At 33.7% G+C, this 71,178-nt stretch overlaps 7 protein-coding genes and 1 non-coding gene across 10 annotated transcripts in view; 5 read left to right on the top strand and 3 right to left on the bottom strand.

Annotated features, from left to right (window-relative positions):
• The first annotated feature begins 9,987 nt into the window (after nucleotides 1-9,987).
• On the top strand, nucleotides 9,988-15,530 carry LOC132057254 (uncharacterized). The gene is made up of 7 exons (XM_059449763.1): nucleotides 9,988-10,238; nucleotides 10,828-11,177; nucleotides 13,053-13,244; nucleotides 13,331-13,570; nucleotides 13,887-14,104; nucleotides 14,667-14,921; nucleotides 15,069-15,530. The coding sequence occupies exons 1-7, from the start codon at nucleotides 10,168-10,170 to the stop codon at nucleotides 15,315-15,317; spliced, it is 1,575 nt and encodes a 524-aa protein (XP_059305746.1). The 5' UTR covers nucleotides 9,988-10,167; the 3' UTR covers nucleotides 15,318-15,530.
• Nucleotides 15,531-15,984: 454 nt separating this feature from the next.
• LOC132057255 (mitochondrial import inner membrane translocase subunit TIM14-2) lies at nucleotides 15,985-18,840 on the bottom strand. Its single transcript, XM_059449764.1, has 2 exons — nucleotides 17,432-18,840; nucleotides 15,985-16,444 (listed from the first exon to the last, which is right to left on the bottom strand). The coding sequence occupies exons 1-2, from the start codon at nucleotides 17,503-17,505 to the stop codon at nucleotides 16,288-16,290; spliced, it is 231 nt and encodes a 76-aa protein (XP_059305747.1). The 5' UTR covers nucleotides 17,506-18,840; the 3' UTR covers nucleotides 15,985-16,287.
• A 4,286-nt stretch (nucleotides 18,841-23,126) lies between these two features.
• Nucleotides 23,127-29,234, bottom strand: LOC132057256 (lipid phosphate phosphatase gamma). The gene is made up of 2 exons (XM_059449765.1): nucleotides 28,546-29,234; nucleotides 23,127-23,204 (listed from the first exon to the last, which is right to left on the bottom strand). Exon 1 carries the CDS (start codon nucleotides 29,232-29,234, stop codon nucleotides 28,563-28,565), a length of 672 nt encoding a protein of 223 aa, XP_059305748.1. The 3' UTR covers nucleotides 23,127-23,204; nucleotides 28,546-28,562.
• Nucleotides 29,235-32,308: 3,074 nt separating this feature from the next.
• Nucleotides 32,309-38,126, top strand: LOC132057257 (DEAD-box ATP-dependent RNA helicase 57). Of its 2 annotated transcripts, none has more exons than XM_059449766.1 (13): nucleotides 32,309-32,533; nucleotides 32,813-32,860; nucleotides 33,492-33,621; nucleotides 33,741-33,865; nucleotides 33,978-34,069; nucleotides 34,853-34,949; nucleotides 35,048-35,128; nucleotides 35,212-35,444; nucleotides 35,867-36,061; nucleotides 36,213-36,303; nucleotides 37,214-37,336; nucleotides 37,442-37,592; nucleotides 37,753-38,126. In XM_059449766.1, exons 1-13 carry the CDS (start codon nucleotides 32,453-32,455, stop codon nucleotides 37,950-37,952), a joined length of 1,647 nt encoding a protein of 548 aa, XP_059305749.1. In that variant the 5' UTR covers nucleotides 32,309-32,452; the 3' UTR covers nucleotides 37,953-38,126. The 2 variants fall into 2 exon arrangements, with proteins under 2 accessions (XP_059305749.1, XP_059305750.1); XM_059449767.1 differs by having other exon boundaries at nucleotides 33,747-33,865.
• A 441-nt stretch (nucleotides 38,127-38,567) lies between these two features.
• On the bottom strand, nucleotides 38,568-38,639 carry TRNAQ-UUG (transfer RNA glutamine (anticodon UUG)). Its single transcript has one exon. It is a non-coding gene; the product is annotated as a tRNA-Gln (tRNA).
• Nucleotides 38,640-39,331: 692 nt separating this feature from the next.
• LOC132057258 (protein OSB2, chloroplastic) lies at nucleotides 39,332-40,930 on the top strand. Its single transcript, XM_059449768.1, has one exon. It carries the CDS (start codon nucleotides 39,490-39,492, stop codon nucleotides 40,648-40,650), a length of 1,161 nt encoding a protein of 386 aa, XP_059305751.1. The 5' UTR covers nucleotides 39,332-39,489; the 3' UTR covers nucleotides 40,651-40,930.
• Nucleotides 40,931-43,630: 2,700 nt separating this feature from the next.
• Nucleotides 43,631-48,861, top strand: LOC132057259 (beta-1,4-xylosyltransferase IRX9). Its single transcript, XM_059449769.1, has 3 exons — nucleotides 43,631-44,636; nucleotides 46,278-46,506; nucleotides 48,481-48,861. Exons 1-3 carry the CDS (start codon nucleotides 43,876-43,878, stop codon nucleotides 48,592-48,594), a joined length of 1,104 nt encoding a protein of 367 aa, XP_059305752.1. The 5' UTR covers nucleotides 43,631-43,875; the 3' UTR covers nucleotides 48,595-48,861.
• Nucleotides 48,862-66,549: 17,688 nt separating this feature from the next.
• The window catches only part of LOC132057260 (protein IQ-DOMAIN 3-like), a 5,204-nt gene continuing 575 nt past the window's right edge, over nucleotides 66,550-71,178 (top strand). Inside the window, exons 1-6 of one of the 2 annotated variants that reach the window (XM_059449772.1) lie at nucleotides 66,550-66,774; nucleotides 67,840-67,938; nucleotides 68,336-68,662; nucleotides 69,073-69,294; nucleotides 70,295-70,414; nucleotides 70,773-71,178. The exon at nucleotides 70,773-71,178 is cut by the window's right edge and continues 575 nt beyond it. In XM_059449772.1, coding sequence (XP_059305755.1) covers nucleotides 67,864-67,938; nucleotides 68,336-68,662; nucleotides 69,073-69,294; nucleotides 70,295-70,414; nucleotides 70,773-71,178 — 1,150 coding nt within the window. In that variant the 5' untranslated portion in view covers nucleotides 66,550-66,774; nucleotides 67,840-67,863. The remainder of the gene's footprint in view (nucleotides 66,775-67,839; nucleotides 67,939-68,335; nucleotides 68,663-69,072; nucleotides 69,295-70,294; nucleotides 70,415-70,772) is intronic. The other variant, XM_059449771.1, reaches the window with a different exon arrangement.

The following is a 71,178-nucleotide window of genomic DNA, read 5'->3' on the forward strand; positions in this document are numbered from 1 at the left end:
TAAATATTATAATATTATCGTCTACTTATGTTTTTTGTCCAAAAAAAAATTGTATTCATGTAGTAAATTTTCAAAAAAAAAAAAAAAAAAAAAAAAAAAATTAAATTCGGTTTAACCGAAAAACCGAAAAACCGGTGAACCGGAACCTCTCACCGATATATTCGAACACCGAAATTTTTATTAAAAAAATTTACAAAGCATAATTATCCGAAAAATTTAAAAACCGAAAAACCGAATTAATTCGGTTCGGTCCGGTTTTTCGGTTTTCGGTAAATATAAAAACTAGCCCACCCCTACCTCGCTTAGTGAATTTGCTTAAGAAAAATACAAGCTAATCAACTATATATAGTTTGACAAATTTTTGGGTTGTGTGCTTGTGAAGGAATGGCGGATCTTGCAGTTGCAAAGTCATGGAGAGATGAGCTAGCTAGCTTAGTAGAGGATAGCGGGATAAGGTTCGGAAGGAAAATATTCTATTCATAAACTAATAAGTAGCGTTTGGCCGTAGATTTTGGATCAGATTTGAAAATTTATCTTCAAATATCTGTTTTGGCCATGAAATTTGATCAGTTTTATCTTCAAAATATTTTCAAGTTTCGAAACTTCAATTTTCTTTTTAAGTAAAATGCATGTCGAAACACAACTTCAGAAACTCAATGTTTCAAGTTTCAACTCCAAAATCTATGGCCAAACGGGAGCTAAGTCATTGAATGTTCTCTACAATCTCCACGCTATCTAGTAGTATCTCTATTTATAACAGTTTGAAACCTATCTTGACTATAAATTGGAAAACCTATTCCTATATATTTCTTACTATAAATTCTAACTAGACATGAATTAGTAGGTGTTTGGCCATAGAAACTACATCTTTTTCATTTTTTATTTTTTTTTTTGAAATTTTTGAAATTTTAGTTGAAGATGGAGTTGTGTTTATAGTTTTTGCAAAAAAGTAATTGATTATTTGAATGTACTAAAAATGTAAATAGTGAAAAAAAAGGTTTAAGGTGTTTTTCAAATTGTAAATACAATTTCAAGTTCAAATAGTAAATTCTAACCATTTTTGGTTTTCTATAACTTTGAATTATTTTTTCCAACAGGTTCGCCGGAGATGCAGTAGAAATCTCTACGTCGGCGTTTTCTACACCGGCGTTCGAGGAGAAGAGATCGGTGTATGAGTCACCTGCGACCGAGGAGGTTGTGGCGGAGCCTGAGAGCTTTAAGGATCAAATCGAGGGTTTCGCAAAGGTTTGGGGAGAAATGTCGATGGAATTGTTGAGAGGTTGTAGAGATGTGGTGCAACAAAGTTTATTGACTGAGGAGTCATACATTGTGAAGAAAACTAAAGGTCCTTCAGCTGAAGTTTCAAGGAGGTTAAGTGTTTTGAATGAGTTTTTGCCGGAGGATCGTGATCCGATTCACTCCTCACTCTAAGAAAAAAATATGTAAATTGACTAAACTACCCCTAATTAAATAGGCAATGAGATTTGATCACATAACACTTAATAGAGGCAAATCTAGAAAAATAAGGTTAATTGTTTCTTGATTTAATAAGTGGACACTTTTTTTTATCCAAGAAAAAAAAGCTAAGTGGACACTTTTTTTTATCCGGAGGGAGTAATATATAGGGAAAAGAGTCAATCAAATATACACCTCTACTTTATTTTATTAGCTAACTTTACTCTCCTTATGAATAAAAATTCCCTGTTGTCTTCAAAACTTCACATGTATACCCTATTTGGATAAAACCCCAAATCCTCTTGATTACCTGATTTCAAAAAAATTACCCATTCTCCTTTGTTGACCCGCCCCGATCCGCCTATCATCATCAAGCTTTGAAGCTTCTTTCATGGAGGAAAGAAAAAAGAAGCAAAAACACACCCAAATAATGAAACCCAAAACCCACCTAATATTTCACCTTTAAATCCAACGCCGATTCTTGGTATTTGCTTTTAATTTTTCATCAAATTTCAAAAAAATAAAAAACGCATAATTCTGACATTGTTTGAACCTCCGAACTGAAATCTCATTTGAATTTGATTGTTAGAGCTAAAATTTGTGTATCGTCACTATTTTGAGAAGAATTTCGAGACCACTTTTTCGAGGATTCGAAGCTAAGAGCTTCAAATTCGATTTAAGTGATTGTTGCTAGAACTACTGGAAAAACACCATTGAAGAACCAAACTGCTGGGTCGCGCAATAATATTAGGAGAAACATAATAATTTTGACATAGTTATGAATTTATTTCATGTCAAAAAAAGGTCGCGCAACAAGATTATAGTGAAATACGTTATTAAGCATCATAACCATGAGATTACTTTGCTGCAGAGCAGATGAGAGTTCACTACAACTTATGACGCAAGCCTTTAGCCATTTCTCAGAAGTATCGGGACTTAAGGCCAATATGGAGAAAAGCTGCATTATGTGGCTGGAGTGACTAATGAATTCAGAGATCAGATACTACATCAGTTGAGCTTTACTGCTGGTTCATTGCCATTCAAGTATTTGGGTGTACCTCTATCCTCAAGGAAACTGAGTATTAATCAGTGTATGCCACTCATAGACAAGATAGTGGCCAAAATCAAATGCTGGACAACCAGATTTCTTTCATACTCCAGAAGGTTGCAACTTATCAAAAGTGTACTGTTTGAAGTCCAAACTTAATGGGCCCAGGTGTTCTTAATCCCCAATAAAGTCCATCAACAGATCACAACAATATGCAGAACCTTACTTTGGAAGGGAACAACTGAAAGTAGCAACAAAGCCCCTGTGGCTTGGGAAACACTCTGTAAGCCTAAATCATCAGGAGGTTTGGACATCATAGACTCTATCTTATGGAATAAAGCAGCTCTCCTTAAGCTCCTATGGGCACTGGCAAAAAAAAAAAAAAAAAAAAAAAAGATAGACTCTGGGTAGTTTGGGTGCACAGTGTTTATATCAAGAGACAAGACCTGCAGGAAATGGAGACTCCCAAACAAGCAAGTTGGATCATGAGGAAAATATTTGATGCCAGGAAGATGCTGATCACGGGACTTGAAGACTTAAACTCACATGAGGTACAAGAGAAATTCAAAATCAGCAAAGCTTACAGAGCCCTTCAGCCATCCTGGCCAAAGGTACATTGGAAGAAATTGGTACTGTTGAAGGGATTGGTACCAAAACACCAATTCATTCTATGGTTAGCCGTACAAAGAAAGCTGGCAACAGTTGATAGACTTCAAAAATGGGGCATACAAGTGGAAAAGAACTGTGTTTTATGTGAAACAGATGTGGAGGAAAACTTGGACCATTTATTCTTCTAATGCTCATACTCTCAATTCATATAGAAACTCTTATGACATGGATTGGGATCAACAGGCAGATTGGCAATTGGGAATCAGAGATTACTTGGCTAGCACAACGGACTACAGGTAGAAATTCAACATGCACGCATCCTTGGAATTGTAGTTGCAGCAGTAGTCTACCACATCTGGCAGGAAAGAAACAACAGAAGATTCCAACGCCAAAGAAAAGAGAAGACAGCAAGGGTCAGAGAAATAGTATTACTGCTACATATAATTGGCCAAAACTGTAAATGGAAAGAAGTCCTAGATACTGTAAATAGTTATCCATGTTAGTCATATGATGTACACACTGAGGGAAATTGTCCAGAACAATTCTTGAGCCGAGATAATGGACAATGGGTAGAGTAGATTAGAGATTATGTTTATGGAGAAACCTGACTCTATAGTCCAAAGAGCAGGCAGTGTAACTATTTCCAACTGGTTGAAATAAAAATTCCTTTTCGACCAAAAAAAACCATGAGATTTTTGTCATTTTACGTTGATTGGAAACACATTATACTATATTAGATTTTGACCATCACACGTCCACTTATTGTAGCTAACAAGTTCAAACTTTGGGCAAACAAAAACCTAAAATTTAAGTAAAAGGGACCATAAACATACCCAGTATATTCTCACAAAATAGGGTTTGGGAAATTTAAGTGAAATGGAATAAAGTAAAAATTTATTGCTTATCGAATTTCATTCTGTGCAGTGTAAATTTATCAATTACAAAAAGAATGTATAATTATTTTACAATATGTTGGAACAACTTATACTATTACTGTCAATTATTCTCAAATAGTAAATTATTACTTGTAGTAGTATTTTAATTAATTTAATTCTTGATTGAATAATGAATAATACCTTAGACCTGAAAGGATGCTGTTTTGCAACTCCAATTTTTTTTTTTTCATTTTCATGAAAAACAAATATTAGGACTAGTAAAGATTATTGAGCTCGTGGAAAAAGAAACAGATAAGACATGGATAAACAGATCCAAAGTCATTTCACAATTTCAAGAACAAAAAATGTGTCAGTTTCACACCGACAAAAATCCTGTAAAGCTGGAAGCTGAAACCCCAGTCAAATCGGTCCACAACAGCGTGATTTTTCCTTTTTCCAATTTAACTGCCTCGATTTTTTTAAATTTATTCATACACCAATTTAAGTAAATCATAATTTGAAATTATGAGATAAAATTAGCGTTTGGACATGTATTTCATCTCATAGTTTCAAATCATGATTTGAAAATCATAATTTAAAATAAAAATTGACTCATAAATTTATATTTTATAAAAAGATCATAAATACTTTTAAATTACTCTTACCAACCAATATGTTAACCAAATTTTTCCAAACAAACGGAAAAACCAAGGAAGTGAATATTTTCAAGATATCCAAGCATGATTTCAAATCATGAATTGAAACCATGGCTTCAAACCATATCCAAAAGGCTCCTAAGTTGATTGGAAAATCAAATCTTTCATCATATATGCGTTTGAACAAAAGTGATAAAAATTGCATTCGTCTCATAATATGTGATATCTTTTATCATTGCTAGCAATAGCGGAACCAACATTATCAATACTCCAGAAAATTACATTATCATTATCATTCTTTTCTTAATACAGTTAATCACTATGTATTTTCATTTTATTAAATTACTTGCAACAACAACATACCCAAAATATTTCCACAAGTGCGATACATACGCTCAAACTTATTTAGTAGAGAAATGTTGTTGTTGTTGTTGTTGTTGTTGTTGTTATTACCTCCCCTATTTTAATTTTGTTATAACAACTATTTTATTCTAGTTATATATGATGTGTTCAGGTTCTTTTGATTAGAATCAATATCTTCTTGTACCAGGAATATTAAAATGGAATACCATGGGTTACTCACCCGTTTCCAACGTTTTTACCTTTTTTCTCTTCATCAACCATGTTTTGACTTTTTGAAACTAAATTTTGTATATTAAAAATGTAAATAACGTATTGCCAGCAATTTATATCGTTCTCCATCCCTGTTCAATTCATCCGCTTTCATTTTTGCTCCAAAAAAAAAAAAACGAAAAATTTATTTTCATATTAAAAAATTCATTTAATATATACAAATAATCTATTTAAATTCAATAAATTTAAAGAATTGTGTTTAGAATCATAAGTTAAAAATTTCGGCTCCGACTCTATACCATGATGATCATTTTTATTAATTAGCTAATAGGTAGATGTCCCTCATTTTTACGGGTCACTTTTTTATTTTGGTCATTCTTTTCCAATTTTAGTTAATTGTAAACTAACCAAATTTTTCCAAACAAACGTGCTTTTTAGTTAGACAAATCTTTCATCAACTTGCGAGGTACTAATTAAGGCTAGAAGACTATATATGTGTGTTGGGTTAGAATGTACCAACAGGGGAGAGTCATAGTTTGATTCGGCTAATTTAAAAAGAAAGAACAACTTGATCAAATTTATATTTATATTAAAAAATTCATTTAATATATACAAATAATCTATTTAAATTTTTAAAGAATTGTGTTTAGAATCATAAGTTAAAAATTCCAGGAATTTTAAGTTACCATTTCATTTTTATTAATTAGCTAATGGGTCTTACTTTTGATGGTTTCTTTTCCAATTTTAGTTAATTGTAAACTACTCTAGTGCTTTTTAGTTAGACAAACTCCAACTTGCGAGGTACTAATTAAGGCTAAAAAACTACTTCTGATATAGATCATTTCATTAAGAAAGAAAAGAAGACTTTTGGAAGGAGAAATTTTAAGTTAAATTATTTCTAAATTTTATAAAATTATTTCTAACTATAAAATTTTTTTTAAATTCAATAAAAGAAAAATGTATCACATAAATTGAGACAATGAAAATACTACTCCCTTCGTTTCAATTTATGTGAAGTTTTCGAAGTATGAGGGTCAAACTTTATAACCTTGACCTTAAATTTTGGCATAGACTTTTCAAGTTTGTAAAAATAAAATTTATATATTTAAAAACTACATTACAAGTACTATAAGTCATAATAATTTATAATTCAAATAATTTAAGAAAAATGTGGTCAATGAACCATCTCGTAGACTCTCAAATAGTAAATGGTTCACATAAATTGAAACAGAGGAAGTGTATAATTTCAATTAGAATTTAGAAGTTCTAAAGGGTTTATCTACAAAAATTGTACCAACCCGTTAACTCAAATAAGACTCTTTTTGTGGATAAAAAAGTGAGCGCACCCAAAAATATAAGATGTGAATCTATTTTTTATGTCACAAAAAAAATCTTACATAACTAATATCAATTGTATGAGACAAATAGTAAAACTATTCACCCAAACGCAGGGGAGCCCCGCACTTTTCTAACCCAAAAAAAAAAAAAAAAATTGGAACCAAACTAACCCATTAAAAAAAAAAAACACTAGGCTTCACGCACAAAATCTGTGCGTGAAAGGGGTATTTTCTTTTCTTTTTTTTTCCTTTTTTTAAGCTATCAAAAATCACGTTTTTTTTTCATACTTTGGGCAAAAATTAGTTATGTTTCAAAACCCCAAAATATTAATATTTTATATAGAACTTAATATATTTTTTTGCGTAAATAACGTCGGCTATTATATCAAGTATACCTAAACGTTTGGATCGTCGTTTTAGGGGTTGTAAGAAATAAGATGTATTTTGTTAAACTTGTCATCTTTGGAAATCAAACTCAAAATTGAGCTTTTTTTCGATCTTTGTGCGAAGATTAATTAATATAAATATTTTATATATAGAACTTCATATTTTTTTTAGAAAATATTCACCCAAACATATATGTTTGGATGGTGACTTTAGTGGGTTGTAAATGCTTCAGAAGTTTGGAAACTTGTTATCTTTAAGTTTTTTTTTCATACTTTTGGTGAGGTTAATATTTTATATAGAACTTTTTTTTACGGAAGAAAGATACTGATTCCTTCTAAATAAAAAATAAGCAATGGTCTAGTTGTAAATTGTTGAAACTTTAAATGGTTATTGGGAGAGAGAGATTTTTTCGAGAAGACAAACGCCACAAGAGCGGTCTTTACGTTAAAAAACGCCCGCTATCCCATTCAATTTGAATTTTCCCCCAAATTTGTGCAAAAATTTCAAAAAAATCTAATGATAAAAAATCTATTTCGAGATGCTAATCCGAAGGGTAATGATGTTTTGAATGTCATTCGAGGTTCAAAATTCAATTTATGAAAACGAATTAGATAGCATTAGTAAACAATATAAAAAATAAAAAGTGTCTTTTGTATTGGGGCTTAATTTAGCCTCTTTTTTTACTCACTTCTTTTATACCAACAACATGGATCAAACCTTATTTTTATATTATCACTGTTGGATTGTCGTATCGGATGAATTATTTTTTAATATAATATTTTTATTTCAAAACACTTAAATCAAAATCGTATAAAATATGACAGTTTTTAAAAAACAAAACTTACTTTGGGGCACTCTACAACCCTAAAACGACGATCCAAACGTTTATTACTTGATGTAATGGTCCGTTATTGTTTATATAAAATATTGATATTTTGGGGTTTTGTTAACTCCCAAAGTATGGAAAAAAAACGTATTTTTACTTCTAAAATAACTTATTCCATTATTACTAACCAAACTTGGGCCAGTTCCCTAATTTGATTTTTTTTTTTTTTGGGTTAGTAAAATTTTTATTTTTAGTTAGAAAAGTGCGGGGCTCAAACGCAGGGTGGTGACTAGTGAGCGCGTCAGAAAGAGGGAGACGCTTTAACCTTTTGGTGAGGTTAATATTTTGAACTTTACGGAAGAAGATCTGATTCCTTCTGCAATGGTCGGCTGGGATTGATTAGGAGAGAGAGAGAGAGGAAGAGTATCTTTTACGTCAACATTTTAACATTTCTACGCCGCACGACATGAAAGCAAAGTTCACATGCCCCTCACTACTTGCGGGAATATACATTTACTTCAAATTTATATCTTTCCTAAATAATTCCGTCTTAAAAAAATTATCTTTGACACAAAATTTAAAAAATAATTTTTTTTTAAAAAATATATGGTCCAAAATAAGCCTTAGATATTTGTGTGATTGTAAATCATCTCATAAAATTAAATTATTTAAATATAAAAAGGGACAATAAATAAAATAATAATTATTTTTTCTCCTTCCACTTTTACTTGTTCATGTTTAATTTGACACATTTTAAAAATAATAAATAAAATAATAATTTTATTATGTCTACCCTAATAATTATAATCGTCTATATTGTTGCTTTCCAACTCTCCCCGATCCTACTTGAGGGATTACACTGTGTTATTATTATTGTAAATAATTAAAATTAATTAAAAAACTTTAAAAGTTACGCAGACACTATCAATTCTTTGAAGTTTTCAACCCAATAATTAATAATAAGGATAATATAAGTTTGGTAAATTATTTCTTAGTTTTTCGAACAGAACAAGTAAAGGTCAACACCATTTTGAATATACTGGATAACTAAAAATGGACAAAGGGAGTATATAACAAGGAATTTAATATGCTACTCCATCTCTTTCAATTTATATGAACTTAGTACTATTTGGAAGTCTATGAGGTAGTTCTTTGACCATATCTTTCTTACATTTTTTCTAAATTATCTTAGTTATAAATTATCAGTACTTTTTATATAGATTCTAAATATATAAATTTTATTTTTACAAACTTAAAAAATCTATATCAAAATTTACGGTCAAAGTTATACAATTAAATACACATAGCAATAATTAGTTCTTTCGTAGCATTAAAAAAAAAAAAACTTTGTAGTTACTAAAATATAGTCAAACTTACTATTCTGACGATACTCGATATCATGTCAACACTTCAAGTCGAATTTTTATTATGCTTCTTTCGTTCTAACATTCACATGTTTTCCCATTGTGAATAAAGATCCTCTCATGCTCGGTTACTTAGTGTTAAAGAAAAAAGAAAAGATATTTGTAAATTGAAGTAATTATTTTAAAAGCAAAAAAGAAAAGGCAGCAAAACCAAAAGAATAAAAAAAAAAAAACAAAATGCTCAAATACGCCATTTATCGAAAATATTATTTATGCCATTCGTCGATATCAGAAATGACTTATTTATGTCGTTATCATTTTTATCATTTTATCGTATCGAAAAAATTTATCCATGCCATTTTTCATTAACGTAGCTTTTACAATACTGATATGACACTTAGCCTCCAATTAGAGGTCCATATCATTTAATTAAACCAAAGACAAATTTGTGGGTCGAGTTTTAGTGTAATTTAGGATTTAATTTATCTTGATTTAATTAAACGACGCGGACCTTAATTGGTAACCAAATGTCATATATGGTATTACAAAATCGACTTTTTAAAAAATGGCGTGGATGAGTCATTTTGATAGCTCGATAATAAATAATACAAACTATCGATGAATTAAGTATAATAAATCATTTTTGATAGTTGATAAGATATTTGAACCTTTTTCGTAAAAAACTAGTAAAAAAAAAAAAAAAGAGAAAAGAGGGGGCTCCACAGAATTATTGTTCATTAATTAATTTCTGTCACATACTACTAAATTAGTACTACTCCTATGAGCACATCACTATCTCCTTTATATTCTCTCTTCACATTCCCCTTTCCAGTCACTACCACTACTTTCCTAATTAAGTTTATTAACACTAAATAAAATAGATCGTTATCATTTCTTTCTTCTATAAACTTCCAAGTTCAGCTGAAACTCGAAATTTTTATAGATATTCGTTTCATAATGTGTGTGTTTTTAAGTGTAAACAGCTAAGTTTTATACTATATATAGTTGACTAATTTTAGTAGTGTGTTTTCGAAGTAATGGCGGATGTTGCAGTTGCAAAGTCATGGAGGGACGAGCTAGCAAGCTTAGTAGAGGGCAGCGGGATAAGGTTCTCAACGAAAATATTTTATTCATTAACTAATAAGTTACCGTTTCGCCATAGATTTTGGATCAGATTTAAAAATTTATTTTCATTTGGCCGTGAAATTTGATCAGATTTTAAAAATTTATCTTCAAAATATTTTCAAATTTCGAAACTTCAGTTAAACTCAAATTTGCAAGTTTCAAGTTACCAAAGGGGAGCTGGTCAATCTCCAGGCTATCTCTCTGAGTATGAAAAAATAGATAGCAGTATCTCTATTTATAATAGTTTGAAATTTATTTTGACTATAAATTGGAAAATCTGTTCTTATATGTATTTTTTTACTATAAATTCTAACTAGACATGAATTAGCAAGCATTTGGCTATAGAAGATACATATTTTTCATTTTTTTTTTTTGAAATTTTAGTTGAAGATGGAGTTGTGTTTGGTTATAGTTTTTGTAAAAAAGTAATTGGTTATTTGAATGTACAAAAAATATAAATAGTGAAAAAAAGGTTTTAGGTGTTTTTTAAATTGCAAATATAACTTCAAGTTAAAATAGTAAATTCGAATCAATTTTGGTTTCCTACAACTTTGAATTATTTTTTCCAACAGGTTCGCCGGAGATGCAGTAGAAATCTCTACGCCGGTGTTCGAGGAGAAGAGATCGGTGTATGAATCTCCGGCGACCGAGGAGGTTGTGGGGGAGCCTGAGAGTTTTAGGGATCAATTCGAGGGTTTCGTGAAGGCTTGGGGAGAATTGTTGATGGAATTGTTGAGAGGTTGTAGAGATGTTGTGCAACAAAGTTTATTGACTGAGGAATCATACATTGTGCAGAAAACTAAAGGCCCTGTAGCTGAAGTTTCAAGGAGGTTGAGTGTTTTGAATGAGTTTTTGCCAGAGGATCGTGATCCGGTTCATGCTTGGCCCGTGATCTTCTTCGTCTTCATCCTCACCCTGTCCGGTAAATTTCGGCTTTCTGTTATTACTTTGAGAAGTTCTCCATTTGCATTTGCATTTTGCCAGTAGTATGTAGAATTCTTAGAAATCAATTTTTGAATTTCAAAGTGCTGGGGAGAGGTGATTAGGCAGGATATGGCGTAGTTTCAGCTTACCAAGGTTGTGGAGGATGCGGATTAGGGTAGAAGGTTAGCTGATAGCAGAGCGTTGTCTCGCTTATCCTTTCATACTAGTAGTCGTAGCATTACTCCTGTGGTGTTTGATATAGTTACTGTTTAGAATGCTTTGGTATGCTTTCTGTAGTATTTTTGCCATGACTTTCTCATTTCTGTTATTTCCTTTTTCGAACTGCTTTGAACTGTTTTTCCTCGAGCCGAGGGTCTATGGGAAACAACTTCTCTACGTCTAAGGTGGGGTAAGGTCTGGTACACTCTACCCTCCCCAAACCCCATTTTGTGGCATTACGCTAAGTTTGTTGTTGTTGTATTTGTAAAATTTCAAAGTGTCAGGTTTTCGCTAGGGGTGTTCATGGTACGGTTTGGGTCGGTTATTGGTTAAAACCATAGCCAAACCAATTTAGTCGGTTTTTAAATGTCTAAAACCATAACCAAACCAAGTAAAATAATAACCACCGGTTTGGTTATTGTCGGTTTGGTTCGGTTTGGTTCGGTTTTTCAATTTATGACTAGCGTGACAATTCAAATATTCTCTCTCTACATTCTTCAAATTTCTTATGAAGCTCTTTTTTCCTCACGACCACAAGGGCGAACTTTCTTGCGTATTGAGAAATACATGCGATGGCAATGTAAAATGAAAAGAGATAGTAGGATTTTTACTTTTTACCCTTATGCATACGACTTATTAGAGTTGGGCTTGGATTGTTGGACTTGGACATATTCTTTTAAGACATGGGCCTTAAAAATAAGTAGACCAAAATTAAATTAATAATTAAAAGGTATAAAATATCTTTAATTATTTATGAAAAGTTAATATTATACATATAAATAATTATAAATTTTATGTATATAATTATCGGTTTGGTTCGGTTATTTATTCGGTTATTTTTTACTATAACCATAACCAAACCAAATACTATCGGTTTTTCAAATTTAAAACCAAACCAAACCAAACCAAATGTCGATTTTTTTATTCGGTTTGGTTAAATTTTCGGTTTGGTTTTGGTTTTAACCAAAACTGTGAACAGCCCTAGTTTTCGCTACTGCGGTGGTCAAAATAATCGTCACCTTTGATTACCTTTTATGGGTATAATTAACTCTGTTTGATTGATTAACTTCTCATACAAGTTGTGATTGTAGTTGAAATTCTTTATCTAACATTCGGCTCCACTTTGAAACGAAAGAATTGGAAAACTACTCCTGTTTGGCACTAGTACTATTCTGGAGTCAAACTGACTTTTCTTTTTTATCTCTAGAAAATGCAGTACTTATTGTTTAGTTTCTGAATATGTGAATTTTATTTTGAAAATTTAAGAAATCCAAATTCGAAAAAGTAGATGAGTTGACCTTCCTGCTCTAACCATCCCATTCTTTTTAGGACCGATGGAGTATAAAACAAATTAAAGGCTTTAACTTCTAGAAATCTCTGGAAATTTTCAAATCTAGCATTTTCTTTGAAGATGAAGAAGTTTTCATCCTTTTTTGAAGTGTTTCTTTGTTTCTTTGTGGGATCCATTGTAATATTATTAGTCACAATGGTTAATAAGATTAACCTGATTTTATTATGTTTCTACACCAATGAACATCTCTTAGGCTCTTGTTAATAGATTTCTGGGATCTAATTGTGCTTCTTTCTCTAGCTTTCTCCTCTCGGTTCATGATTCTCTTTGGTTTCTGGTCCTGATAATTGGTGACATGTGCAGCATTAAGTGTAAATAGCAAACAAGATACCTCGGGCAAGCTAGTGAAAGAAGTGTACATACATCCTCCTAGCGCTACTCATATACTGCTTCCAGATGGTAGAAATATGGCATATACTGAGATAGGAGTTCCACCTGACAGAGCTAGATATTCTGTAATTGCTCCACATGGCTTCCTCTCTTCTCGACTTGGAGGTAGGGAATTGCTGCATAGCTAGTTAAATATTTAATTTGACATTGGTTCGTGTTAATTAGTTTGTTCTATATGGCTTTTGTGATAGGTATACCCGGAGTGAAAGTATCACTTCTTGAAGAGTTTGGGATTCGTTTGGTAACTTATGACCTTCCAGGTTTTGGAGAGAGTGATCCTCACCCTGAACGAAACCTTAACTCATCTGCTCTGGACATGCAATACCTGGCTGATGCCTTAGGAGTTAATAGTAAATTCTGGGTTTTGGGCTACTCAAGTGGAGCAATACATGCTTGGGCTGCGATGAAATTTATACCTGACCGAGTTGCAGGTATGTTCATTCTCCCATTTTTCTGTTAACTCTTCTCCACTAAATTTTAAGGATTTTTTTGCTCTTTTAGCATGAATTGATTGTCAAAGTTAAAGTAGATGGCATGATAATATGCCATTGGGACAATTCACCACAATCAATGATGATCTCTTAAAATAGAAGGAGAGATAAAAGGAACATCACTTGAATGACTCACACTGTAATGTGCTAGCTTCCTTGGTTGCTGGATGGTCTGATAAATATCATGCTTTCCCCTCTAATTGATCACATTAACCTTACTCATCAAATTTCTGATGATTTTATCATCCTGTTACAGGCGTAGCTATGTTTGCCCCATTTGTCAACCCATATGAATCAAGCATGACCAAAGAAGAGATGACAGGAACTTGGAACAAGTGGACAAGGAAAAGGAAATTGACATACTATTTAGCTCGGAGATTTCCAAAATTTCTTGATTACTTCTATAGCCGGACATTTCTATCTGGGAAGCATGGTCAAATTGATAAATACTTGTCTCTGTCGTTGGGACAAAAGGTAGATATTGTTATGCAAAATGATTGAAAACCCAGCATGAAATAATGTGAAATTTGAGTAAACGGGTGTCACCTTAAATTTTCAATGTTGGATACCCCCCCCACAACAATCCTCGAGAGTGGTCTTAACAGTTTTTATGGAATGCAAATATTCACTTGCAGCTCCATGAAACAAGAAAAAGAGAGTCCAGAATGTATTCATTCTTATGTTTTCAGTTTGGATTGCCTGTAGTAGGTGACCTGCAGTGATTAAAAACTTAAAAAGATTTCATTCCAAAATATATAATAAGAAAAGGGAAAAAACTGGACACACTTTGCATTACTATAATAGCACTTAGTTCTTCCTCTTCTCCTTTTTTGTTTGTTTTGTTGTTTATTGTGTATGTAATAGATGTGGCAGAAAATTGTATATCCAACCTCTACCTGGAGCACCCCAATTTCCCATTGTATTTGTGATAGATACAGAAAAAAAGACCTGATACTTCTCTCTCTGTCTTCTGCTTGCAATATCTTCTGTAGCATTTTAATTATCTTTGTCATGTATCATCTCGTGTTCTTCTCAGGATAAAGCGCTGATCAGTGAACCAGCCTTTGAAGAGTTCTGGCACAGGGATGTTGAGGAATCAATACGCCAGGGTAGCAAGAAGCCATTTGTAGAGGAAGCTGCACTTCAGGTGTCAAATTGGGGGTTTAGCCTTGTGGATCTTCAAGTGCAAGAAAAATGTTCCGGAAAAGGGATTCTATCATGGCTCAAGTTTGGTTATGGTCAAGTGAAGTGTGAATTGACTGGATTTCTTGGACCAGTTCATATATGGCAGGTTTGTAGACATCTAAATCTTGTTTCCTCTGTTTCATTTGATTTCTCGTCTCATTCTTTAGAATGTATATCTGTGCAAAGATAGGATTGTTTCCACTGTGTCTCAACTGTATAGGATATATTTCATGAGCATTGGAACTATGAACAGGGATTGGATGATCAGGTCGTACCACACCAAATGACCGACTATGTGGCTAGAATTCTGCCAAGAGTGGTGGTACACAAGCTTCCTGATGAGGGCCATTTCTCCTATTTCTTCTTCTGTGACGAATGTCATAGACAAATGTTCCTGACCATTTTCGGAAGCCCTCGGGGGCCTCTTGAAGAGAGCATTGAAGCTCCAATGGAAGACGATGAAGAACAGGCAGCTACAAATCTAGATTTGGCAGCAGAATGAGCGAAAAAAGTTTCATGATCACTAACTATTGATGTATATACTACAGGAATGCTCTCTCTCTCCAGGAGCACAATAGGTCAGACATACGGGTGGTCCTAACAGGCTTCAATATTTTTTTTTTTTTGGGTGGACAGTGCTTTGTGGTTTTCACTATGAATTTTAACAGCAGAAGTTGCAACAGTCAGTTACAGGAAGTTTTTCTTTTTAGAGGCAGATCTTTGTCTTTCAATAGATGTTCCGTATTTTGGACATAACTTGTTACAAGGAATGTTTTTGATGCCAAAGTTGACAAAGTTGACCGTAGCGTCTCCGCTTACTGTTATTTTCTAAATTTACTTCACGCTATAAAAAAAGGTTTCTACTGCAAAGTTAATACTATTACACAGGTGCAGATATATCTTCCAGTTATGCAGCGTCCATAAACAAATGTTACAGAAACCATTGTTCTAAAGTGCAAAAAACTACACCACATAATTTTTGAGCCTAATTTGATAAATTGTCGATCTTTGGTGGCTGCTGCAAATTTTCTTTGTTTTCCAAAACCACTTGATTCCTCTGCACACATCCCCTATACAAAAGAGGCTACATAAAAGTGTCTTCACTGGAGCTTGCCTAGAGGATTTGAAGGAGCACTCGTTACTTAAATGGAGCGACGATGCGACATGGATAGTAAGAATTCATATTATCAATCTCTGAAACTTGCTTAGATTATGATATAGTTGCTGCTCATAGCATTAATCAAGACACTGTTTGTTGTCTGTCATCAAGAATAGCTAAATTGAAAGACTTTAACCAGCTAGAAGAATCAATAAAGAGATCTACCCCCTAATGCTAAGTTATCCGACTAAATGTACATCTGTTGGTTTAGAAGAATGATACTCTATTCTCAATATTCTAGTGCTAATGGCCACAAATATCCATAGAGTGTAGGATTTGGAAATTCTAAGCACCAGCGAAAAATCTCGTTAGCCTAGAATGCGGATCCACTGTTCTTCGTCTGTCCAAGCAAAGTGTCTTTCGCTTCGTTTATTTTAGAAGCAAGGTAGTGACTACCTCCTGCATCTGGATGGTTAGCTACCATCACCTTCCTATGTGCTTCCCTCACTTTATCTGCTTGAACACTTTCCCTGTTGAAGATTGGTATCAATAAAATGAATCCAGAAAGGAAAAAATAGAAAAGGGCAAGACGAGTGATGCTGATGTTCTTATATATTGAATATCATTATACCAAGTCTTTTTCTTATTTGGGATGGGGTTGAAAAAGAGAGAGGGATAGACAGTACTACAAAGCACAAATAAACAACAGCAGACACGCACAGACGAGATCGTTAGACCAAAGTCAAGAAATGAGATAGGCATGGAAATGAAAGAAAAATGTCACTTATATGTTCAATTTCTATATCAACTTAAAAAGTGGAGACAAATCCAAGCCTACAATCTCGTTCCTCAAATCACATAGCAGGTTCACCACAATACATAGGGAGAGGATCAAAGCGTCAACTGCTTTTCTTATACCAGACAAGCAATATTAGCTTTGTGCCTTGTTCTAAAAAGTATAGCTAAGAGAAAGCAAAGCTCTACAACAACAACAAATTAACTTTAAACTATTGCAGAACAATTGAGCAACGATTCAATGAAAACGAAACATACGGGGAAACTCAGATATAGAAAATATATATATATATATAAATATATACATGGGGGGGGGGGGGGGGGGGGGGGGGGGGGGCTATCAGGTTCCAAAAGACGCAAAAGTGATGCCTCAAAAGAACCTCACAGATCAACACTGAATCAGTCCTCCATGTCTTGCATGCTCAATTTAATAGTTTCAATGATGCACCACTTATAGGTGCACCCAAGGTTATGGCCTAGTGATCAATTAAGTGGATGGAGAATCACAGAGTCTCAGGTTCAGATTCTAGGAGGCAAAAAACACTAGGTGATTCTTCCATCTGTCCCAGCCTTGGAGGACAGAGTTATCCAGTACTCTGTGCTAGTGGGAGGTAGCAGGTCTCCTTTACGCAAGCTGGCCTCCAACAAGTTTTTTTTTTTTTTTTTAAAGAAAAATCTCATATGAATTGCAGCAAGGTGTTAACATGAATGAGAGAACAGACCTGACTCCAAGTATGAGAGCTGCTTCCCTCCTGTTCATCTTAGGCTGAAAACCTCCTTCATAAAACTTGCGCATTCTTACAGAGGGAGGTCTCGCCTTGAATGCTTGCCATGCCTGGACTCCATACCTTGAACCATATGCAACAGCAGCTATAGCCAGTCCTGCTATCAATGGTGCGACCTGAAGCACAATTTAGAGTTACGTAAATTACAAGTATAATCAAGACAAATAGCCTGTTTCGCCAAGCATCTAAAATCAGTTTATTTTGAAAAGTGCTTTTCCAAAAAACTACTTTTGGTGAGAAGCAACTAGCATTTGGCTAATCAATTTGAAAAACACTTTTGAACAACAATTAGTGTTTGGCCAAACTTTTAAAAAGTGCTTCTAAGAGTATTTTCAGAAAAGTACTTTTGGGAGAAGCTATATTTTGTAGTTTCTCAAAATTAGATTCTGCTTCTACTCAAAAGCACTTTTTCTCTCCTAAAAGCTTGGCCAAACATCTCAACTTTGAGAAGAAAAAAAACACTTTTGGCCTTAGAGAAGACTGGCCAAACAAGCTAAAAGTAACCATCATACTGAAACCACATGGTGAGCATTAAACAGCATGATGACATAATTACTTATGCATCATAAATGGCACTGAGAAATAGCATTGTAGTTTAAAGTGACCCAATATATGGCCAATTTTTTTTTTTTTTTTCCTGATAACCGAGAAATTCCAAGTTCAAGTGGTGCATGGTTCAGAACTTGGTGGATAATGTGACAACTACACCCTTCTCTGCACTAATAGGCTTTTATCTAAGGCGAGGCTTGGTGCCCCAATGTATGAGCTATCTCAAAACCTTTTTTCCCAATAATATTCCCATTTGAAGAATTGACTCGAGAATGTACAAAGACGACATATACTTTTTTAAATGATGGTGGTTTCAAGAAGCTGGTCTATTCCAAATGGTTTAGACTCTATTAGCCCATTAAAAGGGTTGGGCTAAAATGGGCTAAGCTAATAAATGGGCGGGTCACAAACTTAAACGGGTTGGGTGGGTCACGTTTCCATCAGCTAATTTTGACACCCCTAGCTTAGAGAAACCCCTTCATTGCCACTTACAGAGAGGCTTTTTCAAAGCAAAAGTCAAACTGTGATCCCAAACGGCCTAATAACATTAGTTTGGTTCATAGGCAAGTGATACAAGGATTCTAATATGGTGAACTATAAGAACTAAATTGTCGTTTTTCTATGATGAAAGCTGATAATTTAGATTGAATATAGCAAAAGGGAATCATCATTGAGAACAAAGACATGAAGAAAGATGCTTGAGCAACATCATCATGCAAAGCAATGATCCAAATTCATAAGATAACCTAAAAATCTCAAAAGCTGAAAGCATCAACAAGCTCGAAGCTTTATTACCATAACTAAAAATAAGGATTCCCCTAAGTATGAAGTGCATAGACAACAAACACAGAAGATTAAAGACGCATAATAATCAATATTCTCCATGATATTAGGATGTCCCAAATTAAGAAATTCGTAGTCAAAGAAAGCAAAGGCTTCTACAAAGGGACCTCTTTTACAAAAATGATCTTGGACTGAAAATGGCAACAAAGAAAAAGACAGGACATGAAATAAAGATGCTTAAGCAACACCATCGCACAAAGCAATTTCGTAATTGAAGTTTTTTAGCATAACTATTTACTAATTAAAAATCTCCTATTAGAAGAAACAAAAGTTAAAAGCTTTATTACCATAACTACAAAACATAAAGATTCCCATAAGTATAAAGTGCATAGACAACAAACAGAGAACATTAAAGATGCATAAAACCCAATATTCACCATGATATTAGGATGCCCCAAATTAAGATACACGCAGCAGAAGAAAGCAAAGGCTTCTACAAAAGAGACTCATAACAAAAGTGATATCTTGGACTACTAAAGATAGCAACAACAAAAAAAAAAGACATGAAATAAAGATGCTGAAGCAACATCATTGCACAAAGCAATTTCTCAATTCAAGTTCATAACATAACTATGTAAGTTAAAATCTCAAATCAAAGAATCAAAAGTTGGAAGCTTTATTACCATAACTAAAAAAAATAAAGATCCCCATAAGTATGAATTTCATAAACAACAAACACATAAGATGGCAAAAATGATATCTTGGTTTGAAAATAGCCAAAAAAAAATAAAAAAAATAAAGATGCTTAAGCAAAATCATCACACAAAGCAATTGCTCAATTCAAGTTCAAAGCATAACTATTTAAGTAAAAATCTCAAATCAAAGAACCAAAAAGTTCGAAACTTTGTGCCCTCGGGGCTTAGCTCACTTGGCAGAGGTTGACGGATTTGAGGCTTAGGTCACAAGTTCGAGCCCTACAACTATGCTTAGCATTTACTCCTTCTGTTCACTTTTACTTGTCGTGTTTCGCTTCCCAAGAGTCAATTTGATTAATTTTCAGAGCTAAATTTACTTACTCCTTAATTCAATATTTCAAAACTATGCGAGAAATACTATAAGTTGCAATTATTCTCATATTAATATGGTGAAAAAATACTATCTTAAACTGTTAGTCAAAGTTCATGTAGTTTGACTCTCGAGAAGTGAAATTTTCTCAGTATCAAAATAAAGTGTGAAGCTTTATGATTAGAAACAGCAAGGACAATAACAACACAGAAGTATAAAGATGAATAAAGCCCACTATATACTATATTATGAGCATGCTAAAAAAATCAAGAACCAACCACTAGCAGGAAAATAAAGCAGACAAATGCTAAGCTTTTTTCACAATTTAGAGTTTAAAGAAGTAAACATTATGAATTTTCTTTATGGAAAAACAAAATGGCCACAAATATTTGAATAACAAGAAATTAGATTAAATGATAAACACAATTTTTTTAAATAGAAGAAAGAGTATTCACCATTTGGCTTCAAGAAGACGATGAAGTGATTAAACCATTCGTGGGTTTCTTCCAAATTTATAAGTTCTTTGCTGGGTCCCACTTTTACTTGTTAGGGTTTTGTGTAAAGATAACCAAAATAATATTTAAGTTACCTACATAGTTTAGTTTTTATTTTTTAATAAAAAAAATTTATCAAGTCATTCAAAAACATTTAAAGATAAACTTTGTTGAATTATTTATACTTGTTGTAGAATTTCGCGATGGTTACAATAAAAATGTCTTGATTCATTATCTTGATATTAAGTGTGACTATATAATGAGTCATTATTTCATATTCGTAACTGACTCTTCAATTCTATTTTGAAAGGCTGATTTATTATTGATTTGAATAGCTTGATTAATGGCTCATTAACTTCTCTTTAATGGCTGAGTTAATTGCTAATTATATCATCTTTGACCCTTCAGATTTCCAATCTATATAAATTAGCTTTTTTGGTGGGTTATTTGCACACGAATTTTTTTTTTCTCCTCTTCTTTTTTTGTGTTATTTTCTGGGCAATTGGTTTGAACAAACTCCAAACTTCCAGCCATTAGTGCAAGTGTTTGGGAGTGCTGTGGAATCTTGGGGAGTGACCGGCCTTAACAATTTACATCGGAGCCGGGCCGAAATTGCTTTCAAGGGCAGTGTTAATATGATAAGTTGATTCTATCATTTTGTTTGTTTTACTGATTAATAGTGTTAATATTTCCTACAAACTTCACTAGAACGTGAAATGTGTAATTTTAAAGATAATACAAGTTACATGTTACTAACACCCCATGCGCATGCAGGTTTCCTTGTCCTAAAAAAATGATGATGTAAGAACAACTTAAACGTGCATAAAATTTAAACTCATTTGATCAAATTTTTTCCCAAAAAGATCGCATATACTGTAATTGCATGTTTATAATAAAACTCACACATTACCACTTTTTAATTTCTATAATAGAAAATAATCATTATCCTGAAATTTTCATAATAATAGGAGTAACTATTTTTTAAAGATAAGACCAAAAAGAGATCAGCATAGGGCTCGTTTGATATGAAAGATGGGATCAACAAGCATAGAGCATGTATTGGGAAATCTCATGGGACTAGCGGTGGATAGTTAATCCCACATTGTTATCCCTTATCCCACCAACCACGCATAAAATACAATAATTTTGCACTTTATTCCAAAATTGTTATCTCTTATCCTGCATGTCTGCGCATACATTTGGGCATATTAAATTTTTAAAATATATTTTTAACTAAGTGTTTTTGGTCTCTTATTAACACCAGTGGTTAAAATCATCGGACAAGGAAAAAAATGTACAAATTCCTATAGCATTGTGATATCAATCAAAAACCATGATAACATAAATCAACTTATGTAACGGACAATCAATTGAGAAAACTCAAATGCATTTCCATATTCTTTGTTTATATTTGACAAACCTCACATTTACTTTCATGTCTATTCTTTCTATCAGAAAAAACCTTCATTCTCATATTGCAAATGCTGCAACTATTTCTTCTCATTATATTTAATTTGCTACAATTGGAGCTCTGTTCCAAATTCATTAACATAGATAGTTTGTATCCATTCGAGTTCTTTGACAAGTACGACGCTTTTCGATGGCGAAATTTAAGTGCAATGGTCAATTTTTGAATAGACAATTAAAATTTAGCTATCATATCAAATGTAAATTGAAAAGTACACGTTCTAGGACGAAAATATTCGTTTAAACTTATAAAAATTCAAACTCAAAAGTTTTTCCCAGAGCTTAGAAATAGGCACCATGAGTGAAATAATGATTAAATAGGTATAATAAATTCATAAGTGAAACATAATGTAAAAATGATTGTTTCACTATCATTTCTTTTAAACTCAAGAACAATGTTTGGAGCTACAATAAACATTGTTATAAATATATTTTTGATAAATGAAACTCCAAGATTGCGTCTTGAAAATCCTGGATTTTATATAAAAGGATCCAAACTCAATAAAAGCTCCTAGTGTTCGAACTGATAAAAGTTAAAATTCATGATCCTAAAATTTGAACCGTGTCAACTGTCAATTCTAACTCCAGAAACATTTTCTGGAGTCCTTAAATTTCAAGTTGCACCACTTCAATGATTTTCATGTTTTAGTCTAACCATATACCATCTAAATGATATTTCCGCAATAAGAAATTATTAAATTTTAATTAAACTTTCAAATGCCGGCTAAAGCTTCATTAGCAGTTCAAAAGATGTCCATTTGCCCACTTGTCACCTTTTTAATGGTCATTGCCTCATTGGGATTTTTGCTTTACGTTCAAATAGGAATTGTGCAAGTTTGGAAAACTAAGTAGTCACTATAAGATAGACATGCAAGTAAATTAAAAGAAAAACGTGACAAAGCAAGCAATTCCCTGCAAAATGAGAAATACAGCTCCCAAGTCAAATTTTAAACACAGTTGCATCACCGTATATGATATCAAAACATATGTAAGGGTGATATATCAGCATGTAATTCAGCATGAAGAAAATTTAGTTTATACAAATATTGGTCCAAATGAGAATCCATAAGCACAACTACTAAGGTAAATGATCAGTAACAAAAGGCAGCTCATCCAAACTTTTGAAATGTTATAAAAAAAAAGACTTGCAAAGAGTAAAGTACTCTACAACTTTTAACTACCTGTTATTCTTTCCCTCTAGATCCATTTACAAGCATTGAAACATAAATGGCAATTCCAAACCAGTGAAGGAAGTAATGATAAACAAAGACTAAGAAGTGCATAAACCTCCAAACGATCAAGTTCGAGTTGGTCAAGCTGTTTCAACCTCAAGTTTCACTCTGTTGGAATATCTACAACAGTCAAAGGAGAAAGAAATGAAAAAAAAACTCGTCTGGAGTAATGAAATAGAAATATTAGCATGAACAAGTATTAATATCTATTTCTACGCCTAGTACAAGAAGGAAGGGTAATGTTTTAACAAGTTCCATCACAATTTTCCACTCCTTCCTCCTCAAACTTAACAATCATTCATTCTGGAACATATTTAAGAATAGACTTCACTTGTAACCAGCAAAATGAATTTAAAGCGATGATTTAAAAAAAAAAAAAAACTCTCGGTCTAATCTCATGTTGCGCTATACAGTTATCACATCCTGTTATTTGATTTGATTTGTTACGATAAGAAATATTGCATCAAAGCTATCTTATGAGTAGAGGATTTTCCAAGAATATATAAGGAAGCATCTATTCCCTCAACCACCGTGGGACACTTAACATCCAATCCCCGGTGAGCAAGGATTGATTTGTATATCTTTTTATTTTTTATTTTTATTTTTATAGTTTCAAAAAAAGAAAGTGAATAATGGCCCCAAATAAACTCTAAAAGCTAACTCATGAGGCAGGGTGTTGCCTAAAAACATATAAAGAGACAATGGTCCATTTCCTCAACTTATGAGGAACACTTAATATGATTATTTTATGCCTTTCTACACTTTTAAAATCAAGCGTAACACTTTGTTTTATTCCTATATTCACCTATGTTTTCCCTTCATCGTGTCATGGAAGCACGAGATGTAGGATGCTCCACCAATCTTAAGAATAAGTGCAATAAAGATGCACCCATGCATCTTTTAAATTAAGGAGTAGTCACCCATCTCTTATTTTCTTTTTGCACCCATGCAGTTCCTGTTAGTTTAGAGGATTGGGTGTCTTTTGGAGAGAACCATATTTTATAGGCTCTCCGGTTTTGGTATACTTTTTGTACATGGCCAAGTTGGCCTTGTTATTATCAATGAAACCTTTTACTTGATTAAAAATAAAAAGTGCAATAAAGATGCATTGACATCCTGCTCTAACTTTTCCATATCTCAATATTCTTCTACCACCTTCAATAATGTCACTCCTGACAATGTTCCATCAACAATGTTGAGACCAGCGATTGTGTCGTCTTCACAACTTGTAACTTCCGCTCATACTTCTTCGCTATAAAACTCCTCACCACGGTCTCATCCACTCTCTTTATCTTCCACAATATTATTTAATGAATGCCCTTTTACCTATGCCTCCACCCACGTTCGTATATAATGCTATATAGAGTCCCTGAATTGCACCTCTCACCTTCCCCTCATACTCTCCCCAACCTCTAGAAGAAAGGCTATATGTCGCAACCTCACAAAATCTTAATAATTTTATTAAAGTAATGAGAAAGATCCTCTCATACAATGTGCATAAAGAGGTATAGAACCTTACACATGGTCCTTCACAAAGAACATCCAATCATCAATTCTAATTGGGTCTCGTATATGCTCCAAAAATATACCAAAAACAAGTAGAATCAACTAATTTGTACAACGTTACTTTCTACTCCATCAAATGCTCTTCAATTTCTCTCCTTGCATATTATCCACATGAGTGTTGAATGAACTACATCACTTTGGACAAAATTAAAAACAAATTTGTGCAATTAGAACAAGGCCGGCACTGCATCGCTAACTATTATGTTGTGCGCAACTTCAGTAAATCATTTATCACTCTGTAGGAATACCCAAATTGCTAACTATTTTAAAAAAAAAAAAAAAAAAAATTGTTAACATTGGTATTGATAGCACTAGGGCAGTGCTGAAGCCATATCTACAGAGGAGAAGTCCCCACAGCCAACAAAAATCCTAAAAAACAGTTACAATTGCCCTATAAAATCTATTAAGGAAACCTCCTCCTCTAAGTACCATTCTTTACACCAAAAGTGAAACAAAAGTAGACACTTCATCTTAATATCTTGCACATGATTACCCCTATCATCAAAAACCCTAGAGTTTCTCTCTTTCCAATTATCCACCAAATACAAGCAGGAACCAATCTCCACCATTTCTTCTGTCTAACTGAAACTACTCCCAAACTGTTCCAGCTCTTAAGCAGATCAAGAGTGTTTGCAGGCACGCACAAATTGCTAACTATTTGATTTTACTATAAACTATACTTCAAGGCTAGAACTTGTCCAAATTCCTCTATTTGATTTTACTATAAACTATACTTCAAGGCTAGAACTTGTCCAAATTCCTCTGAAGGCCAGCTTTAAAAGGAAATCTCCAAAAACAAATGTTTTGGATAAATCCAAAAAAGAAAGTTACCTCGCTATAGACATTCTCTTAGCAGAAAGTTTCCGAAATGTTCTCCACCAAACACACTCTTTTCTTTCGTAAGATGCTTTGGAAACGGAATTCTTGCACAAAAGTTTGTCAGAGAGACTTTAAAGAGAAAACTTAGTCTCAGACAAACCCAAGAGTCTTTGGTAGTTTCAGGGACTATTAGAAACCTCCGCCATCACGAAGCATTTAAAAGAGACCAAATTAAATGCCTTTCCAGGAGAACTTTTTGGTAAGGCAAGGTAAAAAGTTCATTTCAGGTATATAAATTAGATGTGCATGTAAGCTTCCTATAGAAATCTTTAGGGGAGCATTTCCCTTCAACACCACACAACTTACCTATAGGCCCATCTCACTGCCCCTATGTTGCGGTTAAAGCCAAGGTCCGTTGAAAGCTTTGACTGTTGAAGCATAGGTTTGGCTTGACCATGTACCGCATGCAGTTCTCCTATAGGCCTCTAAATCAGTTATTTTCCTACTGTAGCTATGTAACATGGAGAAGTTCCTAAAAAGATTTTCCAGGATACCCATATATTTTTATTTCTAATTACCTGGTAAGGTAAACCTTGTCAACTAAGTTTATATATCTTCATAGTTTATATATCTTCATCTCTTGGTAAAGTAAACCTTCTCAATTAAGTATATTGAAAGATAGTGCAGTAAACATCAACATGCATTTTAAAAGATCAAACGGTTGTCACTTGCATGTAAGGTTAACAACCAAAATGTGCAGAAATATAGATAGAATGTAAGACTTCAAATCTTAAAAAATGATGAACCCACTGGTTAGTTTAGTAGCAAAAACGTAAGTTGTGCAGCTACTGGATTTTAAAATTAGACTAGAAATGGTTATGCTCGTCCAATATCTCCCATTAGTTTAAACTTTCTCATTCACTCAACCATAGAAGGCATCTTTTTTGCTCGCCAGAATTCTAGTAAATATAAGCAAGTATATCCATGTAACACCCTATGTAGACCTCAATATGCACTGATAAGTAGGTGCGACAATCTGGTGATTAAAGGCGATAAATGGGATTGAGATATACCAAGAGAAAAACTGTCTCCAAAAACCTACACATACTGGAGTCAGTGTGACTTAGTTAAGGACAGAACAGAAAGGGAAGTAAAGGGTCCATACCGATAATACCAAAGAAGATGCTCCTAATTGAATAAGACCTTGAGGAAAGAGCACACTGAAACTTGATTTTTCGACGTGTCAGTTCAAAATATTTATGCTTCATGGTATGCTTGCAGCTCTATCAGTGATAATTAATTGTGCTCTCTTAATATTCCCTTTCACAATTGATGAATAAAGGAGGCAGCAGAAAGAGGCTGTGGTGATTTACTGGGTTCAATTTTATTGATTTATAATCCTAATAGGTATATGCTAATCGACACATGACTAGTCTGCTAGAGATACGTTTAGAAGTACCCAATAGGCCTTCTGATTCAGCTTCCAGTTCTTCACACATAATAAATAACTTTTCTTGTTCATCCAAAGGTGTGGTCCAGTGGTCAATGAAGTCGGAGGAGAACCATGAAGTCCCAGGTTCAAATCCACAAAAAAACTAGATGATTTCTTTGCATCTGCTTAAGTCTTGGACGGCAAAGTTACTTGCACCTATGTTGGTGGGAGGCACTAGGTACCCAATAAAACAATCGAGTACGTGTAAGTTGGCCTGGATACCACTGCCATCAAATTTAAAATTAATAAATCATCATGGTCTTTCTGTCTGCCTTGACTCACCTCTTCACTTATAAGTGTTGGCTTCATCAATTTTCCCTCTATTTGGCACTTCATATAGCTTTTAAGTCTTTTTCTCAACCAAAGATCATCTTGGAAGTCTTAGAACTTAATAGATTTGCACTCAAACTTAACACTACCAACAACACATCAGAAGGCAAGTTTCCCTTCATTCAACCATACCCGCCATAATATTTTCTTACAATTCGAGGGAGTAACAAAATGATTCCAAGATAGATCAATATCAACTTCTCACAGATTTGGTTAATAAGGTAGCTCGATTATATTTTGAGTTAACCATGAATTTTCATTATTATGCACTATCCATCCGTAAACCAACACTTGGAGACAAAAATAGCAAAGAATTATCATGATGAATAAATGCCAGCATGATAGTGTGTTACTGACCCTTTACACTCCAAACATTTTGGCTTTTGTGTGGCAGTTTGCTGAATTGACTGACGTTAGTATCAACTTGTTCTTGCTTTGAGTAACCAATTAATGGTGGACACAAAGTAATAGTGGGTATGACAGACTGCTTTCTTCATAAATGCAAATCTTTCAAATAATAAATGTGCATAATGACAATAGATTCTGGAAAATATAGCAAACCCTGTGGTCTTAAAAAAAGAATAAAACTTTGTGCTATCGCATTGAATGATGGACTTAACAAACAATCATGCTAAGAATAAAGTATATAGTCATATCACCAAACAGATTAATCAAAAAGCAGTAAATCCTTTCATCAAATATATCAAGGACAGCAATTAAACTAATACAATGTACCTGTAGTTTATTCACAAAACAAACCTAGTCATACTTCCACCATATTTATATTTTAACTATAACAACAACTAGCGTCAAGCCCGAACTTATTGGGTCTGCTATAATATGAATCCTCAACATACATTCCGCTTGGACTCATTTCATTATGATACTCAAATGATAATACGTACTTTTAGACAAACTACGGGGCCGTTTGGTTGTTGGTTAGAGTTATGCAGGGTTTAGTTATGCATGGTTTAGGTATTCATGGAATAGATATTCCATCTTCTACCCTGCATAATTAGTACATAGATTCTCTCATAACTTAGTACACATATTAGTTATGCAAGATTATAAACTGCTACCAAACATGATATTAGTTCTGCTGATTTTAATATATGAATAATTCACTTCCTAGCCAGCAACCAAACGACCCCTGAGGGTTCTCTAACACAAACAGACTATAGGAATCCACACTTCATCATTTAAGCTCATTCAACATCATCAACATAATAAGAAAACGAATATAAACTCTCTTACCAATGAACGACGAGGAATCAATCAGCACGCTTGTAGGACGGGTGTTTCCTTGCAGACCTTGCATTCTCATACTCAAATCTCAAAACATTAGGTATATGAGAAGTATCCTTAACATAAAAAAACCTCCCAAGAGCACTCTCTTCAATAGCAGGGAAACAACCACTCAACACATTGTTAACAATCCAAAACCAACCCCCACCAAGCACAATTCCCAAAGCAGAACCAGCAAACACCTGTGCAACAGTATGATATCCCAAATACACCCTCGAATACATTGTCAAAATCGCCATAGGCCAAACCAAAAGAATGGCAATCAACATTTGATTTCTACAAATCAACCCCAATTTTCTATAACTCAATAGAGTAAAATACATAGCAAAAAAGAACATGTATTGTGAATGACTTGAAGGCCAACCATGTGAATCACACATTTCAAGAAGTGCACAAGTTTCAGGTCTATCTTGTTGTACTGACTTCTTGATTATTTCATTAATGAACTGAGAAACAATAAGTCCAATTGCAAAGAACATACCTTGAAGTTCTCTACGAAAAATAAAATGAGATACGAAACCACCAAGACTTATAAATACAGGAACTAATGAAACCCATGCTAAAAAATGGCCTAATTGATCACCTTTTTGGTATCTAACATGGGTGAGTGTTACTGCTTTCAATGGATGCTGAGACATGGCTTATGGGTCAGATCTGTGATGTGGGAAAAAGTAAAGAAGACACTGAGAAACTGTTGTTTTTTTTTCTTTTGCTTTCTTGCAGGGGATTTTTGGGACAGAATTTTTGAGAGATTGTTGAGAAGTGGAAGTGAAATCAAGAATGGAAAAGGGGGCAGGTAGAGAGGAGAAAATGGATGAGTTGTAGAGGGGGCCGGAAATATGGGAAAGACTTGGAAGGAAGTCGGAGCTTGTCAGCTAGCCAAGTATTAACAACACGTGTGGAAGATCTGTGGACAATGTGGCAAATCAGTTGAAATAACACATAGTAAACTACTCCCTCTCCCAATTTATGTGTCACCATTTCTTTTGATCAAATCGATAGGCGCATGCAAGTGTTCTAAAGATTAAATACGAATCACTCGATAGAAAAAAATATTATTTTTATAAGGTTAAAATTATTTTTTATGTATATATAGTAGATGTTAAGCCTAACTTGAAAAACCGTATGTTTACTTTTTTATATTTTAAACCCCGCTCAAAGATAATGATTCCACCATGTACTGGTCCGTCCCAAAAAAAAATGTTATATTTTTATATTTAGAAATAATTTAATTTTATGGATGATTTACAGGCACAAATTTATATAAGGCTTATTTTGGACCACAATTTCAAAAGTCTTTCTTTTTTTCTTAAACTTAGTGCCAAGTCAAATGGTGCCACATAAATTGAGATGGAGAGAGTAACTCCGATGAGAGTATTAAATATGATTGAACATAAGAAGACCTTAGGGGTCGTGTGGTAGCTGATTTAGAGGTAAGTTATCGCAACAAATCGTGGATAGTTAATATCACGTTTGGTAGCTGGTTAGGAGGTAAGTGATTTATGTATAAAAATAATACATTGTTTGGTTTGTAATTTAGAATTTACATAACCAATACAAGTATAAGGTGTGGGAATCTATTTATTATTTTATGGAAGCTAAAAAGTGGAATAACTAAACCTGCAAAACTAATTCTTGCATAAAATAACACATAGATTTCCTCATAACTAATATTTGTATTACTAATCCCTACATAACTCTAATAAGCTACCTAACAACCCCTTAAAGTTGCTAACAAATTTCATTTAGACACTCAAATTACGATTTGTTTCAATTGAACACCTGAATACTGATAAAATGTTCCTATTAGACGTTCAGTTCAAATTTTTGAAAAACTTTTGCGCACATTATCGAGCATCTATTATGTAATTAATTTAACCATATAAAATGTGTCATCTCCTTTAATTATACACATCACCTTCAATTAGAAAATATCTTAGGTTTTACAGCTTATTGATGATAATACGTATAATCAACGGAGGTGACATTTTTTTAAGTGATTAACGTATTTATGTATAGGGCACAAAAAAAAAATGAACAAAAAGTATCTAACAGAAATTTTTTAGTGTGTATGCTGGTGCTCAGGGGCGATTTTATGTAGTAATTTTGGATCACGTGAACACACGGTCTCTCTGTAAAATTAGGTATTTTATGTATTTATTTTTTAAAATTGGTATAATATGAACTGCTTGAACACATGCTACAAGAAGGTTAAATGGTGCACTCGGTTGAAGATTGAGTTATTTACCTAGAGGACTAGGGATCAAATCCCACTTAATACATTTTTTCCTTCTTTTTTTTTAGTGGTGAACCCATGTTCTAGAAATCCTAGATGTGAACCCATGTTCTAGAAATCCTAGATTCACCTCTGCTAGTGCTCAATTGGAACATATCGTAATTTGAGTGTCTAAATAAAATTTACTAACAACTTTAAAAGACTTTAAATATATTTAGCCAAATATTATATTAAACACTTTTTGATTAAATAGCGCCCTTTGAGGGAAAAGGAGAAGAAACTATGGATAGACTAAGGGAAGTACTGATAGGGTTTCTTTAACATTCTTCTTTTTCCTGCTTATCGCCTTATTTCTGGGACGACTTTATTGTGACAGGAATTGCGGATGAGCAAGTAAGGGGCGATAACTAAAGAGGTAGCGAGATTTATCACAATTTCAGGAATAGGTTGACTTGTTATGAAAAGTAAAACTGGTTTCGTTTAATACGAGATAGTTTCACGCCTCGCGGTGCTTACACATGGCCCCTGTTAATTCAAAACTTGAACTCAATCTACATCCCTTGCTTGAATCTTCTACACCGAATTCAATAAAGTTTCTCCGTCCAATAGAAACTATATATAATGGGCGATTTACCTAGTAGAGCAATCAAGAAACAACTTCTTTATTTTACTTGCTACCAATTAGGCAAACACACTGTGGCATTCACTATCTTTACACAAGTTTATTTTATGATTGATTAAAAAGATCAACCCCAACTCTAGTGGTTGATTGAAAAGAGTGGTAGTTTTGTCCATGATGATTGGGTGACTCTTTGCCCAAATCAATGTTGTTATCTAGTTGAAGACAACTAAATGTTATTGTTATTTATTTCACTTGGGATGGGCCTTCTTACTACATTCCTGCCTATTACTAATCTTTTTCGTGCTTTATGAACAAAGCTGGCTAGCCTTTCTTTACTACAAGTCACAACTCAAGTAATATTAACTATTTGCATAGAGCAACGACTCGTCAATGCATTAACTTTTTTAATTGCTTAATTTTTCATTTTCTCTACATCAGTGATGCAAGATATTCATTCCTTTCCCCGGACGTAGCACTAGTCTCCCTCTCGTATAAACAAACGTCTATTATGTACATAAGTTAACAATTTTAAATTGTTACCTCATTTTATTCTTCACATTAAATTAAAAAATTGGGTTAAACGTGTAATGAGTTAGGGGTTTATCGGTTAATAAAATAAATCAGCTAATTTAGCTGAGAATCGTGGAATCCGTTATGTTTGGAGTAATTTTTAATTTTTTGTTAACAATAGGATAATTTTGACCAATATTAGCTTATTGGAGGATGAATGTGATCAATATTTTAAAAAGTTTGAGGGTAATTTTAGCCCTTTTACCTTATTTCAAATTATTCCCTCACTCATTTTTTTCCTTTGTTTTTCTACAGTTCTTGCAGGGGTTTTGCATCTAAAACTTCATCTTCTAAAACCCTGCAGTCCTCAAGTTCTCAGCTGCCAAAACAACTTGTAGGGTTTGCCCCCAATATTCTTTCCATATATTCATCTACGCCCCTCTAATTTTTCTCCTCGTTAACTTCAGTTCCAATTGCGGTTTATAGTTATGGAAAAAGATGCATCTTTCTTGTTTGGTGGCATCTCTTTCAACCGTAAAAAGTTTTCCAGAGATTTTGACAGATTTAAGGTAGTTTTTTTCTTCGACCCTTTTTTTGTTTCATCTTATAACATAGTAAAAAAGTAAAATTTCAGCAATATATGGTATTTAAAATTGTGGGGTTTGAGTTTTTGTTTGATTTTATATTGCAAAAGTTATTCTTTTCTTTGACCCTTTTTTTAGTTTCGTCATATAACAGAGTAAAAATGCAAAATTTCAGTGAAATATGGTATTGAAAATTGTGGGGTTTGAGTTTTGTTTGATTTTACATTGTAAAAATTATTGATTTTTGTGTAATTTGATGTGTAGGGGAAAAACACAGGTGATGCAGCTGAGAAACTGCAATTGATTGAGGAGGTATTTTTGATTTTACATAAATTATACCACAAGAAACATTTTTTTTTTTTTGTAATTAAAAATATTTAGGAAATGTTTGAAATTGTAGTCAAAAGAAAGGGTTGATTCTCCAAATAGTAATAGTATTATATAAAACAGCTCACTGTATGGTTTGATGGTCCTGAACCTCACTTTATACGTTTGAGGTTCCTAGTTCGAAACTCGCTACCTATGCCTTTGCATTACAGGGCGTGGCCTAGTGGTCAATGAAATGAGTTGAGAACCGTGAGTTCTCAGGTTCAAATCCCAACGGAGACAATCTGTCCAAGCCTTAGTGGACAGAGTTACCTGGCACTTGTTTGCTTGCTGGTGGGAGGTGGCAGGTATCCCGTGGAATTAGTCGAGGTGCGCGCAAGCTGGCCCGGACACCACGGTTATAGGAAGAGAAAAGAAGGGATAGAGGGAATACAAAATAATCGGAGGAAAACTGAGTTCCTCCGAATTGCGTCTATATAACATTTGCATATTTGTTGTTTCAATCTTCAGTTATATCTTATTGACGAAAAGCTCAATGATTTATTGTGTGTATGTCATTGCATTGTCCATCTGTTATGTTTTTGCAAATGAAGATTCGACTTTATATTTCACTTAGGAGCATGAAACTATTGATAATTCATTAGAGAAACCGGAGTTCATCGAGAATGGAAAATCTGAAATGGAGGACGAGACAAATAAAAGTGTGGGTAAGAAGAGGAAGAGGAAGGAGAAAGGAACAGTTTCTGGTAAATTTCTTTTGTCTGTCTAGTTTGAGCTTCTCATTTATTTCTTTGTACCAAGTATAAAGTGGGTACTAAAGCTTGCTGCTTCGGCCCTTTGTCATTATTCATGGCATTGGTTTTATACTCAGTGGAGGGATTTGCCGTCTTCAAGAGTTCAAAATTGAAAAAGGAAGCTGCCACTGAAGAGAATGACCAATCTATAAATGAACTGGTTGAGGGAAAGAAAGAATATTATCGACAATTGGAGGTTTGTCTCATTTGCTAGCAGTTGACAGTAAGTTGTTTTGCTGTGTTCATGAATTGTTGATGAACTTTTACTGAGTAGATATTTCTTTGTCCCTATGATTTTGTGGATTTAGAGGGATGCAATTTTTCGGAAGATGCACAACATTCATGTTTCAGGGAGTAATGTCCCTTCGCCATTACACAGTTTTGAGGAATTAAGATCAAGGTACTCTATCATGCTTTTTGTTGAATTCAGTCTATGGTTTCATGCTTCACCATGGACAAGTATTTACGATGTTTACTTATTTACAGTAGGATATCTATTTATAGAACACTTCGATCATGTCAAGGACGAAACATTTAGTGAAACACCCAACAAAGCCTTAGTCCATTCACTTTGTTTGCCACCTTCTCTGTCTCCTTGAATCAACTTTATGTGAGTTACACATTTTGTTGTAATGTTTAAAGCAAGAGTAGGTTGTGATAGAGTGTTGATGAATGCTTTAAGCTCTTTTGAATTGATCCAGCACAGAAGATAAGTAGGCTAATGAAAGATTTTGCTATTTCTCCTGCAGTTTTGGTATCCTTTTTCCTTATTCATTCCAATTTCTTATTTCTTATAATCACTGGGGGAGAGGGATCACTTATGAGGGTCAGCTTAAGAAGCATATAGGCTAGGATTCTGTACGATTTAATTCTCAACTGCTACTCTTATTTCGTCATGTCATCTTTACCTTTGTACTGTGCCTTTTTTGGGGATAGGCCATTGATGGTAAATGAGGTAGAGTTCTGCAATTGTGCATTGAAACTACTTTTCCCCCAACTCTCCTTTCCATGTATCCTCCTTTACGTCATATTCCCTTTCATGGAACATAACTGGAAATGTACAAAGTTGTTGTGAAAAGCAAATCGCTTTCTCTGTATTTATCAGTTTATTTATTGTTGTCTGCACTTGACTTTTCCTCTGTCCTCGCGTTCACCAACAGTCTGTTTGTATATGGTCTCACAGATATAAATGTCGATCATATCTATTACGAAATCTGGCAGAACTGGGATTTAAAGAACCAACGCCAATCCAAAGGCAGGCTATTCCAGTCCTCTTATCTGTATGATCTTCCTTGAATTCCGCCACTGTTTTATATACAGACATTTATCTTTCTTGTTTTTCCTTTAACAGCCTCTAATCATGTTTGACTATCATTAGGGACGGGAATGCTTTGCTTCTGCACCTACTGGTTCTGGGAAAACATTTGCTTTTGTCTTTCCTATACTTATGAAACTCAAGGTATATTGGATTGTTATGTTTGATAGTTTTCATTTTTATGAGAAGTTGTTAGACGACATCTGACAGCCATCATTCTTGATCAGCATACTTCAAAGGATGGTGTCCGAGCTGTAATTCTTTCCCCTACAAGAGAGTTAGCTTCTCAGACAACAAGAGAATGCAGAAAGTTAGCCAAAGGGAAGAAGTTCTACATCAGGTTGATGACTAAACAGCTCGCGAAAAGTGGGGACTTTTCTAAACTGCGATGTGATGTACTCATCTCGACACCATTGCGCCTAAAGTTTGCTACCCGCAAAGGAAAGCTTGATTTAAGTAGGTATGTTCCTCATTTTCTAGGGTTCAAACTCTCAGGTGCTAGTGTGGGCATTTCAACTTTCAACCTTGTTGATATTAAATCAGTGTGGTCTTGTTAAATTAGAGTTTATGAGGCGATGATACAGTAGATCCCAGGACGATTGCATAATTCGTACAGTAAGTCTGATAAAAACATCTGGTGAATTTAAGGGTCTAGTGTAGAGATGCAAGGATTTAAAAAAATCTCTTTGTAATACTTCTTTTATTTTCAGAATCACATTGAGATTTAATTATGTTGCAGGCTGAGTTCGATATAGAGGAGTGTATGCCTTGGCTTTTATTCTGTGTAAACCTAGAAAATGTTACTATTTGGAATTTGGTGCAAAATGTTTCCATTTTGAATCAGCATTAGCATGCTTTTTCACTAACTCCTTTTGGGTGCAGGGTTGAATTTCTTGTCTTAGATGAATCTGATAAGCTTTTCGAGCCTGGCATGCTAGAGCAGGTTGATTTTGTGGTAAAGGCATGCACAAATCCTTCAATTCTTCGGTCATTGTTCAGTGCTACTTTACCTGACATAGTTGAAGAACGAGCACGCACAATTATGCATGATGCTGTTCGAGTTATTATTGGTAGGAAGTAAGTGCTAATAGGCCTTTGGCTGTTACACTCTTTTTTCCCGTTGTTTCTTGGTGAAGGAGAAGAAAGTTTGTCTGCATCTTCCTTTCTCACCTATTTATGTCTCTCCATCTTGGTGAATGCTTACTTAGCTGCTGTCGCATTTCTGCAGAAATTCAGCTTCTGAAACAATAAAGCAAAAATTGGTATATGTAGGGAGTGAAGAAGGGAAACTTCTGGCTCTTCGTCAAAGCTTTGCAGAGGTATGGTTCCCTCATGTTTCTTAGTCATCAGTCGTTTTTTGGAGTGATTGGACTCTGCTTGCAAACAGCTTTACTCATCCTCAAAAAACCCTTGAACAACAATGTTTACATGAGAGATTTCATATGGATTCTAGTTATTGCACATTTGCTGTGAAACTTTTACTTTTAAAGCACTCTTGCATATTGAGACGGTGCTTTTGTGCTATTTCCTGCATTTTTTCCACCCCCTCAGATGTCGTATGTGCCTGTCAATTGTTCGCGATTTTATTTTTCTGCTTATTTGTTTTTTATATTCCAAAAAATTGGACACTAGTTGATACCCCTTGATTTGATGATTTGGACCATTGTTTTGCTGAGAGGGATTTCAACGTTTGAGTCGTGCATCTATATTTTTTTTTCCATTCTATATGAAACTCCTGTCCTCTAGAATTGCCATTTTGTCACTACGTACTGTTACTTTAATGAATCATCCTTTTTCTTTTGATAGGCAAAGGGGTATTACTACCTTTTAAAGGAATTAAGTGACCGTATAAAACATGTGTTGCTTGCTACAAAGTTCATCCAGTTGTCTATATGACATTTTATGCTAAATGTTGTCCAAAAACCTAAAAAAGAAGAGAAGTTTGTTAGACTTGTGTACAAACTGTCAACATCAGCCCTCAACGGACAATTCCAATGCAATATTTCTATTTTTGCTTCCTTCCAATCACATTATTTTTAATGCCACTCGCTGGCTTTTTCACGGCTACGTTTATCATAGTGATCATTTTGGAAAATCCTATCACCTGTCCTAATTTAGGTATTTATCTTTTAGCTATTTTGTTAAGCTGATCTATATTAATATCTACAATGATTTGTTAAACTGATAACGTATACCAAACTCAGCCTCTCTGATTTATAATATTTGTAGAGTTTGAACCCGCCAGTGCTATTATTCGTTCAAAACAAGGAGCGCGCAAAGGAGCTATATGACGAGCTAAAATTGGAAGATATTCGACCTGATGTTATCCATTCAGACCTATCTCAGATACAGGTAATTTTGGCATGGCTCCTGTATTTTCGTATTGGCTGATTAAATTGTATCCTGCTGTATAGAACACTTCTTTCCATTCCTACTTACACTTTAATTTTAATGCAGAGAGAAAACGCCGTTGATAACTTTAGAGCTGGAAAAACATGGGTTTTAATTGCCACTGATGTTGTTGCCCGGGGAATGGATTTCAAAGGCGTCAACTGTGTGATAAACTATGATTTCCCAGACTCTGCTGCAGCATACATTCACAGAATTGGTAAATATCTAACCACAAATTTAACATTTACAACCTTATCCAGTGATTCATAAGTTCGCGACTTCCCAAAACATTTTTAGCATGGTTTAAGTCATAGTCGTACAGTGATTATAAGAGGTTCTACTGTTCACTGAAACCTGCACGGTGATTTTGTAAATAGGACGATCTGGCAGAGCAGGAAGGAGTGGGGAGGCGATAACACTTTATACGGAAGCAGATATTCCGTTTTTGAGGAACATAGCAAATGTTATTACTTCTTCTGGTGGGGAGGTTCCAGAGTGGATCATGTCTCTGACCAAGAAAAAGTGGAGGAAACACAGGCCGCGAAGAGAAACTATTTCAACTCAGCCAGACGTATGAAACACAGGCTTCCAGTTTTGAGCATTATATCAAGTTTTTAACCATTTTACAATTTTGATGTATGATTCTTTTTGTAATTTATGTTATGTATGAACTTGGAATGGTCTTTCTTGTGACATCTTCACTTAAATGCTAGAGAAATGAATGCCGTCTTTTTAGACTTAAAAGTTAAAAGTTATGGAGTTCCTTCAAGTTAATTTGTGGAGTTTTTCAACTTCACTTGCAAATAATTTTTTGGAGTTTTGGTGTTCATGTTTGTTTAAGCTTTTTCAAGCAAAACTTACAAAAGAATTCTTTTTTGAGTTGTGATTTGAAGGTGCATTTCAAGTGAAACTTTTTAAATCTTTACCATTAACAAATTTCTTTTTTTCCCGAGTGTAAAACTTCCACCGGACGTTTTGTGTGGGATTACACTGGGTACGTTGTCGTAAAACTTACACAATTTTTTTTCTCAAACCTAAAGGACAATTAATTAATTTCTTCTCCACTTGAACTACAAAAGTTGTATTGTGTCTTTCATCTTAAACAAAAAGATGAAGTAGCATGACTGAGAGCAAACATATATATGGAGACTATAACTTTAACATTGCTTCAAAAATCCCTTTCAATTTCAAAAGGTCCTACCGGGAGTCGAACCCAGGTCGCTGGATTCAAAGTCCAGAGTGCTAACCACTACACCATAGAACCTCACTGTGGTATGTTGATCTCTTGTTTACATACAATTATTGGAATAACCAAGAAAAAGGGAAGAGAAGACTACAACAACATACCCTGTAAAATACCACAGAGTGGGATTTGGGAAGGATAGAGTGTATGCTCACCTTACTCCTAAATTGGGAGGTAGAGAAGTTGTTTTCGGTAGACCCTCAACATAAGAACTAGCAATTCAAAGCAGTACAAAAAAACAAATAACAACAAAAACAGCATATCCAGTGGAATCCCATAATATGAGATCTGGGAAGGATATGTATGCAGACCTTAGAGCCTGTTTGGAGGGGCTTAAAATAAAATTTAAGTGGAAACGAGCTTATAAGCCAAAAAAAAAAAGTTGGGTAGCTAACTTATTTTTTTTGGCTTATATAATTTCGTTTTAGATAGTTCAGTCGAACGGATCCAATTATTTTTTAGGCTTATTTTATGCACAAATGACTTTAAAATTTGTTGTACCCAAATTTAAAAAAAAAAACAACATAAGAATCTATAAGTCAATCCAAACGGGCTCTTACTCTTACCTTGAAAGATTGGTTCCAAAAAAGATCAGTTCCGAAAGAATCTCAGTTCAAGAGAACTAAAAAAGAAATACAGAAAAAGAAAAAAGAGAAGAGTATTGTAATTATACACAAGTTGAGGGAGGCCTCCTAAAATCAGCAAACCATCTAAGTAACTGGAACTAAAACATTAAACCCCAGTGCCACCACAAAACCCTTCTGCTTCTTCCTCCAAATCATTTCCATCTCCAAAAAAAAAAAAAAAAAACTAACAATTCACTTTGCTTATACGAAAGATTCAAAATTTCTCTAAAACCCAAGTTTCATCCATGAATTTCTTAACAAAATCAATAGCAAACAAGTCCTTATTCCCAAAAAAATGCCAACTTTTATTCCAAACCCTCACTACCCTCCAACAATCTTCAAGATTTGCCTCTACAACAATCTCCAAATCAAGAAAACCCAAAATCCCAAAACCCCAAGAACCCTCTTCATCTTATGTGCTAACCCCTCCAAGAATTGAGATTGATGAAGCAGCAAATGTATCTTCTTGGCCAAAGCCAAGTGAGATACCTTACCAAGCAAAAGTTGCAAATTTAGTTAATCTTGTTGGTTTTGTGCAAACCCCAGTTAAGTTTGAAGCTTCAAATGATGGGAAATATTCTGCTGGTACTGTTGTTGCACATGAAAGTAGTGATGATAACTCTGTTTTAATGATTCCTGTTGTGTTTACTGGTGATTTAGCTCATGTTGTCGCTTGTCATGTGAAGGAAAATGATTGTGTTTATGTTTCTGGGAAGTTCTCTATGGATCCATTATTGTCTTGTGAATTCATGGATGAATATCAGTCTTGTTTTCATATTGTTGCTGAGAATGTTAACTTTGTTCAGGGTCTTAAAAGAAAAAACCTAAAGGAGAGTGTGAAATCTGTTTATCTGAAAAGTAATAATCAGCATTCTGATTATTTGGTCAAACAGAAGGATAGCTTGTCTGGTTTAGAATATGATGATTCGGTTAACTTGGGTGGGGGGAAACTGAAGGAGGGGAGCGTTACTGGAGGTGACGATTGGAGGGAACTTATAAAGAATCCGAAAGAATGGTGGGATTGTCGGAAGGCGAAGTTAGATGGAATTGTGAAAGCAAGGCATCCTGATTTCAAGAAGAAGGATAGTAGTACTTCTCTGTGGGTTGAGAATGCTCCAAGGTGGATTCTTGAGGGACTCGAAGGACTTGAATTCGACGTTTATGCTCCTAAACCGAAAGGCGTTGGGAAGGAAGTTGATTCTTGGAAAGATTTGGTGGAGAATCCTGATAATTGGTGGGACAATAGAGCTAATAAGTTGAATCCGAAAGCACCTGATTTTAAGCACAAGAATACTGGTATAGGGCTTTGGGTCGATAGCTCACCAGATTGGGTTTTGTCACGGTTGCCACCATTGCGAGAACAACGAGCTGCTTTTTCAGACAAGCAGCACATTCAACTCCATTAGGAAGAGTTTCCATATAAGTTTGATGCTATGACAGTGAATTTTGTTCAGTGTAGTCAAATACTGGCCACCTAAAGTTTGAGAAGTATTACGGTGGAGGGAAGCACATTATCGTTATGCTTGTGAAGCACTTATTTTCCCCTATAATGGTACATCTTATAGCACTTTCTGATGATAGTTTTGTTTTCCGATGCATCTTTTCGTTGTGATTTTGGTGAATATGAAGATCTTGATAGTAGCATTTTGAATATAGCAGTGCTGTTTGTTGATTCTCCATACATAAGCTCCGAGGCCAAGCCAAATTTCTGGATGCATTATTTCTCAAATTCTCTGGGTAGATGTTAGTAAGACAATATGGCATGTTGAAAATTAGCGAAAAGTGAAATGGAGGTGAAACAATTGACTTTCACTTGAATATCAATCTAAGCACATTAGTCCGGAACTTTTACCAGTTGTCTAGAGAAAACTATTAGTAATAATTATATGCATATCTGTCTTAGATCACTAGTCTGTCCTATCCGCTACCTGGCATCTTCGTACCCTTACAGCTTTCGTTACTTGAAACTATGAACAGAACAAGTGACAGATGCTTTGGGAAAATTCGGACTGTTAGAAGTCTGCATGTAAGTGATGACTGGTTTATTTGCTAGTAAAACTTAAAATGATCATAAATTTTGATTTGGATAGAGTTATAGGGTGACGAAGACATGCACACTTTCATTTTTGTGTGCAGTCAGTTAGAATGTTCAAAGTTAAAATGCATCGCCCAAAGAAATTTGCACCATGTATAGATTGTTGTCTCTCCCCTACTTCATCCCGACATAGGGGAGACGTGCACTAGCGTCCACAGAGTGCCTCAAAAGGTGGCATATCTATGCTCTTGCCCGATAACTCTAGTTACAGGTGAACTCCACCAAGGGTAGATGTCTGTCCTAACAACCTCGAAAATCAAGGGATTATTTCCGCATAGTCTCCAATGTCTGGATGGTCCTTTTAGACTGGCCATCAGTCTGAGGGTTGAAGGTTGTTCTAAGACTCACTCTGCTACCCAAAGCCTTCTGTAGGCTCTGCCACAAGACTGAAGTGAATCATGGATCTCTGTCTGATACTATGGATGATGGTGTCCCGTGTAAGCACCCTCTCTCATCAATATATATATCTCTCTCACACACACACACACATATCTGGGCTAGCTGCCTGTAGAGTAAATCATACTGATCGGCTCAGTTTCAGCAATAAGTTCTGAAGTGAATTAACTTGTTGGGACATTTTAAATTTCTCAACAACAGCTTGAGCTTATAGTCAAGTAATGATCTGGTTGGCTAACCTTTGGGGACATTATGCTATAGCAAGCATACACTGAAGTCTGCACCTTGTCCAAAAGGTGCAGCAAGTTTTGGAAGTTATGACTGTCACAATAATTGACGGAGTTGGTATCAATTTCCCTCTAGTGTTATGAAGGAACATCACTAGCTGATTTTTCAAGTTGATAAGAGAATTCTTGACTTAAAGAACTAAAACTCAACAAAAGATGATAATTAAAGGATTTTTTTCCTTTCATTTCATCATTTCCAAGGAATAAATTTGAGTTCTGGAAAACATAGACATAGAGAACTATTGCTCAACAGAAAAGAAGAGCTTTAGTTTTGGCTCATTGGGATAGGGATAGGGATAGGAAAAAGAGAGATTTCGTCGTTTGTGGATCACTCGAATAAACGTATTAATTCGCGAAAGGAGAGTACCCTATAGTTATAGTAGATTAATACACGATCTGTACAAAAGACAGTTGCTTCTTAACTGCTAGGGTGTATGTACAACTCATTTAGATCATGAGCTGGCACAAAAGCAAGAAAATGACTTTTACAATATCAACGATCAATATCGGTGAATGACATAGGATGGAAAAAGAGTCTTGGTTCCGATTTTTCCAGATGTATCAGAAACCCTTTACCTTACTACCCTCCCTTTTACGTATAATATACAAAGTGGTGGATAAACAAAACAAAGGACATAGAAGGATGATTTCAGCTGATTTTGATAAAGAAGCAAATTGTGCTGAGTGGTTGGTGTGGAGTATAAACTTTAGACTCGTCTGAATATATTTTGAAATTGTTTCTGATTTAAGATAGGATTAGATGGTAGACATTTTCAGAATGGTTCCAGTCAGCTACATTTACGTTTAAGTCTAGTCGACTGGGCATTTATGCTGAGCTGACCGGTTCTACCTCATGTGTAGGTCTTACTCTGTAAGACTTCAATGAATGTGTGGTTGAGTAATTTTCAATTATGTTGTTCATAGTCTTCAAAAATGTTTCCGTACCTGTGTAAGATCTTTAAAAAATGCATAACGTAGACTGTCAATGCCAAGATTATTGAGAATTTCCATTTCAATCAACAATTAACTAAAATAAGCTACAGTATGGATTTTGAACATAAGTTAAATATACACAACACATAAGATTTTATTTTTGAAAAGAATTAAGACTTGCCACCTTATTTGCTGATATTCTACACAAGTCATATAAAGGAAGTAGTTCAAAGTTCTCAATCCTTAACTAGTATATTCATCTTTTCCCCTTTCTTTTCAGGTTTCATACTTAAAGGTTGGATTTAATTCTACTCTATTACCATTAAGGCTCTGATTGAACATCATTATGAGTCATTAACTAAAATTACCTACTTCTTTAAGTGAGTAATAATTGATAATTTCCTTTTAAAAAATATCATATAGTATAGGTGACTGGTGATTGTCATAAATCTAAATATGGTCACCAACTTGCTCAAACAAGTCAATTTTAAAAAAAAAAAAAAAAAAATTCAGGTGCATGGCATTTCAAATATGAAGTCATTTTAGGTGTATGAGCTTTCCATCTCAACTACTATTTGGTAAAGAAAGCAACTTATTTCCTTCTGAATATGATTAATTTTCTTTGCTTTATTTTTTTCCTTTTACTTCAAGCAAAACCTCTCACCCAATGACATAAAATTGAGAAACAACTAGCACTCTGTTTTATTCAACCAACTCCTTCAATCATATGTTTGTTAGCTCTTGCCCTATTTTTTTAATCTTTTAAAAAAAAGAAAAATAGTTAGGAAGAAAAATGGTTTTTTCTTCTTCTATTCTCAAGTAGTTATATATAATTTCCATGCTACCTTTCCTTGTCCATTACATCATCAATTCCTTCTATTTTTCATCTTAGTGAAGAAAAATCAGGATCATTTTACATCATGGGGTCTTTAGAAAGATCAAAGAAAAAAGTTCAACTATGGAAGAAAGCAATTTTTCATTTCCTTCTTTGTTTTGTTATGGGATTCTTCACTGGCTTTGCTCCTACAGGCAAAGGTACTTCAATGATCTCCAGTAGGAATATTGCAATTCCCAAAACTCCCCATGAGTCAAATCAAACACAACCTTCATTGAACATGTTGCACCATGCCAGATTAGAAAGTGAGACTTTCAATAAACCTTTTTCTGACGAAACATCAGCAACAACAACAACAACAACAGTAACATCACAATGGTCTAAATTAAACGACACGAGGCACTCAAAAAAGGTCTTAACGGAAGAAGAAGGAGAAGAAGAGCGAGAAGATCAAGAACAAGAGCCAGAAGGAGGTAACGACGAGTTCTTGAACCCTAGAAGGCTACTAATAATCGTCACTCCAACGAACGCTAAAGATAAAAAAAGAGGAATGCTACTGAAGAGGCTATCAAACACATTGAGATTGATTCCACAGCCAGTTTTGTGGGTAGTTGTGGAACAACAAATTGAGGATTCAGAAGTATCAGAAATACTTCGAAAAACAGGCATTATGTATAGACACTTGGTTTTCAAGGAGAATTTCACTAACATTCATGAAGAAGTGGATCATCAAAGAAATGTGGCTCTAAATCACATTGAACATCACAGGTTAAGTGGGATTGTTCATTTTGGTAGCCTCTCTAATGTCTATGATCTCACCTTCTTTGATGAGCTTCGAGCAATTGAGTAAGTATTCTTAATTTTTTAAAATAATTTCCATCATATATATTCTAAGGAATTTTCTTTGATGACCATATTTAAATTTTCAAGAAAACGCAGCGTATTAGATTCTTGATAAATTATATATACATATTAAGTGAATTTTTAACCACAAATATATGGTTTGAACAAAGCTACTAGGTTCTGCCGAATCCGGAGGCGGCAAAGCTGTAGTCCGCCCCTTTATAGATGTTCAATTGTTCATTTAACTTAGATTTTTCGAAAACCATCAAGTCTGTTTTCTGGATAGAGTTTAACTTATATAAATTAATACTGTTTAGCCCGTTAAGCAGATGCCACGCCTTATTTTTTTAAGTTACTGATGCCACCTTTTTAAAACGATGGTTACCTGTAGTTATTCAAGTGGCCGATTATTCATTTTTACCCAGATTTCTCAAAACTATCAAGGTTGTAGTGTTTAACCTGTTGCAGGAGGTAACATGCTTTATTTTTCGTGTTATTGATGCCGCTTTTTAAGTGATGATTACCCATAATTATTAGGTGACATGATAGTATAAAAGTTACTATTTTACGTTATTGGTGTATAGAAGTTGCCGCTTTTTAAGTGATGATTACCCATAATTATTAGGTGACATGATAGTATAAAAGTTATTATTTTACGTTATTGGTGTATAGAAGTTAAACTCGGATAAATTTGGATAATCTCTGAGGCATTGAATAAGTGTTAGTTGGGAAACTTCTGTCCCCCAGATATAAATAACATGAAATTTTTAGAAGTAGCAGTTTTTGACCAAATCCTACAAATGGGCTTGTTCGTTTCGTTATTAAAATCAAGCCTAACTAATAGTCTACTAGAATAAATTTATCAATCCAAATTCTTTTTTCATATTAATTTGTTTAGTTATACTTAACGCTAAGAGTTAACAGACAGATTTTTTAAGTCGATTAAGTATCTTACATTATGTCTTTATAGAGAAGAATCCAAGAAAATCTTTGACAACTTATACAGACACATGGTTTAGGTGAGTTTATTAGAAAATTGGTTCGAGAACTTAATAAATGGCAACCCGGTGCACTAAGTTCCTGAAAACTGCGACCTCCAGGTTCGAAGGCAAATTCAAAATTTGAATTTTATGCGGTCCATACCACATGTCATTTGACTTATTGGGTTCAAATTTTATTAGTTGTACTTATTCAATAAAAAAATTTTTTAACACATACATGATTTGAACCAAATGAATTTAGATGAACCCATAATATGTAACCCTAACTTGTATTTGCGAGAGACTGTGACCTTCCAGTACGGAAGCATATCCAAAATTTGAATTTTATGTATCTGATAGCACATGCCATTTGATTTATTGAGTTCAAAATATATCATTTATATATACTTACTAAAAATATTTAACACATATACATAGTTTAAGTCAAAAGTACTAACTTTCGACGAACCCACAATACGCGACCCCTACTATATATTTTTTTTGCTAGAGGTTGTTTTCAAGGCTTACGGCTTGAAACTGTGACCTCCATGTGCAGGCTGAGCCACAATTGATTTAATTAGTCCAAAATATGTTATTTATGTTTATTTACTGAACTTTTTAATATATACATAATTTGAGCCAAAACTACTTAATTTTATTACAGGGGATTTGGGACATGGCCAATGGCATTATTATCTGCAAACAAGAAGCAAGTGGTAATAGAGGGACCAGTTTGTGATTCATCAGAAGTTATGGGGTGGCATTTGAAGAAAGCAAACAATTTAACAGATGAAAGGCCTCCAATTAGAGTTTCAAGCTTTGCTTTCAATAGTTCTATCCTTTGGGATCCAGAAAGATGGGGTCGCACTTCTTCTGTTCAAGACACTTCTCAGGTAAATAATACTATATACTTTTGCAAGTTAATTAATATAATTAACCTGGAAAAGAGTTATTTTACTTAATTTTATCTTGTTGAAGTAGAAAATGTGATATTAGTTTGATAATACTTTCTTAAAGTGGCAAATCGACTTCTCCCTAATATGCGTTCTATGCATTTAAGTGGTGTAAATTGTTTTACACTATCTTTTCTTGAACATTTAGGGGTCGGGTTACAGGAAATAAGGAGTTATCTCAATTTAGAATTTAAGATTAATTTGTTCAGTATTGAGTTATAATATCAACTAAAATCAGGATAAATTTATATTAAAATCATAAGATTATCTGTCCCCTATAGAAGCTGGAGTTATATATCCTGACTAATCTTGAATATAATTAAGGATTATAATATTCTCATATTGTAGTTTTTAGTTGACATGTCACTCAAATGTCACTTTCCAATCCTAGGATATCCTTGTTTTAAACCAAACAACCCCTCATGTCAGTATATCATATTATAGTCTCTGGTTGACATGTCACTCAAATGTCACCTTCTACTTCTGGTATAATATTATTTTAAACCAAACGACCCCTTATGTTACTTATCATAGTCTTTAGTTGACATGTCACTTAAATGTCACCTTGAGAAAAATGTGAAAATAAAAAATAATAAAAAGTAGAGCCCAAGAACAAAAGCAAACAAGTACGAACGTAAGGTAAAATTAGATTTTCAATTTGGAGCTCACTAAAATTTTCTTGTATAATGAAATATATAGCAAAATGATTTTTTTCCTTGCTAAATTGTCCTTTTACATATATATGCATGTGTGGTATATGCAGAAGAAAAAAAGAATATTTAAAAATTAGTGATTACCTCAACAAACTTCCAATCATCACTATCATTATAATTGATCATAGTCAGTCAAGTGCTTCATAAATCATAAGCAACCACTAATTATACACCTAATTACTATTATAATAATTGACAACTAACTCTTCCAAAACCTTTCGATATAAAAAACAAGTAATGAAAATAAAAGAACAACTAAACTTATGATCACGTCACTTTCTTTTAACTACATATGTCCACAACCAATACCCTTTTATATATATATATATATATATATATATATATATATATATATATATATATATAAAGTTATAGACAAATTTCATAACACCGTTAGACTAGAGACATATTCAGAATTTTAAATTAGTGGATTCTAAATTCTGTGACAAGATAATGACTACGTTCAGAAATTGAAACTAGATTATTTAAGATATTAAATGATTTCTTAGTATGTATATACAAAATTTGGGTCTAAGCTACTCGATGTTGCTGAACGCATAACTTGTGGTATGGATTCCACCCTATTAGACATTACAATAAACTTCGAATCATACAAGTCAGAGCCCTAAATCAAACAAATTATAGAGGAAAACTACTTTTTTTTTTCAGGAAAAAAATTCAAAAAATATCAATAACTACCTTCCTGATCTTAATTTTATATGCTTCCAAGGGGACAACACATACTATAAGATAAGAATCATAATTCGAATTTCAGTGTCAAGAGTTTGAATTCTAATAATTTTCTGGTTACTATTTCTCAGTTGGTCAGGTCCGTCTTCCCACATTAACGAACTATGCGGGAAAAAAAATGTCAATTAAATAATATTAAAAAAAAAATCAACTTCCAATGTCCACTCTCTCAAAATACAAAAAAAATATTAATCCCTTGTTTGGATCTTTTTTTATTTTTGTTATTTGCATATAAAAATCATAAGTCGAATTTCAGTGTCACGAGTTTGAATTCTAATAATTTATTGTTACTATTTCTCAGTTGGTCAGTTCTGTCTTCTCACATTAACGAACTATGTGGAAAAAAAATGTCAATTAAATAACATTCAACTTCCAATGTCCACACCCTCAAAATAGGGAAAAAAAAATATTAATCCCTTGTTTGTCTCTTTTTTATTTTTGTTATTTGCAGGATTCTCTAAAATTTGTGAGAAATGAGGTTCTTGAAGATGAGACTAAATTGATGGGAATTCCACCAAATGATTGCTCCAAAATTTTGCTATGGAATCTTCCTCTTTCAACATGAATATATTTCAGAGTTATTTGATAAACATAAGGAGAAAAAAAAAAGAGAAAAAAATAATCATCTTCTGATGAATGATAAAACAATTTGTTTTGCTAGGAAGAGGAACAGAACAAAGTACCCAAAGAGCAAAATCTATCAATATTTCAGAATTTTTTATTTTTTATAATTCTCATATTTATTATCCTATTCCTTTTTAGTGTATTTTTCTTGTCCATTACTAAAATTTTGTTCTAGATGTAGAAATACATTTCAGTCCTGGCATTTCAATCGAAACATCTCAGATAATTGTTCGTTTGAGTTTTATTTTTCTTTCTAAATTAATTGTGCTAAATTGATCAATATTTGTTGAATTGATAATTCTAGTTACACGACATAATACAAGTTAGTGTTATACTGTTTTTAATAGCTGAATGACATTTCTATTATGACATAAAAAATGACTTTGTTATACCGTTTATTGGTTGAGTGACATCAACTTCGCTATCTCTAAGGTAATCCAACGATAAATTTCAAAGAATCTAAGGTAAAATGATTTAATTAATATACACGGATAGTATATTATCATAATAATATTGTAGTTTTACTTGTTATTAGTTATAACAAGTCATTTATCATCTTTGGTAAGTTACTAATATACGTTGCTATTGAAAGTTACTTATACAGTCAAATATTTTTATAACAACATCATTTGTCTAGATAATTTTTTGCCACTATAGCGAAATGATGGTATATAGAAAGAAAATATAATATAATAAAACATAACTTGATCAAAAATCGACTCCATAGAAAACTTGACCGTTTTAGTGAAATATTATTAAGATGATGACTGCTATAGGAGGATTGACTGTATTTAATATGTAAATCTATATCTATATATGATATAAAGCTAGGCAATAAGGAGATGATGTGGCACCTCTCTTTGGCTAAGGATCCTATTTATCTTTTTTCTCCTTTTTTTTTTTTTTTTAGCTTTTTCCCCTATTATCTTTATCATTATAATTCAATTAATCTTACTCTATTAATAGCCCATAGATTCCCTCTACTAAAGTGGGGGTAAATGCTTGTATTCGTGGGGTTGTTAATGCAGCCTGTATGCTTACCTTGTCTGCCTTCCTTAACAAATCTTAAATAGGCTAAATATATTCTTTTTGTTACTGTATTACTTTGTCCATTTATGAGTCACGAAAACTTAAAAGACTCCATAATTACACCTATATATATACACCACCATATACACACCTAAGCACCAAACGAATATGAGTCCGGAGCCTAAATGGCATAAATTTGCCACAAAAAAAACCAAAATGGTATGCCTTTTTTTTTTCAAACCAAAATGGGTATTTCGTTGGATAACCGACGAAATACACTCTGTTCATGCCCGAATTATTTCGCCAAAATTTTTTTTTTTTTTTTTTTTTTTAATTTTGGTGCATTTCGTGTTGAAATCTTGAGCGAAATGGCATTAAAATTTTTTTTTTTTTTTTTAATTTCGTTTATACAAAAAACGAAAGTAAAAATAAAAATTTTTTGGCCTATTTCGTTGGACTACCAAAAATAGCTTTTTTTTTTAATTTCGTTTTTGTTAGCCAAATTGTTAGCCAAATAAAAAAATATATATATATATCATCATTTTTAGTTGTGTTCAAGTAAAAGTACGCGGATTTTTAGTTGTGTTTAAGTAAAGTACGAGGAGGGCAGACTTTTAGTTATTCATACGATAACCATACATATTGAGACAAACTATAAGATTTTATTATAGCCAACCAAACCAAACACGTAATGTGGATAACCAAATTCATATCAACTTTTCAACATTATTATTATTAAAATTGTGGGTAATGGGCATAAAAGTTTGCCCATTAAATTTTGCCTTATAAGGCAACTTTGTTATACCTTAAGGAAAACTTACGCCTTATGGGGCATACTTTTAGTTATGTTTTATGGACACACTTTTAGCTAAGGCATTACTAAAAAGTTTCCTTGAAAAGTTAAAAAAAATATATATATATCTTCAAGGGAAAGTACGTCTACCCTTTTTTTCCGCGGACTTTTAGTTGTGTTCAACTAAAAATGCGGAGGGGCGGACTTTTAGTTGTGTTTAAGTAAAAGTACGGGAGGGCGGACTTTTAGTTGTGTTTAAGTAAAAGTACGAGGGCGGACTTTTAGTTATTCATACGTGAACCATACATATTGCGGACAAACTATATATATATATTTCATTCATGTACCAATGAAATAGGATGAATATATATATATTTTGTTTCTTTGATGAGTATCCAATCTCCACATATATAAAGATTGAAATATTGTAAAAACATGAAGTAACTTTGAACTATATGTAAAGCAATTTTCTTAGAAGGACAAAAGAAGAAAAACGAAACGAGAGAGTGGAAGTAACGTCATAATTGTTGCCAATATGGTACATTGTGTCTTCCATAAGAGATAGGGCTTCCATTATTGCCATGGCACCAACTAATATTTTTGTACTTTATGATCTGATACGTCATTTCTAGTATTCCACTTCCTCGACGGTAGGCAAATACTTATCCGCATTGAGTGGGAAAATGTTATTCATTGAGATTGGATACTCATCAAAAGAAACAAAAATATATATATATTCATCCTATTTCATTGGTACATGAATGAAATATATATATATATAGTTTGTCTGCAATATGTATGGTTACTGTATGAATAACTAAAAGTCCGCCTTTCTCACGGCTTTTTACTTAAACACAACTAAAAAAGTCTGCCCTCTCCATAGACTTTTAGTTGAGCACAACTAAAAGTCTGCCGGAGGACGTGACTTTCCTTGAAGCATATATATATTTTTTAACTTTTTCAAGGGAAACTTTAAAAGAATGCCTAAAAAATCTGCCCCATAAAACATAACTCAAAAGTATGCCCCATAAGGCGTAAGTTTTCTTCCTTAGTTTAATGGCAAACTTTTATTATTAATAAAATTTTAATAATAATAATGTTGAAAAGTTGATATGAATTTGGTTATCAACATTACGTGTTTGGTTTGGTTGGCTATAATAAAATCTTATAGTTTATCTCAATATGTACATATATGAATAACTAAAAGTCAAATTTAAACACAACTAAATGCATATTTCCCTCCGGTTTTAGTTGAACACAACTAAAAGTCTACTATTTCCTCGAAGATATATATATATATTTTTTTTATTTGGCTAACAATTTGGCTAACAAAAGCGAAATTAAAAAAAAAAAAAAAATTGTCCTATTTCGTTATAGTCCAACGAAATAGGCCAAAAATATTTTTATTTTTTCGTTTTTTGTATAAACGAAATTAAAAAAAAAAAAATTAATGCCATTTCGATTTCACGAAATGCACCAAAATTAAAAAAAAAAAAAAAAATTTGGTAAAATAATTCGGGCACGTAAGGGTATTTCGTTGGTTATCCAATAAATACCCATTTTTTTGAAAAAAAAAGATACCATTTTTGTTTTTTTGGCTTTATAATATCTAGCATTTCATGGTACAATGAGGTGTGTGTCTTAAAGAAATTGTTGGTTTCTGTTGCTCATTCACTCATTTCTCTTCAGTAGCAAAAAATAATAAAAAGGTGACTTGAGTAGACATATATATAGCCAAAGGACTGCTATCTCCTGCCAGCAGGCTGCAAATAATATTGCTTATGATGATCTAAGAAATTACTACATTGTTGGCTATAATACACAATGTTTTTATTCAAACCTCACAGGTAAGGTATCTGGTTAGGTAAGAATTAAGATTACACAAATAAAGGAATTTTTATTTATTATGTAACTAGAAGTTATAAAATGAAAAAGTTGATTATTAATGCGAACTACGCACACTTACACCGTTCCACGTCTACAAAATATGCTGTGAATTATATATTTTTGTAATTTTGCTGCCATGGAGGCTATTTCTTCTATATTTTTTCACTTGTTTGCTTAAAACAAATATATCGATGATGTTTTATGTGACTTTTGGTTTAGCATTTGAGAACTTAGGTTTTGTACGAGGACCTTTTGGTTGAAGTTATAATTTCTTCTATTTAGAATATTACTTTTGAAGGAAGAATATTTAAAAATAAAATTACACAATTAATTTTTGAGCATTCTAATATTCGGGTATTCAAAATAGAATATGTCCTAAATGTAGTGCGGATAAATTCACTAGTAACTTAGTACAACAAAAACTTAATACAATAACAACAATAATTACACTTCAATCCCGAACAAGTTAGGGTCAACCGGTCAGCTATATGAATCCACATTTTTTCATTACTCATATCACATCATCATAAAAGTGAAATATTAGTTTTATATATATATATATATATATATATATATATAATAACTTAATAATATTTTTTTTTATATGGTCGACCTATAAAAATTAAGAAAATCCAGTCTTTTGCCGTCAAATTGAAATTTTCAATTGCTGCCAACTGCTTTCTCCATTCTCCAAAACGTACGTCAAGATAGTAGATACAAAATTCAACAGGTAATGACTAGGTTATCTAAGCAACAATAACTCCAAAATAATGTTTTGTTCCAAACAGAAACAACAAAATGAAAATAAAAAACAAAGGCAGGTGGGGGACTAATGCAAATGCACTGTTAGTTTGTGGGGTCGATACTAATAGTAATAATATGAAATCAATATTATAACGGTCACGTAGGACTTACATTACATTTTATTGTAACGGTTGTAGTCATATGTCTCAATAATTCAGTTAAATAAATGCCTTGATATTGTATGAGTTGTATCGATGAATAAACTAATGCCATAATATCCACTGGTCCATTTTTTTAATAGTCCATAGGTCCAGTCAGAAAAAAATGGTTTTTCGGTAATTATGGACAGAAGTGATGGTTGCCACCTAAGCACACATACAAATTTCTTTCACTATTTTTAATTACTAATAAAATATTCTTCACGATTTTATAGAAACTATATGTAACAAAATATCTCGTTTAACTCGTTTGTGAGTTTAAAAGAAAAATCTTGAGCACACCTTTTTATTTGATAAGTAAGTGTTATCATCGTATTGGACCATCAAATTTGATTATAAAAAAGGAGCTTGAAGTGTAAGATACCATCTTGAGTGAGGCAAGGAGATAGTTACAATTACTAATCATTAGTTCATTACAATTGGTGGAGTTGAAAAAAACTAAAATAAAATAATCTCGTTTAATTTGTTCGTCAGTTGAAAAATTATGTGTCGAGCACGCCTTTTATTTGATAGGTGACATCGTTGTATTAGTAACATCAAACTTGATTATATTAAAAAGAATTCAAAAGGAAAGGCAATCATATGCGAGGTTGTAACGAGATAGTTGCATTTACTAATCATTATAAATTGTGCCGTTCAATATTTTATTAAAAATTACAATGAAATGATCTCATTTAATTTGTTCGTCAGTAGGAAAAAAAAAAAATTGAGCACGCCTTTTATTTGATAGGCAATCGTGGTTTAGTAACATCAAATTGTTATAAAATTAAAATGAAATTCAAAGAAAAAAGGCACAATCATATGCGAGATAACTAGATAGTTACATTTACCAAGCACAATCATATGCGAGATAACTAGATAGTCACATTTACCAATCATTATAAATGGTGTCCTTCAATATATTATTAAATGTTGTTGATAATACAATGAAATTACAATTACAATCGACTAATAAAATGAATAAATAAAAATATCTTCACTGAGGCGCGATATCTCGCTTCTTTAAGGAGATTCAAGCGTTCCACTGCAAAAATCTACCGGTCCAAGCAGTAATCTTTTCCGACTTGTCCCCTCCAGGATACAACAGTAAGATCACGTCGTATAACTCAACAAACTCTGACAAGATGTTGAGTCCAAAGCTCCACCAAAAAGAACACCTTCCTTCAACTAGAAAAAACTCTCTCTTTTTTTAACTCACTTTTCATTCACTATATTTTTCTCTATATACACAAAATAAAGACGACAAACTATTTATAGTTGAAAAATTCATCCTTGAATTGAATTGGATGAGAGAGTGAAATAATGGGGTATTAAGATGGTGTAAATATGGAGAATATGGGAGAATTATGAGTAGGAGGTTACAAAAGAAAATAAGACCACATTCATCCATAACTTATATGAATAATGAGACAATAAAAACAAAAGTAATGGCCTTAAAGTCACAAAAAACGTGAGGAAAGTTGACCCATTTCTGCCAACTTTATGCCCATAAAGTATAGGAGTAATTAGGACTAAATAAGACACTTTAATATTTTAATAAAATAATATTAAAATGCTCCTTCAATTTCCTTCAATCCCCCACTCATTTTAATATTAATATAAGAGAGTTTACCAGCTGAAGGTAGATTATTATGCGTAATGAAGGTGTGCTCTGCATTGAACCTCCACTTAGTAAAACAATAATCTTTACTCCAGAGCCGTAGTGGTCTCAGACTTGAACTATGACTGCTTTAGGGAAATAAAGAATTATTGCTTACACATAATAATTAAGGTGTTGACATGAGCTTTCACAGCCAGCACATTACGGCCTTGTGCTATCCCGGTTTCATAAGTGCTTTTGAGAACGAGCCTAATTCTCATAGGAAGCGGCCTACTTCCACACTCACATAGGTGAAATCTGTCAAGGGTGCTTCTGTAACTTAACACCCCACTCATACGAGCTACAGAGTTTCATTAAGAGTTTATAAACTCAACCTCCACAAATTGTTACAGAATCATGCACCCACACCATAGGGAGGGAATAAATAAAATAGTGCATTTTCTCAATAAGTCATCATACGATTCGTTTTTCCCATTGAACCTGGTTATAGGATCTCTAGTCCCCAGGTTGGGTTACTCATATACGACTCGTGAATTTATGGGCTTCAACCCCATCCCCCTCGATGTGTTCCGACCTTTCTCTTGCCAAGGCCTTGGTTAGTGGATCTAAGATTATCACAAGATTTGACATAATCAACGTTAATGGTACCACTTGTCAAATATGATCTCCATGATCGTGTTTTCTCCTTATAGATGCTGGATTTACCGTTATAATAACGGTTTTGAACTCTACCAATTGCAGCAGGTGCTATCACAATGAATTAAAATAGGAGGAATTGGTTTTTCAAAATAAGGAATTTGAAATAATAAATCTCTTAACCAATTCGCTTCTTCACTAGCTGAAGCTAAAGCAATTAGTTCAGCCTCCATGGTAGAGTTAGCAATAATAGTTTGCTTTTTGATTTCCAACAAATAGCACCACCTGCCAACGTAAAAATATAACCGAGTGGTAGAAACAGAATCACCAGATAAAGTGTTCCAATCTGCATCAGAAAAGCCTTCAAGTACAGCAGGATATTTTTTATAAAACAAGCCATAGGTTTTTGTACCAACTAAATATTTCATAACTCTCGTTATGGCATGCCAATGTTCACTACCTGGCTTGCTTGTAAACCTGCTAAGTACTCCAACTGCATACGCAATATCAGGCCTAGTGCAATCAGTCACATATCTCAAACTTCCAATTAAGCTAGCAAATTCCTTTTGATTTATCACATCATTTTCACTTTGAACAGGGTACAAGTGAATACTTGAATCAAAAGGAGTTACAACATGCTTGCAATCAAGAAAGTTATATTTTTTCAAAATTTTCTCAACATAATGTGACTGGTCAAGGAAAATTCCATCGCATGTTTTAGTAATTTTTATTCCAAGAATAAAATTTGCCTCACCAAGATCTTTCATATCAAAATGGCTTCTAAGAATATTTTTAGTTTCACCAATAACATTCATGTTAGAGCCAAAGATCAATAAATCATCAACATAGAGGCAAACAATAACATGTGAATTATTCCAAGACTTATGATAAATACACTTATCACACTCATTTGTTTTAAAACCATTTTCAATCATGCAGGAATCAAATTTCTCATGCCATTGCTTTGGTGCTCGTTTCAAGCCATTTAGGGATTTAGTAAGTTTACACACTTTGCTTTCTTGGCCTGCTTCAATAAAACCTTCGGGTTGTTCCATATAAATTTCCTCATTTAGGTCCCCATTTAAAAAAGCAGTTTTTACATCCATTTGGTGAATATGCAAATCAAAAATTGCAGCAATAGCAATTAAAAGTCTTATGGATGTAATTCTAGTTACCGGAGAAAAAGTATCAAAAAATTCTAGGCCTTCTAGTTGTTTAAAACCTTTAGCAACTAGTCTAGCCTTATATTTATCAACAGAGCCATCCGGTTTTAACTTTTTTCTAAGGACCCATTTACAACCAATTGTTTTACAACCCGGTGAAATCAACTAACTTCCAAGTTTTATTGGAAATAAGTGATTCCATTTCATCATTTACAGCCTCTTTCCAAAAATAGCATCATGTGAAGATAAAGCTTCTTGTAAATTGAGAGTCATTTCCAATATTAAAAACATAAAAATCAGGACCAAAATCTTTTTCTACTTCCTAGCTCTTTTACTTCTTCTTAACTCAAAATCATCACTTTCTTTATTTTTCAAAACGGAAGTAGAAGAACTGGGTAGTGACAAAATATTTTCGTTGAGTCCTATGACCCCCACTATTTTTAGAATCAAATGAAATTTATTTTCATGAAAAATAAGCTACCCGATTCTATTATTATATTATCTTCAAGACTAAAAATCATAAAGGGGTACTATTTGAAGCATAACCAAGAAAAGCACAAGTAGTAACTTTTTTACCTAATTTACTTATTTTGGGATCCATTAGCCTTACATAGCTTAGATAACCCCAAACTCTTAGATATCCCAAATTTGGCTTATGACCTTTCCACAACTCAAATGGTGTTAATTTAGTCTTTTTATGAGGCACACGATTCAACACATAACAAGCAGTTAAAATAGCTTCACCCCAAAAATTAGAGGGTGCACTAGACTCAATAAGCATGGCATTAGTCAACTCAACCAAAGTTCTATTTTTTCTCTCCGCTACACCATTAGACGCAGGAGAATAAGGTGGAGTAGTTTCATGAATTATTCCCAATGATCTAACAAAAAGAATTAAACTCATTAGACTCATATTCACGGCCTCTCTATCACTTCTAATTCTTTTTATTTTTTCTACCAAAAAATTTTTCAACTTCATGGAGATAAATTTTAAAATTTTCAAAAGCATCACTTTTATTTTTCATTAAGAAAACATATGTATACTTAGAAAAATCATCAATAAAAGTAATAAAATATCTATTTCCTCCACGAGTTAAAATTCCTCCAAGTTCACAAATATCAGTATGAATTAATACTAATAATTCAGTTTTTCTCTCAACTTGAAAATGAGGCCTTTTTGTGATTTTGGCTTTACTACAAGCTTCACATTTTTCAAAATCCTTTTTAATCATTGGGATTAATCCTAAACTACTCATGATTCCCACATAACGATTATTAATATGACACAAACAGCATGCCAAAAATTAGTGGAAGAAAGCATGTAAAACAGAATTAGTAACTTTATTCATCTCAACATTCAACTTAAACATCCCATCACAAGCATATCCCTTTCCCACAAAAATACCTTTTTTCACTATTACATATTGATCGACTCAATAATTTGTTTGAAGCCTGATTTATTAAGAAGAAAACTAGACATCAAATTTTTCTCATGGAAGGAGTAAAAAGACATCTTTTAAAGTTAACACCCTTCCCGAGGTAAAGCTCAACTCGACATCTCCTTTCCAAGCACTTGAGTAGTGTGAGAATCACCAAGCATGATGGTTTTGGGCTCCTCAAATGGAGTATACACTTTGAACCAATCTTTGTCATAGCAGACATGACGGTTTGCACGTAATCACCCACCATCCATCAACATTTTCAACCATATTTATGTCTGTTATCACCGCCACAAGTGGCTCTTCGGTAACGTTCGCCTGAGGTGTAGGACCACGTTTCCGAAACTTGCAAAATCGAGCAATATGCCCACTCTTGCCACAGACAAAGCATGGTCCTCCATTTTGTGCTTGTTGATTTTGTGCTTGGTTGTTACCACCATTATTTTTCTTGGGAGGTCTACCATTATTTTTCTTGAATATTTTCTTCTTAGGCTTCATAGAGGTATTTTTGTTAGCATTTGGAGCAGCATTATTTGAAGTAATTAAATTTACCTTATTTTGTGACGGGTTGTAAGTTGCTCTCTTCCGTTTGCAAAAGTGCATCTTGCCCTTGCCTCTTCCTCCATGCGGATTCGCATAATCAACGTCTCGAGAGTTTCCTTTTGTTTGTGGCGCATAGTTTTTGAAATTCCTTCCATGAAGGTGGAAGTTTATCTATTATGCCACAAACAACAAGGTTATCTCCAATTTTGATCTCCTCGGACCTAAGCTCTCCAACAATCATTATAAAGTCTTGAGCTTGATCTACCACTGATTTGTTGTCCACCATTTGGAAACGAAAAAATCTACTAGCAGCATATTTTTTCGCTCCAGCCTCCTCGGTATCATATTTACTCTGCAACGCTTTCCAAATTTTCTTTGCAGTAGAGTAAGTTCTATCATAATAATCATAAAAATTATCTGATAGACAATTAAGTAAATAATACCGACACTTGTATGATTTCCATCGTACTTTTCAATTTTTTCTTGAAGAGAAATAAGTTCTTCATCATTCATGGAAGAGTTGTCTACTTTATTTGGATTCTTCTCCGTTAACACATAAGAAACATTGAGAAGACTTAGAAGCAGAAAAGTGCTTTACCCTTCCATCTCTTAAAATGAGTACCGTTGAACCGAAATGGCTTATTAAGATCTCCTACTTTGACATCCGCGGATTTTTCGATTGTAGCCATTTGAATCTCCTTAAAATTGTTGTTGATAATACAATGAAATTACAATTACAATTGAAAAATAAAATGAAGAAATAAAAATATCTTCGGCTGAGGCGCGGATATCTCGCTCTCTTTAAGGAGATTCAAGCCCACTGCAGCAAATCTACCGGTCCAGCAGTAATCTTTCTGACTTGTCCCCTCCAGGATACAACAGCCCGATCACGTCGTATAACTCAACAAACTCTGGACAAGATGTTGAGTCCAAAGCTCCACCAAAAAGAACACCTTCCTTCAACTAGAAAAAACTCTCTCTTTTTTTAACTCACTTTTCATACACTATATTTTTCTATATACACAAAATAAAGATGACAAACTATTTATAGTTGAAAAATTCATCCTTGAATTGAATTGGATGAGAGAGAGTGAAATAATGGGGTATTAAGATGGTGTAAATATGGAGAATATGGGAGAATTATGAGTAGGAGGTTACAAAAGAAAATAAGACCACATTCATCCATAACTTATATGAATAATGAGACAATAAAAACAAAAGTAATGGCCTTAAAGTCACAAAAAACGTGAGGAAAAGTTGACCCATTTCTGCCAACTTTATGCCCATAAAGTATAGGAGTAATTAGGACTAAATAAGACACTTTAATATTTTAATAAAATAATATTAAAATGCTCCTTCAATTTCCTTCATTAAAAAATAAAATAATATAATCTTATTTAATTTGTTCGTCATTTGAAAAGAAATGTCTCAAACAAAGGTGATGTACGGTATCATCAAAATTTGATTACAAAAAAGAGAATTCAAAGTGAAAGGCACCATCTTGTGCGAGAAAAAGAGGTAGCTATATTTACTGATTATTACAAATGGTACCGGGCCATCCAACAGAAAGGAAGTTTCAAATATCTTGGGTATATTATACAAGAAAATGGGGATATTGACGATGATGTCTCACATCGTATTGGTGCAGGTTGGATGAAATGGAGACTCACTTCAGGAGTGTTGTATGATAAGAAGGTGCAACCAAAACTTAAAGGCAGGTTCTACAAAGTGGTTGTGAGATCGACTTTGTTGTACAGGGCAGAGTGTTGGGCGGTCAAGAACTCTCACGTCCAAAAGATGAAAGTTGCGGAAATGAGAATGTTGTGATGGATGTGTGGGTACACCATGTGAGATAGGATTAGGAATGAAGATATCCGCGATAAGGTGGGAGTGGCATCAGTGGAGAACAAGATGCGGGAAGCGAAAATGAGATGGTTTGGGCATGTGAGAAGGAGAGACACAGCTACCCCAGTGCGGAGGTATGAGAGGTTAGCTATGGACGGTTTCAAAAGAGGTAGAGCTAGGCTGAAGAAGTATTAGGTAGAGATGCTTAGACAAGACATGGCGCAGTCCCAGCTTACCGAGGACATGACCTTAGATAGGAGGTTATGGAGGACTTAGATTAAGGTAGAAGGCTAGTAGGTAGTCCCACGTATCCCTTCGTACAAATAATCGTAGTTTTGATCTATAGTCTATTGTCCTTTGATTCTTGCTACGACATGCAGTGGCGGATCCAGAATTTTCATCTCGTGGGTGCTCACTTCTTTTAATATAAAGTTACTATAAGTCACATAGTATAAGTACACAACTATTTAAACGTGATAATTTAAAAAGTTAATGAGAAGGTTACAATAAATTTTACTATTACGAAAACAAAAAAAACTTCACTTTTTGAAAAAGAAAAAAAAAAATTAACTTGAAGGATTTTTTAGCCAAATTCCCAAAATTTCTCAAGAAAAATGATTGGACAATGATTTTTCTCTTTTTCTATGTCACGAAACTACATGAATGTAAAAAGAAATTAAAACCTAAACATATAAGTGACAAAGAAAGTGAAAAGGAAGAACAGGGCAGATTTTATATTGGGAAAAAAAGGAGAAAAACAGGAAATATCAGCTAAACATTTCTCTAAATTTTTTTTTTTTTTTAAAAAACAATTGTATCAGCTGAGGATCGAACCCTCACACTCCCCAAGACTACAACCTTAAAGGCAGCCTCCCAACCAAAGCACCCAGTCGGCTTTTTGTTCACTGGTAGCTATTGCTTTATTATGAAGCATTTTTAATCAGTTTATATTCGGATATATATAATTTACGTCGGGGTTAATGGGTGCTCGAGCCCCCGTTAGGTAGTATGTGGGTCCGCCCCTGACTACATGTTGTTTCTTGTACTTCGATTATCTTCGTTATCTGTGGTAGCTACGTTTTTTTTTCAATCGCTTTATACTGACTTTTTCGCTTTCGTTAGTTTCAATTTCATTTTGCTTTGAACTATTTGTGCTTATCTAATCTTTTCTCGTCATGTTTTTCTTAGCGGGGTTTTTCGAAACAACCTCCTATCTTCCGAGATAAGGGTAAGGTGCAACATGCTTATCCTCCCGGACCCCCACATTGTGGGATTGCACTGGGTATGTTGTTGTTGCTGTAGAAATGGTACCTATCACTGTCTAATTTACTCCAAGTTCTTTTCAAAAAAAAAAAAAAAAAAGTAAAAATCAATAAAGAAGAGAAGGGTTTACTTCAAATTTACGTTTATATATTAAATAACAGTGGTTAAGTTGGGTCTTGCTAGAGTGGACTTTTCCAAATAATTTTGGTAAAATATCAACTTCACTTTGAGTGGAACGTTATTTAACTCTAAAAAAGTCACTATCCACTAACAAACAGAAATGATAACAAAACAATGTTTTCTAACAACCAAAGGTAATTTATCATTAGGAATTGTAATTCAAAAATAAAAATGTACTCACCAAAATAACATACATATATATTTATACCTGCAAAAGTCACTGCACGTTCTATAACAAACTTTGACTAATCATGTGATATCGTGTATGAGTTAAATTATGCTATTAGGCTCTTCATTCATTTTGAATAATGAGAACTACAGACGTGATAAATCATAAGTTTAACATAAGAAATTCGATATTCAGTACGTAGTACAGGTTACAACTATTGATCTGAAATTATTAATTCATAGTACAAGTTAGTACAACTAATGATCATTATTTATTATTTACTTTCTAATGATCATTATTTATTATTTACTACTAGTATTAATTATTATAGGAAAGACTAGTTCCTTTTGTAGTCAAAGATGAAAATCAATTTGCTGAAATTTTGACCCTACCAGTCTACCAGGATAATTTTGTAAAAGGTTCATATTTGATTTTTACACTTAGGGTGTGTTCGGTATGGAAGAAAACATTTTCTGGAAAATGTTTTTCAATTTTCTCATGTTCGTTTGTTCAAAAATTTTGAAAAACATTTTTCTCAAAATTGGAGAAAATGACTTCCCTAATAAAAGTAGGGAAAACAAGTTCACAAGTCCACCCTACCACCACCCAATCCAATCCCAACCACTCTCAACCCCCCACCCACCCCACCACCCCACCCCCACGCCCACACCACACACCACCCCCCGCCCAAAAATATTTTTTTTTTGAGAAAAAGTTTTGACATTATTTTTGGTTTTTTGCACTCCCCACCCAAACCCCTCACTTCCCCCCCCCCCCCCGGCAAAAAAAAAAATTTTGAAAAAAAAAAAGTTTTGACTTTTTTTTTTTTTTTTTTGCCCACCCCCGCACCCTACCCCTCCCCCACCTCCGAAAAAAATTATTTTTTTGAAAAAAAAAAAAGTTTTGACCTTTTTTTTTTTTTTGCACCCCACCCGCACCCTACCCCCCCACCCCCGCACTTTCCCCCATCAATAAAAGTGGGAAAACAAGTTCACAAGTACATTTCACCAACCACTCGCCACCACCCAATCCAATCCCAACCACCAAACTCCAACTACTCTCAACCCCCCACCAACGCCATCCTACTTCCCGCCCAAAAAATAATTTTTTTTTTTTTTTTTTTGAGAAAAAGTTTTGACATTATTTTGATTTTTGCCCCCCCCCGCACCCCTACCCCCCCAAAAAAAAAATTTTTTTGAAAAAAAAAAGTTTTGACTTTTTTTGTTTATTGCACCCTAACCTCCCCACCCCTGTCCCCCCCCCCTCCCAAAAAATATATTTTTTTGAAAAAAAAAAGTTTTGACATTTTTTTTGTTTTCTTCCCCTCACCCCTGCCCCCTCCCCCCTCCCCAAAAAGTTTTTGACAAAAAAGTTTTAAAAATTTGTTTTGTTTTTGCACCCCCCCGCCACCTAATTTTTTTTGAAAAAAAATAAAAATTAAAACTTTTGAAAAAAAAGTTTTGACATTGTTTTGGTTTATTGGGTTTTATTTTTTTTGAAAAAAAAAAGTTTTGACATGGGGGGGGGGGGGGGGGGTAAAAGTGGTGAAAAGATTTTTTTTGGGGTAGGGGGTGTCTGAGGGTGTAGAAACCCGCAAAAGATAATAAAAAGCTTCAAAAAAAAATGTTGGGGTTGGGGAGGGGGGTGTTGGTGTGGTATGGGTTCCACGCAAGGGGGAGGGGGTGATTATGTGGTCGTATAGAAAATTTAGAAAAAAAAATTAAAAACTTCAAAAAAAATGTTGTGGGAGCGGGTGGGTGGGGGGGGGATAGGGTGCGGGGGAGGGGTGGTGTATGGGTTACGGAGTGGTTGCGGGTGGGGGTGCAAAAAAATAAAAAATGGAGGAGGTGGGGGCGTAGGGGTGGGTGAGTGGGAGTGGGGGGTATGGGGTTGGGTTGGAATTGGTGAGGGTTGGGGTAGGGGTGCAAAAAACAAAAACAAAAAAAATCAAAAGAAATTTTTTTTGGAGTGTGGGCGTAGGTGGGTGGGTGGGAGTGGGGTGTGGGTGGGGTTGGGGGTATGGGGTTGGGTTGGAGTTGGTGAGGCGTGGATGAGTATTTTCCGGAAAACGTTTTCTATCAACCAAACGAACATGAGAAAATAAGTAAGAAATTTACTTACTTTTCACGACCCAAACGAACATGAGAAAATAAGTGAAAATTCACTTATTTTCTAGGAAAACATTTTCCTCCATACCGAACACACCCTTAGACGTCCACCAAAATAATAGCCAACAAATGTATATTTTTGATATATGCATAACTAACTATATTATTTTTGGTATCTTCAGCTACCAGTGTAATTATTTTTTAAGAGAGGCTAAATATGTAACTTCCCCTTAAACACGGTTCTAGCTGTGTACTAACCAAATGTGCAAGTATTTACACAATTGTCATCCTCCAAAAGAAGTGGTATATATTAAATTTCAAACCAAAAACATATATATATATATATAGTTATGCCAGATATTTTAACTAAAGAAATATAATTTATGTTTTGTACAACAACAACAATAACAACCATATGCATAACTAAAAGTAAAATTTTCATTCCACTAATATTTTAACTTCCATTTTAATGAAATTATTTAATTCAAATCAAATTTGGAACCACATTATAACTTATGTATCCTAATTTTCTATTTTTATACATAGAGGACAAATATGTAACTTCCTCTCTTATTAGGGGTTCGAACATGGATATGGAAAAAAATCTTTGGAGGAAGCGCTCCCCCCCGAATCTAGCTGTGTATACGATTAACCAAATGTGCATATCGAGCACCAATTTCAAACAGCTTTTTGAAAAGTAGACTTTAAAAACAAAAACAAAAAATTGACATAAATAAATAAGATGGTAAAAGTAATAATTAAAAAGTTTTAAAAAATTTGAAAATTATTGTAAGGACTACAAAAGTATATATATATATATATATATAAAAGTAATTAATAAAAAAGTTTTTAAAAATAATTAAACACAAAGTATTCCCTCTTATATATAATAGTAATATATAAAATAATATGTAACAAGTTATATGCATTCCATCTCATGTATTGTAGTCTGTCTGGCCATATTTTCAAAATCTGTTTATTTTGAAAATAACTTTTATCATAAATACTTCTCAAAAAATTATTTTTGAAAAATAAAAATTTATATCTAGCTAATTAATTTGAAAAACACTTTCGTATTCATCCTTCAATCCTTACCATAGGATTTGAAAAGACAGGGAGTTTTCAATGATAACTTCAAGTGGGGTCATTCTGAATCAACAAAGGTTGCAGTTGAGCGACAAAGTATTTTATCATCCTTAATCAGATGTTTTGGATTCAAATTCCCTGAGTACAGAGTTGCCTTTGTTAGGAGCACTTTGTCTCCTAATGTGTTCCCGACTCTAATTTGGATTTAATCAGACTTCAATGCAGATATCCAAACGATGGAAAACAAAAAAGGGATTAATTCAATATTATACAATCCATCATAAAATATTATATTCACGAAGCCATATTTTTAATTTACATCCGCATAGCCAACTTCTTTTCTTTTTGCAAAGTGTTTATACACACGATATACAACATTATACACTTATTGTAAATAATGTATGAACCTTGTATAAAAGTATATAATAATGTATAAAAGGGTCATTTCGAGTAATATTAGAAATATGGGCTATTTCGGATAAATATTTTCTCCAAATAGACATAAAGTGTTATTTTTCAAAAAAAAAAAACCTAATTTGAAGTGGGGTCACACACACTAGCCAAAACTTGCTGTTCTTTTCCCTCAATATGCCATTTCATATTCATACTTAGCTCCCGTTTGGCCATAAAAATTATTCACTTTATTCCGAAATTTTTTTCCACTTTTTTCCGGAATCAGTATTTGGCCATGAGAATTCCACATACAACTTGAAGTTGTATTTCGGAATATCAAAAACTCAAAAAACTTATTTTCAAAAACAAATTTCATTTTTTTAACTTTTTTACAACTACATTTCACCAAAAACTACAATTTCAAAAACTATGGCCAAACACAACTCTAACTCCAAAATTCCAAAAAAAAAAGTGAAAATGTTTTTGGTATCTATGGACAAACGGGGCCTTAGTATGTTTTTGGCCATAAAAATCAAATATTTTTCATTTTATTTGGAATTTTGAAGTTAGAGTTATGTTTGGTTATAGTTTTTGCAAAGAATATTTAATTATTTGAATGTATTGAAAGTAAAAATAAAATTTTAAATGTTTTTTAAATTTTAAATTGTTTAAAATTTTTATGATCAAACGTTAATTTTCAAATAAAGTGAAATAATTTTCCTTTTTAAACCAAGATCTGCTATCTCTTTCTCTCGTTATTTTTCTCACTACTATACTACAAGTGCTTACCTCAAAAGTAGTGACACTAAAGCCCCCAAAGGTGTCCACCTCTTTTCTCATCTTTTTGTTTTCTCTATTTTGATTTGATAAAAATTTATTTGAGACATATTCTGAGGAAAAGGGAAAAAAAAAAAAAAAGCTTAGTCCTTTCAAGAACACAAGAAAGAAATATAAGCTTCTTGAGATCTGTCAAGCTCCAATCTTTACTAGGTATTTTTCTCTTTTACTCAATATGGAGTAAAAATGTATGTTGTCTTTATTGTAATGTAGCTCTTTATTTTCTTGTTTCCTGTTTCATTTTCCTGTTTTCTTGATTTTTTGTGTGTTGGTATTTTAGCATTATATTATGGGATAATTGATAACTGTGTGTCTGATCTTTGAACCATTATGGGAAAGTAAGCTGATTATAATGACATTTGTATATGTTTGATGGAATTATTGTTATTTGGTGCATTATGTTATGTGAAAGTTGATATCTTTTTTCAATTTAAAAGAAACCCCTTTGAAGCTTTGTTACTTGTTAGTAGTCATGTTATTATGATATAGTAATAATTACTGGCAGAAAGTAGATTCAGCTAAATTAGGCACTTAAAAAAATTGTTTCCTGTTTGATTTTCAGTTTTCTTGATTTTTTTTTAATTATAAGGGTACTGCATCATCTTATAGGGTAATTGATAATTGGGAAATGTTTGATCTTTGTCACATTGTGGGAAGGGAAGCTGATTGTAATGACATTATGTAAATGTCTTCTCTTTTTGTATATTTTTGGTGGAGTTCTTGCTATTTGGTGCTTTATCTTATGAGAGAGTTGATTTTTTTTTGTTTTATCTATTGAGAAAAAAGATATGTTTGAAGCTTAATTTATCCAATTGGTTGGTTTAGTAGTTAATGTTATTATGATTAATTACTGGTAGATAGTAGATTCAGCTAATGTAGGCACTTAAAAAAATTGGATCTTTTCTTGCAATTAAAGTTTAATTCACTGATCTTTCAGTTATCACAGTTTTTACCTTATTGCTTGAGATCATCTTAGGATCTATCTCCAACTCCCAATTCCCTCCCTGTTTAGTAGGCCCTGTTTGTCCATAGAAATTCTTTTCCTTTTTTCAAAACACTGTTTGGTTATACATTGGACTGATTTATAGAAAAACTGGTCGATTTTTTTCCACTCTCAAAACTTCAACTTTTTTTTTTTCCAAGTGAATGTATGTCCAAACACAACTTCAACCTTCAAATACCATTTTGCATCCTCAACTTTAAAAATTCAACTTTCCAATATAAATCGCTCATGTAATGTACTGTGTTTATAGGGCAAATTGAGGAATGAAAAGAAGATGGGGAGGAAAGGAAGCTGGTTTTCCTCTGTAAAGAAGGCTCTGAGTCCAGATCCTAAGGAAAAGGCTGACAAGGTATATTGAACTAGCATTTCTGTTATGATGCTCGGACTCTTCAAAAAGAGAATAATAATAGCCAGCAAACATATATTTTTTTATATATTAATGTATAATATACATAATATATATAAAGTTTTGATACATAATAGTGTATAGTTTTTGTATATTTGAGTCCAGATCCTAAGGAATGTACAAGGTATTTTTGGCCGAGCAAGCAATTCTGTTCTATGATGCTCGGACTCTTCAAAAATGTAGCCATGTGTGTGTCGGATCCTCCAAACATAGTGCATTTGGAGGATTCAACAGGGTGCGGCAACAATTTTGAAGAGTCCGAGCAACATAGTTTCTGTCCATTCCTTGTGAATTTTTTTAGTTTATCTGGTGGCTGATATTTGTTGTGCTTAAATTTCAGAAAGCAAGTAAATCAAAGAAGAAATGGTTTGGGAAAGAAAAGCAAACACTCCCCGATTCTTCGGCCGTGGTAACTGCAACTGTGTCTCCTCCTCGTCCTGTTCCTGTTCCCCCAGTGGAAGAGGTCAAATTGGATGAAGTGGAAGAGGAGCAAACAAAACATGCTTACTCAGTTGCAGTTGCCACAGCTGCAGCAGCTGAAGCCGCTGTTGCTGCGGCCCACGCTGCTGCAGAGGTTGTTCAGTTAACTACAGTGAACCAATTTTCGGGCAAATCAAAGGAGGAAGTAGCCGCAATCAAAATTCAGACTGCATTTCGAGGTTATCTGGTATGCTTCTTTTTTTTTTTTTTTTTGCTATCTAGTTTTGCATTTTGTTTCAACTGGTTTACTTTTTGGGATAATTTCATTTTTGGACCACTCAAAAGCATAATAGCCAGCAAATGTATAGGTTTTGCATATCAAATATAAATATACATATAATATACGTAATTAGTGTAGGTTTTTTATATTTTGACTAGAGCCCGTAATTAATTTCGGCTGACGAGCCAAAAATGAACAAAGCCCACTTTTGGTGATATAATAGCATTTCTTTCAATCGTTATGACTTTGAAATCTTCTGTAAATAGCACCAAACATATGTTGTTTCATCTCATTTTAATTGTTATGGCTTCGGAGAATGTAGAATAATTGGTTGATGCTGAGATAACCTTTGCAATTCTTTGGTTTATCATTTGTAGGCTAGGAGGGCATTGAGGGCTTTAAGAGGACTTGTCAGACTCAAATCGCTTGTTGATGGACCTACCACCAAGCGGCAAACTGCAAATGCTCTGAAATGCATGCAGACACTATCTCGGGTGCAATCTCAGATTAGTTCTAGAAGGATCAGGATGTTGGAGGAGAACCGAGCTCTCCAGAGGCAGCTTATGCAGAAGCATGCGAAAGAACTTGAGAGTTTGAGGGTTAGTTTCTTTTTTTATTTCTCTTCTTTCCTTTAAGGAGAGGATTTGGTGCGGGAATGTGGAACGCGATTCTCCAATAGGCACACCTAAGGTGAATCTGCCCCTCAAAATAACTTTAACACCATTCAGTCATATTTTGTGTCTTCTAATAGTCCAGGGGAAACGCTTATTTCGAAATTTATTGACATCAGAATATGCTGCAAGACGAGATTAGATGTATCAACATTTTACCATCGAATTATTAGCCACTGAAAGTTTTCTGGTAACATATTCTACTGTTTTAAAAGTTATGCTGGTCTTTTTATCCCAAACTAGTACTTTGCCAGTGCTCTTCTATTGAGCAATATTTGTTCCTTCCTTCCTATAGATAGAGGCGGATCCAAGATATAAACTTCATGGGTTCAACCAAGATTCTTAGGACCCGTTTGGCCACAAAAATTATTCACTTTTTCTGGAATAAATTTTCACTTTATCTGAGAATCAGTGTTTGACCATGAAAATTCCGAATTCAACTTGAAGTTGGATTCCAAATTTGAAAAACAACTTATAACCTATTTTCCAATTCCATCTTCATATTTCCAAATAAATGCTCTCTTCTCTCCTTTGCAAAAAGATAAACCAATCATAACTCCATCTTCAACTCCAACTTCAAAAATTCCAAATAAAGTGAAAAATATTTGGTTTCTATGGCCAAACCCCTACTTAGTATTAAACTTAGTAAAATTTTAAAATTATAGGTTTAGACCTACTATTTATTGCAATTTTAATGATTTTTTACACAAATTTATATTCCACATCAAAAGTACTGGGTTCAGATGAACCCGACATTCTATAAGGCTGCATTAGCCTCTGCCTATAGCTCTCTTGTGAACAGCTAGGACCTTTGTAGCATTTTGGGCGTTCAGCCAAGTTTCTCATCTTTTGGTGAATTAGGTGAAACTTTCTGAATGAATTCGAACTTCTCATCTAATAGCACTCTTTGTTTTCTCATTTTTGATAGAGAGGAGAGGAATGGGATGATAGTCTACAATCAAAGGAGCGGATTGAAGCTAGCTTGCTCAGCAAATATGAAGCTGCAATTAGACGAGAAAGAGCGCTTGCTTATTCATATTCTCACCAGGTACTCGACTAATAGTCGTTTTATAGATTAAATAACATTTTGATAGCTAATAGTGAACCAATTTGATACAAAACATTAATGCAAAACTTGAGAGATTGAAGTTTAGACATTATAATTCTCAAGCTACCACTACTAAAAACAGGAATTAACGATGGACAAAGTTTGTTGCTAAACAAAAAAAAAAGTCGTCGCTAATCCTATCTAGCGACTGATTAACGACGAATTATCAAAAATATCTGTTAGCTACAACATTTAGCACGGATTAGAGATCGGATTGATTCTTAGCTAATTCCAGTTTTTTTGTAGTGTACTAAGGGCTTTTTGAGTCATTGATTGTGTCAATTTTTTAACTGAACAGCAAACCTGGAAGAAATCATCAAGATCTACCAATTTGTTGTTCATGGATCCGACCAATCCTCAATGGGGTTGGAGCTGGCTAGAGCGGTGGACAGGTACTAGGCCTTGGGAAAGTCAAAGCATGTCTGAGAAAGAAAAAAACGATCAGACGTCCGTTAGAAGCATGAGCATTGCTGGGGGAGAAATTGCCAAGTCATTTGCCCGTCATCAGCTGAATTCTGAACTCCCTTCGTCTCCTACTACCCCTTCCAAGCCAGCCAGAAAACTGAAACCAGCAAGCCCAAGAATTAGTGCAATGAACCATGATGATGATACTCGAAGCATGCTTAGCATGCAATCAGAACGGAACAGGAGGCATAGCATTGCGGGGTCCACTCAGTCTATAAGAGATGACGAGAGCTTGGCAA

The sequence above is a fragment of the Lycium ferocissimum genome, chromosome 5, assembly GCF_029784015.1.
Source record: "Lycium ferocissimum isolate CSIRO_LF1 chromosome 5, AGI_CSIRO_Lferr_CH_V1, whole genome shotgun sequence".
Lineage (NCBI taxonomy): Eukaryota > Viridiplantae > Streptophyta > Magnoliopsida > Solanales > Solanaceae > Lycium > Lycium ferocissimum.

Bases quoted from the DNA above. Each gene is read 5' to 3' on its own strand.
- LOC132057258 (XM_059449768.1), top strand. From the start codon at position 39,490: ATGAATTTCTTAACAAAATCAATAGCAAACAAGTCCTTATTCCCAAAA.
- LOC132057256 (XM_059449765.1), bottom strand. From the start codon at position 29,234: ATGTCTCAGCATCCATTGAAAGCAGTAACACTCACCCATGTTAGATAC.
- LOC132057257 (XM_059449766.1), top strand. From the start codon at position 32,453: ATGGAAAAAGATGCATCTTTCTTGTTTGGTGGCATCTCTTTCAACCGT. The intron at 34,950-35,047 runs GTATGATCTTCC...GACTATCATTAG, and splicing joins CTATTCCAGTCCTCTTATCT to GGACGGGAATGCTTTGCTTC. The intron at 36,062-36,212 runs GTAAGTGCTAAT...GCATTTCTGCAG, and splicing joins CGAGTTATTATTGGTAGGAA to AAATTCAGCTTCTGAAACAA.
- LOC132057254 (XM_059449763.1), top strand. From the start codon at position 10,168: ATGGCGGATGTTGCAGTTGCAAAGTCATGGAGGGACGAGCTAGCAAGC. The intron at 13,571-13,886 runs GTATGTTCATTC...ATCCTGTTACAG, and splicing joins TATACCTGACCGAGTTGCAG to GCGTAGCTATGTTTGCCCCA. The intron at 14,105-14,666 runs GTAGATATTGTT...TGTTCTTCTCAG, and splicing joins CTCTGTCGTTGGGACAAAAG to GATAAAGCGCTGATCAGTGA.
- LOC132057259 (XM_059449769.1), top strand. From the start codon at position 43,876: ATGGGGTCTTTAGAAAGATCAAAGAAAAAAGTTCAACTATGGAAGAAA. The intron at 44,637-46,277 runs GTAAGTATTCTT...ATTTTATTACAG, and splicing joins GATGAGCTTCGAGCAATTGA to GGGATTTGGGACATGGCCAA. The intron at 46,507-48,480 runs GTAAATAATACT...TGTTATTTGCAG, and splicing joins CTGTTCAAGACACTTCTCAG to GATTCTCTAAAATTTGTGAG.
- LOC132057255 (XM_059449764.1), bottom strand. From the start codon at position 17,505: ATGCGCAAGTTTTATGAAGGAGGTTTTCAGCCTAAGATGAACAGGAGG. The intron at 16,445-17,431 runs GTCTGTTCTCTC...AATCTTCAACAG, and splicing joins GCTCTCATACTTGGAGTCAG to GGAAAGTGTTCAAGCAGATA.